The sequence below is a fragment of the Microcaecilia unicolor genome, chromosome 13 (assembly GCF_901765095.1).
Source record: "Microcaecilia unicolor chromosome 13, aMicUni1.1, whole genome shotgun sequence".
Classification (NCBI taxonomy): domain Eukaryota; kingdom Metazoa; phylum Chordata; class Amphibia; order Gymnophiona; family Siphonopidae; genus Microcaecilia; species Microcaecilia unicolor.
In genome coordinates this window covers 102,772,299-102,844,387 of record NC_044043.1, presented here as the reverse complement: position 1 = coordinate 102,844,387, position 72,089 = coordinate 102,772,299, and positions in this window count along the sequence as shown.

The window sequence follows — 72,089 nt, the reverse complement described above, 5'->3', positions numbered from 1 at the left end:
ACCCTGATAAATAGGACACAAAACAGTCATATACTTTATCCCACAGCCCACACTGATAAACTTCAGTGATATAATGAAGTCACACAAGGGCACAGTAAAGTTGTGAGAATTTTCCTGAGAATTCCGTGGATATATTTTTAATTTGGGGGGATTAACATTTCAACCACGGTATTTTGTTAGAGACTTTTGATCATTTTGCAGAATTCAAAGAATGAATGAGAATTTGAAGGTCTTTGTTGGAAAATAGGAACTTAATGGCCTGAACCACCCTTATGGAAAAGGAGGGCTGGACCAAAGGTGAGATGTTTGCAATGGGTGGGAGGGAAGCAAGATTGCAAATATGTGATTAGGGGAGTCATTTAAGTGCATAAGTGTTGCCATGCTGAGACAGACCAAAGGTCTATGGAGTCCAGTATCCTATTTCTGACAGTGGCCAATCCAGATCAGAAGTCCCTGGCAAGATCCCAGAAGAGTAAAACAGATTTTGTGCTGCTTATCCTGGGAATAAGCAGTGGATTTGGTTTATGGACTTTTAGGAATGTGTCCAAACCTTTTTTTTTAAACCTTGCTAAGCTAACTGCTTTTACCACATTCTCTGGCAATGAATTCCAGAGTTTAATTACATGTTGAGTGAAGAAATATTATATCTGATTTGTTTTAAATTTACTACTTAATAGCTTCATTGTGTGCCCCCTAATCCTAGTAATTTTGGAAAGAGTACACAAGTGATTCACATCTACCTGTTCCACTCCACTCAGTATTTTATAGACCTCTATCATATCTCCCCTCAGCTGTCTCATCTCCAAGCTGAAAAGCCCTAGCCGCTTTAGCCTTTCCTTATAGGGATGTGGTCTCATCCCCTTTTTCATTTTATGTAATGAGACCATGTGCTAAAATAACTCGACAAAAGTATCCCAGATGGATAATTTGAAATCTCCCACTTGTGAGAGGTCCTCTTGCAATCTTTTGTGCTCCTGTTGTGATTTAACTTTGAATAACATTGTCATTAGTACATTTGATCAGCACATTCATTATTCCTGTTTCTCCATTGAGAATATTGACCATTTAATCCTACTCTCTATTTCTTTTAACCAGTTCTTCATCCACAGTTGGACACTGCCTCCTAACCCATGACTTTTTAATTTCCTCAGGAGTCATTGATGTGGTAATTTGTCAAATGCCATTTGAAAATCCAGATACACAATATTGACCAGCTCACCTTTATCCTCATGTTCATTCAGCCATTCACAGAAATGAGACAACAAAATATGAACCAGAGGTTCCAAAAAAGTGGATATACACAAGGGATAGAAGGAAATTTACTCACCAAGTTATAGCATATGATGATCATTTGTAGATTATATTTATATTTTTGGAGAGTTCTCAGAGTAATGACTCACCCAAACGAGACTCTCTAGTCTCTAAGGGTGGTTGAGCTTCTCAATCATGGAACCTCTCCGTGGTTTTTTTCAATATTTATTTTTATATAAACCACTCACCAGTGCTCTAATATGTATTCAAAAAATTCAAAAATGACTTAATGTGAGAAACATTCGCCTCTATCTCTTATTCCACTTATCCTCTATCACTAAAATGTCAAAAAAATGACCACTGAGGGTCTAAACAAACAACAGAGGCACTTATCTTGTGTTGATTAACATCGATTGGCTCTCCTTTTAGCTACAATCGAATGCCTTCGCATATATATCATCCCATTGATGTCAACCTCTCAGTAACGTCTTTTAATACTGTCCGTTAATCATCAAGAGTCCAACTCTGCAGGGTTTCATAAAAACTTCCTCAGGAACTCCAGCATGATTTGTAATATCCAAACAAAAGCAAGGAAAACGCCTCTACTTTACCAGGGAGTTTTTACCAGGGAGTTATTTTGGGATTTATTGTTAATTAAGCTGGTCATTCACAGAAATGAAGCAGATTGGTGAGGCACGATTTCCCTTGACTAAATCCATGTTGACTTTGCCTCATTAATCCATACTTATGTATATGCTCAGGGAAAAAGAGCACAAGAATGGAGCAAAAGTGTGCTGCTTTTAGTGACCCGACACAGGGCCGTGTTTCGGTGTAACCTACACCTGCCTCAGGGGTCTGCTCTCTCCCTGTCAGTCCCTGTACAGCAGAGAAAGAAAAAGAGAATGCACTCAGTCTGCAGCCCCTCATTACTTCTCTACCCTCATTTCCCCTTACGTTCCTGCCCGTAACCTCCGCTCACGGGACAAATCCCTCCTCTCAGTACCCTTTTCCACCACCGCCAACTCCAGGCTCCGCTCATTCTGCCTCGCCCCAACCTATGCTTGGAATAAACTTCCTGAGCCCTTACGCCAAGCTCCCTCCCTACCCATCTTCAAATCTTTGCTCAAAGCCCACCTCTTCAATGTTGCTTTCGGTACCTAACCTTTATACCTTTCAGGAAATCTAGACTGCCCCAATTTGACTGCCCCTATTTGACTGACTGTACATTTGTCCTTTAGATTGTAAGCTCCTTGAGCAGGGACTGTCCTTCTATGTTAAATTGTACAGTGCTGCGTAACCCTAGTAGCGCTTTAGAAATGTCAAGTAGTAGTAGTAGAAAGAAAAAGAGGCATCGGCAATCAGAAACAGCGACCACAGTTAATCCAGAGATCCTCCTCAGTCAATCTAAATACAAATCAAAGTTAGAAAACAATCATAAACCAGAAGCGTTATGATCACTGTTATCAAGCGGCCCCAGCACCATTACCTCCTGCACCAGATGATGCGCTCCACGAATGAAAAGGTCTAGAATTGTTCCTAAACCAGCTGCTTCATAAAGCAGTCTTTGATTTCATCAATTAATTTTACCTCCCTAGCAAGCCACGATGCTACAATTACCCAGTCAATATCAGGGTAATTGAAATCACCCATTATTATTGTGTTGCCCAGTTTGTCAGCCTCCCTAATTTCTGATAACATTTCTGCATCTGTCTGTTCGTCCTGGCCAGGTGGACGGTAGGACACTCCCATCACTATCTGTTTCCCCTTTACACATGGTTATCAATAGAAATCAAACAAAATAAAACATGGAAAAGAAAATAAGATGATACCTTTTTTATTGGACATAACTTAATACATTTCTTGATTAGCTTTCGAAGGTTGCCCTTCTTCGTCAGATCGGAAATAAGCAAATGTGCTAGCTGACAGTGTATATAAGTGAAAACATTCAAGCATTACTATGACAGTAAAATAGATACCATTGGAGATTCTACATGGAATGTTGCTACTATTGGAGATTCTACATGGAATGTTGCTATTCCACTAGCAACATTCCATGTAGAAGGCTGCGCAGGCTTCTGTTTCTGTGAGTCTGACGTCCTGCACGTATGTGCAGGACGTCAGACTCACAGAAGCAGAAGCCTGCGCGGCCACATTGCTGATCTACAAGGGCCGACTTCTACATGGAATGTTGCTAGTGGAATAGCAACATTCCATGTAGAATCAATAGAAATCAAACAAAATAAAACATGGAAAAGAAAATAAGATGCTACCTTTTTTATTGGACATAACTTCATACATTTCTTGATTAGCTTTCGAAGGTTGCCCTTCTTTGTCAGATCGGAAATAAGCAAATGTGCTAGCTGACAGTGTATATAAGTGAAAACATTCAAGCATTACTATGACAGTCTGACAGGGTGGGAGGATGGGGGTGGGTCGGAGGTATGCATGGGGACATCAAAGCATATCATTGATATTCTAACAGGATGGGTGTGGATAGGTGAGGGGAGGGTGATCAACAGAGAAATACAGCTTTATGGTTTATAATGGGCTAGGAACCCCAGATCTTTGTTAAGTCCTTTCTGTTGGGTGTTAAAATATTCAATCATTCTGACTTCAAAGGTCTTACGTTCTTGTATGGTTTTAAAGTTACCTTTCAGTATTCTCACTGTGAAATCACTGGTACAGTGTCCTGGTTCTGTGAAGTGCTGTCCCACCGGGGTGGGGGCCCTACTGGCTGTATTGTTCATGTGATGTCTATGTAAATTGAATCTTGTCTTAAGCATCTGGCCTGTTTCTCCAATATAGCATCCTTCGTTACATTTTTTACACTGAATGATATATACCACATTGGAAGATGAGCAAGTGAAAGATCCCTTTATGTTGAATGTCTTTCCTTTGTGGATGACTGTGGGGTCCTGTGAAATATTTTGGCATAGTTTGCAACTGGATAAATTACAGGGAAGTGTGCCCTTCTGTTCCTTTTCAGTCTGTGAATTTCAATCTGTGAATTTCAATCCATAACGATTCCAAGGTGTATTTTGTGTCCTGCAGAACTCTGGGCTGACTTATTCTGTGGGATTGGTTTTATCCTATTCATTTTGTATGTTTGTTCAAATTTCATTTAACAGAATTATATTAGTGTACTCTTTTTTAACTGTATATCATCTCGGTCATCCCAATGGGTTTGGAAAAACAGTTTATAAATAAGTAAATTAAATTTAAATTAAATTTACACCAGCGGGGGATAGATATATTTTCTTTTTATTATGTCTGAGCTTTCCATGCCAGGTAAAGTAGTTGTAAGGCAGACTAATGATAAAGGGGAGGGTCTCCTTGCAAGGTTGTGCATCGCTGCTGATCCTGGTCCTCATTCTCAGCAGAGGAGCTCCAGAAATTATAGAGTGGGAAAGTAAAAAGGTTTAATGAAGAACAGCAGTCAGAAGTGCAAGTGGAATCTAAACATCTTGATTATTGCGATTCAGAGAGAGAATCCATTAATTCTCCTGGCTTTCATCCAAGATCCCAGGATACCAGTATTTATTCAGGTTCAGCCAACCCAGAAGTGGAGTCAGGTGAGGACAGTATTGCTCAGTGGGAGCCCAGACTGCTTAATGAAAGCAAAATTGCCTCATTAGTGAAGGGCTGGAGTGTCTGTCTTCAGAAGAGCTTAAAGAAGCGAAAGCCCATTCAGGGGACTTTTGTAAATCCGAGGGTTTTCCAAGGCATTCAGACATTAAAAATGGTGAGGACAATTCTGAAATGATTTGTGCCAATAAAAAGTATAATATCTGCCTTAATCACTTGTCTGAAAATGACTTTCACTGAATGCAGCCTTTTAGCTGTATTGAGAGGAGGCGCTTTGGGGATGTTCGGGTCAAAAAAGGAAAAGAAGGCACACAGATGACATTTTCAAGCTGTCATATGTTCTTTTACAACAAAATCTACTTGTAAATAAATTAGAAGCATCCTTCACAAGAATATTGAGGCCGATATTCAAATGTAGCTGTATTTTCACATTAACACCCAGGGGTGTAGCCAGAACTTAATTTTGGAGGGGGCTCAGGGGTGGACTTGGAGGGGGGCAAGCATTTTCTCTCCCCCCCCCCCCCCTCAGCTGCCTCTGCTGCCGCAACATTATATCTTTGCTGACAAGGATGCTGAAGCCCTGCCAGCTGAAAAGATTTTGCCACTGGGGCCCTGAGCAGCGAGGAAGCTGGCAGGTACTCTGGCCTCTGACACTCTGCCCATGCTCCGTTTAATTCATGAACTAATCATGCCTGGAAGAACACTGGCATCGGTGGCTGGAGCTCCCTGCCAACTTCCAGCTGCTCAGGCAGCACAGGCAGGGGCTTCATTGGTGAATCTTTTTGGCTGGTGGAGCTTCAATAATCCCTGCCAGCCATGCATCTGGCGCCACAACTTTGAAGGGGGCCAGAGCCTAAATGGGGGGGGGGGGGGGTCCTCCCCATGACTATGCCATTGATAGCACCAGCATCTGGATATTTTCAACTGCTATACAAATACCCCAAAATTTGCAAATGCAATTTAATTGAATAACGAGCCAATTAACACTGATAATTGGGCTCTAATCAATAATTGATAGCAAGTGTGATTCATTCAAATTTAGTCGTTCATATTTACACGCCTGGATCCTCACGTTAATTTTACATATGGCTCCAAAAAGAGGGCGTGGCCATGGGAGGCCCATGATCCTCCTTTTGAGCCGTCCTAAATTCCCGCACTTAGCTTTGTGGGTTCCAGCTCTGAATATTGCCAGCAGAGCACATAACTCCTGCCCCCCTGTACCGCCCCTGACATGCCCACGTTTTTGAAGAGTGGTTTTGGGGGAAGTTCAGTGGCACTGTCTGGTTAATATCACCGCTTAGGCAGTGATAAGCAATTTAACCAGGCAGGAGAAGCTCCTCCCACGTAAACCGCTTTGAATATCAGACAAGATGGTGCTGGACCCCCTCTAGAACCTAAACCTTTAAAAAATAGGCATAACATTTCACATAGGTACCCTGTTTGTTGGTATTTTGCCTCTTCTTTGAGATTTTCGACTTACTCCATGAGTTCACTTTCAGCTTTATTTTACTGCTTTGACATTTTAACAAATTTTCTCTGGAAGACATTAGCCATCTGTTGACCTAAAGAACTGTGTGCTGCCTTCTGCTAATTCCTCCTCCTCGGCTGCTTTCATTTCAAATGATTTGAAAGGTATCTGCAGAAATAAAGATTACAGTAGAGAATTATTTCTTATCAAAATCATGACCATAGGGTTTTGGCTGTTAAACCTTCTGTGACCATTCAGTGGATTTGACTGAAAGAGAGGAAAAGCAGCAGACCAGAGTTCAAATCTCTTGCCCAACACTTCCTGTGCGACCTTGAACAAGCCATGGGAAGGGCAATTCAAAGGCATTTACCTAGGTAAATAGGAAATCTGAAAATTGTTCTCCTTCAGTTGCAGGTTTTTCATAGTGTGCATGCTTCTAGTGGGACTGTAAGGATGCTGGTATAGGTGTATTTAAGTTGAAGAGGAAATTAAACTAACGTAGATTGTATTTCAAACTTAAAATGATCACACCTGATGTGAACCCTTTCTGATAGCAACCATACTCCTTTTTAAGGCACACTCAATGGAGCCCACCAGCAAGAATGTGGCCATTTTGAATTCACAAAACATTCTGTAAAAATTAAAAATATGTAGCAATGATGGAAAATGTTACAGTTTTCTGCAAAATGCTACCACTATTTGCTGTTTCCAGTGTTCAACAACTTCAGTCATGCCAAGACCCTCTTCGTTTGGTCTACCCAGTCTCAGTTAGGATTTCACAGTTCAAGGTCAGGCAAGCTTTTAAAATTTAGTCCAAACTACTCTCAAGACTCCTTAGATGCCCAATATTGATTAGACACCAGTCTGTATAGGCCTCACTAGTCTGTAGTTGCTCACTGCTAGAGGTTTTGGTATTAGGGACAGCGAGGTTACATATTTTAGGGAAGCAACACTCAAATACAAATCCACCTATACAACTGGCTTTTCCTACCTAAGCGCACAACTATGGAACGCATTACCAAAAGCAGTAAAAACCACGCTCGACCACCTAAATTTCCGGAAAGCACTAAAGACAGACCTGTTCAGAAGAGCATACCCCACCAACCCAACATAAAAATACCTAGACACTTGCGACACAACGTCTCCAAAGACCATAACGGAGATTACCTGACTCTTCTTCCCCCTTTCCCTCCCTAAGTTCCCCCCAATTGTACCTACCATACATGTACCTCATTCTACCACAATATCACTTTGTATTCATTCATACTATGTATTTGTTCTGACCGGAATCGGCTAACGCCGTTAACGGTCATATGTAAGCCACATTGAGCCTGCAAAAAGGTGGGAAAATGTGGGATACAAATGTAACAAATAATAATAATAATAATTTGCCTCTGGAATTTGGGTTCCATGAATCACTCATGTCACACATCCCACAAATCCACTGTCCAGTCTGGGAGTTGTTCTGAACCAATACAGTTTACTGAAAGTCTTTAAAGAGGTCAAATTGATATATAGGGTATAAGATTAATAAGACAGTATGTTTATGCAATTCTCCCTCTGCCTTTTGATAGGGAAACTCCTCTTCGCTCATCTGACAGTTTTCCCTACACTCCAGTTCCTCTCTTTGGACGCTGCTTTCGGGCTCAGGCTGAAAGTACTCCTTTTAGGGACTTTGACCCTCCTGAATTCTTTGCAGATTCTGGACACTGGATACAGATTCTATTCTATTCTATCCTAATTACTTTTAACCGACCGATTTTGAGAGGTTTACAGACAGAAAAATCAACATAATATGCGGGGAATTACAAAACATATCTTTTCCTTCCAATGAAGTGCTGCATGTAAAAGTCCGTATTTAAATCAGCTTTTAAAGTTTACTAACATTCCAGATGTCAAGGCTTCCAAAACACCCCGACAAGGGTACCTCTTGATTCGCCGAAGCTATGTCAGGAGGAGGAGGAGTCTGAGCATTCATCTCCAACTGTGTATCATCTGTATAGTGGAGCTGAATATTCTTGTGGATCACCTATGCGTTATGTGGACACTGGAGCTGAATATCCTTATGGACCACAAATGTTTATCATCTGAATAGTAGAACCGAATATCTTTATGGACCACCTGTGCTTCATCCGGATCGTAGAACCAAATATCCTTATGGACCACCTGTGCTTCATCCGGATCGTAGAACCGAATATCCATATGGACCACCTGTGTTTCATCCGGATCGTAGAACCGAATATCCTTATGGGACCACCTGTGCTTCATCCAGATTGTAGAACCGAATGTCCATATCGGACCACCTGTGCTTCATCCGGATCATAGAACCGAATATCCTTATGGGACCACCTGTGCTTCATCCAGATCGTAGAACTGAATGTCCTTATGGGATCACCTCTGCTTCATCCAGATCGTAGAACCGAATATCCTTATGGACCACCTGTGCTTCATCCGGGTCATAGAACTGAATATCCATATGGACCACCTGTGCTTCATCCGGATCATAGATCCGAATATCCTTATGGACCACCTATGCTTCATCTGGATGGTGCAAATTTCATTGTTCTCCATGAAAGTGGGAGTAATTTTAGAATGGGACATGTAGATGTAAGCAACAAGAATGGTTTTCCACTCATTTCTGTACCTATGGATACACCGGCATGTAAATGAGTATTTTCCGGCTACACTCTATTCTGTTAGTAGGTATCAACAGTTGAAGGTGTGTTCCTTTGCTGATGGGCACAGATTTACACATGTAGATTGTCAAAGAATGCGTATATAGTATTTTATATTCCAGGCATGTGCATTTGCCCTAGCTCGGAGTTCGGGAAGGTTTGGGGAAGTCTGAGTATTGCAGGCAGAATCGCAGAGTAATTTGCATATTCTCATTTAGGTTATGTACATTTACATCAGCTCCTGAGTTACTATAAATGTACATAAACACATTTCAGCTTTGATTTCAGCAGGTCTTGTGAGGCTTCTTAATAAAGACATATGAGGGGCATTTTCAACGTGACATTTAAATCCCACTTTGTACGTTTTGCTGAAAACATCTAAAATCCAAGTGGCGAATATAATGATTTTCAAAAATGGCCTTTTTCTAGACGTTGCTGTGTTCAGTACATTTATCTTTTTGCACCATTTTTGAAAAAAAAAAAAAGTTCAAGTGAAAAATGCACAAAATCAAGCCATTGGGATGTAGGAGGAGCCAGCATTCTTAGTAAACTGGCCACACAGACATCCCTAAAGAGAATCCACTTACGTGGAGAACTCAGTAGATCCCACGGGATAGATAATAAAAATAAAAGAAGTGGGAATAAAAACCAGGCTTATCCTAAGAACCGGAACCAAACCAAATATTAAAAATCAAACAATATTTATTGATTTTCTTGAAAACAGAACTCATTAATATACTCTTTAAAAAAAATGACTCGACACAACGTTGTGTTTCAGCCTAGTGGCCTACATCAGGAGTCTTGTAACCATAGTCAAAAAAACTCACACAGATCCGTGTGAGAGAAGTTTGACTTACAACGGTCTTTTTCAAGACCTATTTCACGTTTTTGTCTCAAGATTTTTACTTATCATTTGAAGCTTGAGATTTTTCATATCATCAATTCATGAGGTTTTTTTTGCCAAATGTGGATTTATGCCACTTTTTAAACATATTTCTCTTTCGAAAATGAGTCCCGTAGGCTTCTAAAATCCTAAAAATAGTAGCCCACTTAGCCTCCCATCCTAGGTGAACTGTTATAAAATTACCCTCCAAATAGGGTTGCCAACCAGATCCAGATTCACAGGATTGATCCAGTCCTGGGTTTACCCTGTTGCATGCAGGGACCTGTAGTTCTGATTTCCTCTTGCCTAAGAAAAGCAAGACTGCATGTCCCTGCATGCAGCTGGGTAAACCAGGACTGGATCAACTCTGCCGGTCAAATCTGGAATGAAAGTTAATGCCAGACAAACTTCTGTGGTCTGTGTCCTGGAAATGGCAAAAGACAGATGAAGACCAAGTCTGTGTATTTTATATCACTTTATTATCACATACTTCGAGTGAGGGTGTCGTGCATCTCAAGGGGGGAGGGGAAGACTTCATAATGTTGAAATTGGCAAGTTAAATATTGTTAGCAATACTTTTAGTTTTAACATATATTCTTCCAATACTTTATTATATTTACATGCCTATGTGTAATTAACCTGATGGCAAATTGTCAACCACTGTTTCACGATGAGTGATTATAACGTGCAGAATTGGCAGATACAGCTCTGGTCGCTTCATTGGAAAGACTGGATGGACCATGCAAGTCTTTATCTGCCGTCATTACTGTGTTTTTTCTTGGCAACCTTGAGGGAAATAATCGAACGTCGCCGGCGAAATAGGTCGCCGGCGATCTATTTTGGCGGCGGCGCAACAGCTGGCCGGAACCGTATTTTCAAAAAAGATAGCCGGCCATCTAACCGTATTTTCAAAAAAGATAGCCGGCCATCTTTTTTTTTGATAATACGGTGTGGCCCGGCGAAATGCCTTGGATTTCGCCGGGCTTGAGATCGCCAGTTTTATTTTTCCGCGATAATGGAAAAAACTGCCGGCGATCTCAAACCCGGCTAAATCCAAGGCATTTGGCCGTGGGAGGAGCCAGCATTTGTAGTGCAATGGTCCCCCTCACATGCCAGGACACCAACCGGGCACCCTAGGGGGCACTTCAAACATCTTTTATAAACAACCAAATTAGCTTCCAGGTGCATAGCACCCTTCCCTTGTGTGCTGAGTCCCCCAAATCCCCCCCAAAACCCACTGCCCACAAGTGTGCACCATTACCCTAGTCCTAAGGGCTGAAGGGGGACACCTACATGTGGGTACAGTGGGTTTTGGGGGGGTTTGGGAGGGCTCAACATTACCCACCACAAGTGGAACAGGTAGGGGGGGGGGATGGGCCTGGCTCTGCCTTTTTGCAGTCCACTGCAACCAACAACAACTGTTCCAAGGACCTGCATACTGCTGTCAGGGTGCTGGGTATGACATTTGAGGCTGGCATACAGGCTGGCAAAAAAGGTTTGTATTTTAATAATTTTAGTGTGGGAGGGGGATGGCGACCACTGGGGGAGTAAGGGGAGGTCATCCCCCATTCCCTCCAGTGGTCATCTGGTCAGTTGGGGCACCTTTTTGAGGCTTGGTCGTGAAAATAAAAGGACCAAGTAAACCTGGCGAAATACTGCTTATTGCTGGGTTTTATTTTTCCATTATCCGCGAAAGCTGAGCCACGCCCAAGCCTGCCCATGTCCCGCCTTTCCTTCGCCGCCAACACGCCCCTTTGAACTTTCGCTGGTGAGGCGAAGGGAAAGCGGCGAAGCTATCACAAATGTAGCTTTCGATTATACGCTTTTTGCCGCTTTTGCGAAATCGCCGGCCATATCCCGATTTGTGTCGGGAAATAGCCGGCGATTACTTTCGATTATAAGCTGGCTTATCTCCAAATGACTCGAACAGAACAAGGGACAAGAGAGAAGAAGGCAGATCGGCACCGGTTATACTTCTGGAGTATTAAGTACTGTAGTACAGAGAGAAATATTCTCAGAATCCGAGGAGCTGTTAATGAGAAATCATGTTTATAATGCACGATGCATTCACATTCTGTAATAGCAGGTAGACTAGACATCCTATTAGAAGGCAATTTCCTGAGATTAGTAACTTTTAAATAGTTCTTTTGAGAAACTATTTGCTGAAAAAATTCTGACAGGAAAAAAAACCCTCTCTTTGCATGATTATAATATTCCAGACTGAAACATAGAGCTTATCCTGATCCAGCCCCAAACTAAGCCTGTCATTTGCTCTTTATTATGGTGGTAAAGATAGAATTAAGATTAAAATAATACAAACAAAATAGTGAATCAGAAGGAGGAGAAAATCTCCAAAGAAAGAGAAAAGAACAAAGTACCAGACGTTCAGACAAATGTTTTTAAGACTGGTTTTCAATCTTAGCAGAACACGCTTTTTTCTTTAATGAAAGCAGCAGGACCTGCTCAGCCAGTGAGCACACTAGGCATCAGCTAAGATGGCACAATTTGGGGGGGGGGGGGGGGGGGACGATGACCTTGAGCACCCTGCTGTGTTTCGATGCCTCAGGAATACCAGGTTCGGAGAGGGAAGGACATGGCAGGCCCTGACTTGGCACAGATGCTCACTGCCCATGCGGGCTGAGCTGATTGCAGTATAAAGCTTTCTTTCATGTCATTTTAGCTGAGTGGAAAGAACACAACTGAGGACTGAGGAGACCAGTACAGATGGGAAGGACTTTATGCTACGTTCTGAGCTCTGGGAAAGCTGTTCCATCCTGGTGGTGTCCGATGACATCACCCCCTTGTGTGTCTGATTCAGTCCTGCTTGTTGATAGAAAAAAGAACGTTTGTGTTCAACTTGAGATTTTTTTAAATGGGTTCCAGGGTGATCCGGGAAAATACAAACCAGTACGCCTCATGTAATTTGCCAGGCAAAATGGTAGAAACTATTAAAAAGAACAAAATTGCTGAACACATCTTGTGACAAGTCACAACTGTCTTAGAATGTCCCCTCTCGGCTAACTGCAATGCCCTCTCTGTAGGGAGCTCTGGAGTCAGGGGCTTCGCCTATTCTGACAGATATCAGAGTAGCTTAAATCATAGAAGTCCTCCATTTTCCTTCACCGTTACCCTGGCTGCTTAGAACTGTTGTTCCCTTTTTACTGAACATAACAACAGGCAATGTTCATAGACTCTATTCTTTCTCACTTGGGGTAGAGGTTGGGAGCAGAGCGGAGAGGAGGTGTGGGATACAGGTATGTGTTATATCATATGCCTGTATCTGTCAATAATTATATGTGGTATATTCGTAGATATTCTGAGACAGAGGTTGGGATTGTCTGAGTGGAGTGGTGGGATACTGGTGTTTATTCTATCATAGAGACATATCTGCACATACTTAGGCTACAGGGCATATCACTGAAAAGTTTGCATCCTTTGGTCAACTCATGTGCATGTAGACCTGTGCAATTTTATAGTTGCCATATTCGACATGCAAAACAAGTTTTTCATGTGGAAAAGTCTTTATAAAATGAGCTCTATAATGTGGAAATTCTATCCACAAAGTACAGAGCAAAGCTGATTACTGCAAAGCACTGAAAAGTCTAAACAGGAACAGACAGGAGATTATTTGTAATATAGAACTGCTCTTTTACAGAACTCCTAGCTGAAGTAATCTCTTTCACGCCTCCAACATCTTTATATAAAAGCAAATGTACTCTACACAATAATTTATCAAAACCAGACCTAGGTGTGAGCCACTTCTTCCCAACAAAACATCCCTGCTGTTTCAGAACCTGCAATTCCTCTCTGAGCCGTGAAGCACATTTTAAAGTAGGAATGACAACATCTCCTTTTGAGGAACAATTTGATCAAGAATCTGGCTTAACTTTTCAGCTAGTACCTAACACCTTAAAAAACAACAAACCAGAGACCAGTGAAAAAGTGCTTTTACAAAGGCAAGTCCAGCGTGCACCAAATCGGGATTACCACCCAGCTACTGCATGCCAAGGGCGGTAATTCTGAATCTGGAATGTTCTAGGCAGAAGGAACAGCTCTGTTTTCCATAAACTGCAAGAGTTTTTCCAACAGTAAATTCACGTTTGCCATATCGTGAGCTCCTGGTTACAGTAACACAAAGGAATCAAGCCTCAAGTCAGGCCTGGTATCTGTAAAATCTCCAGACTAGCAAAGGAAAACAAAAAATGTCTCTTAGTACAGGAAATGACAGCACCTACTGCTACTAGATGTACACAGCACTGTACAGATTCTATGCGGGAACTTTCTCTGTCCCTAGTAAGCTGACAACCTAAGCAGTTTTTGTACCTGGGGCAATGGAGGGTTAAATGACTTGCCCAGGATCACAGGGAGCTGTGGTGGGACTTGAACCCACTCCTCCAGGATCACAGTTCACTGCACTAACTGTTCGGCTGCTACTCCACCCCTCCTGATCACACCTGTAACCCCAGTCTCTTAAGATATTACGGCTCTCTCCAACTCCCTCCATTTTCAAGCCAGACCCTCCCCTTTTTTAACTTTTGTTATTGCAGCAACAGAGAATAATCTCTGAATATTCTGACTCTACTTGTGAGACCCTCTTTATCAAACCCTAATCATCTGAGTGAACTAAATTGTATCACTTACTTCAGAGTTGTTTTTAATGCATTCCATCTTACTGTAAAGGAGACGTTAATATTATGTAATAAATAATCATTGATAGGCACTCTAACAAGTCATTTAGTAAACAGACTGCTTTAGTTGTGGATCAATATGTGCATGATTTCCTTTTGAAAAATATATCTCCAAATACACTTAGAAACATCTACACTGCTATTGAGTACACACAAAGGTTACTTTTGAAAAATCCAACAGTCTATATCTAAGTGTAAAGCTGCTCTGGGAGTATCTCTGCTCACCATGTTGATGGATGAACAAAGAGACGGACGCGCAGAGTTTAATTTACTTTAATTTATTGTTGGCTTAATATACCACCTTTTATATGGGCAAGTCACTTAACCCTCCATTGCCCCAGGTACAAATAAGTACCTGTATATGTAATCCGCATTGAGCCTGCCATGAGTGGGAAAGCGTGGGGTACAAATGTAACAAAAAAATACCGCCTTTTATAAAATCAGAGCAGCATTTTACACACTCTGGGGGTGAAATTATCAATGTGAGCTACTATTAAGATGTGTTATTTTCTGTTAACCCTGGTTATTAGTAACTAGGTCTTATTGCATATAAAATGGGACCTGTGTAAAAATAGCACAAGTTACTACTACTACTATAAATCATTTCTATAGCGCTACCAGTCGTACGCAGCGCTTCAGTGGCCCACGTTGATAACTTCCCCCCTTGTGTGAAGAGTTTCAGGCAGCTGATATTGTGATGTCATAATGCCTCATCACCAATAAGAGCCACCCTCATCAGTGATGTCACAATGGCTTGATTGTCCTATACTTAGCAGTGATTTCCATTTCTAGAGACATTCCTTTTCTCTTTAATTAAGTGGGGGGAGTTATCAACGGGGGGGGGGGGGGGATACTGTTAAACCCAGTTGATGACTAGGTTCCTCTATTGAGCATTTACAAGACAACCCAATGAATACACAAACAAAAGGATTAAAAGCTATCTCAGTGACCAATGGTCTCGAAGAACATGCAAATGTAAACAACGGGTACATGTAATAAGGGGCTAACCCATTCAGGATTTTAAACAAAATACAATAGAATGTGAAAATCATCTTTGCCTCCATCAGTAGTTAATGGAGGTGTGTATAAAACTGTGAAACGTGATCAAATGTTGAGAGTGAAAACTCAAACTGACTACTGTATTTTGAATTGTTTGCATTTTTTTGGGAGAATACCCTTGGAATAATTCAAACAGATGTAATCAAGCTGGGATAGAAGAAGAGACTGAACTAAAGTCTAAACTAGACGATAGCAAAATAGTTAAATTCTAATTGAAGACCAGAAGACTTACTTTGAATCATTTATAATAAAGGAATTATCGCTTGCATTCTTACTTACTAACATAAACTTTGTTTTATCATTGTTCAATTTCAAAAGATGTACTATCCAATCATGAATTAGCTGCATTCCTGTATTAAAAATCTTAATCATTTCCTCAAATAATCTTTGGACATGACCCAATACCGTGATATCATCTGCATATATATAAAAACCCAGCTTTCTGTAGAATAAACCCAAGAAAGAAAATAAATACATTAAAAAGAATAGGTGAGAGTGATGATCCTTGAGGGACACCTAATGGAATATCCCATCCTTCAGATATCACATTATTCATCTTGACTTAATAAACTCTTGATAGAAAACCACAAAACCAGTTCATCCAATATATTCAATAAGATCCCATGATCTACAAGTTTGAATGCTGATGACAAGTCAAATTGCATTATTGCAACTTCACCACCCTTATTTAATATGGATCTAGCAGTATTCATTCATTCCTAGATAGACAGAACCAACCAACCACTGTCTCCATACTATAAAATGTATGGAAACCAGATTGAGAACTATGTAGGATGTTAAAACAATCCAGATAAGATGATAACTGGGTGGCAACCACTCCTTCCATAAATTTAATGAACAGGGGATGGATGCAACAGGCCTATAATTTGATAGTAATAATGGAGATTCTTTAGGATCAGGGGTCAAATCTATCTCCCTCATCGTCCTTGGAAAAATACCTTCATCTAAAAAGGAGTTAACCCAATCCGATAGTAGAGTTTTAAATTGGAGCAGATTTAACCAAATAAACTGGGTGAACATCTAAAATACAGAAAGATGATGTTATCTTCTGAAAAAAAAGAACTAAATTCTAACCGTTGGAACAGGGTAAACTCAGACCAGCTCCTGTTGGCTAATGAAAAATGAAATGGAGATGGAAAATTAAAGGGCATAATATATTTATCTGAGATTGAATTTTACTGATAGGTGCATATGTGCATATTTATTACAGTACATTTCTAGGTGTACTCTATTAAATATACACTTATGGACCTATCCATATAGGGCTGGAGTGGAATTAGGGTGAGGGGAGGAAAGGAACCATATATTATCCATTTTGGAAGCAGCTTTCATGGGATTTACCATGTGATAGCCATTAGCATAGAGCTGAAGTAACAGCTACCACACATTGAACAACCAGTGCAGTACGCTAAGAATCACACTAGTTGCGTAACGTTGGTAGGGCAGATCATGGGTGGAAAAGGGGCAGTGACAGGTCAATGCAATGCACTAGCTGTGACAGCTGCCGATAATGCAGGTGCAGTAAAAACCACCTCAAACTGCTATTGACCAAAGTTAAAATTAAGAGCCATGATGGCAGTTGCCCTTCTCAATCACCCTGATAGCTTTGGATTGCAGAATGACCATCCTGCACGTAATGGTATTCTCACAGTGCCACCACTAGAGGGTCATCTTTCCATGTGCCTCATACCTCTAGAGGTTGAGGGTACTGTTTTGAGCCCAATGCCAATAGGAACAGAAGTGACTGTGGATTGCTTCTGTCTCATGACAGTAATGATTGATTACTTAAAGTAGGTCGGGGGGGGGGGGGGGCTTGTGTACAGGGAGGTGAGGCATCTTGGGGGTCCAGGAGCAGGATAGGGCTTAAACTAGTGGAATAGTCACAGGGGGGCCCGGGCCCCCTAGTGTCTACTGGTTTGACTGGCGGGGGTCCCCAAGCCATGCCAGCAGAAGCGCTGCCTGATCTGCTTCCCCTTCCCTCGCACGCATGCTTGACTTTAATGAAATTGAGCATGTGCGACCTTTGTGCATGCTTAATCCCACTAAAACTAAACATGCATGCTGAGGAAGGAAAGCAGGGCAGGCAATGAGGGGCCGAGTATCACCACAGGAAAGCTTCTGCTTGTGGGGCTTGAGGACTCCCACCACCTCAGGTATGTGGGGTTTCGGCAGGGGTGGAGAATGGTAGGGAGGTGGGGCAAAATGTCCTCCCCCCTACTATGGGCTCCGCCCCTCCAAAATAATCGAGGTCTGGCTACGCCTCTGGCTTCAACATTAGCATCTTATGGGTCTTTGGAGGGGGGATATTTTTTTTGGGGGGGGGGGGTTCCCCCAGATTGCACAACTTGCTGATCCTGGACAGCTGCTTTGAGAGGTGTTATTTTTCCTGAAATCAAACAGCTTATGAAGCTCAATGCAAGCTGCATTATTCAAGTTATATAATAAATGAGCTGTTTTGCATATATTTTCATCTCTTTATTATGTAGCCTACAGTACCTTAAAATAGCATTGCATTATGGTAAAATAATGTGCAATGTTGCCATTTAACATATGTTAAGGGGCAAATGCATTATGGCACCTTCTCACCCCAACTGTATAGTGAGTGGCGGCTCTACATTTTCATAAAGACTGGATGCTGACTGGGAGTGGTGGTGTTCAGCCTGTCTGCTCTCCTAAATTTAAACTGCAGCACTATGGGGGCAATTCTGTAAGTGGGAGTCTGTTCTAAGGTGCATTATAGAATGGCAGGGTACCCCACAATTTTCTCAGTCATATGTGTGGCACCTGAATGCAGAAGCTACCTGTGCAACTTGCCATATTCAGTATCTTACCTGCATAACTGGAAGCCCCGCCCATTTCCCACCCATGTCTCTATTCTGTATGTTACCTGCATAACTGGGAGCCCTGATCATGCCCACATTGCGTGTTCATGCGCACGTGTGTTTCAATCTCAGTATTCCATACATTTACACACATACTCTTCTCTCTTTCTCTGCAGACTGCTAAAACCTGTCGTTTCATTCTCTATAATATCACCAAAATCTATCCCTTCCTTTCTGAGCACACTACCAAAACTCTAATCCACACTCTTATCACCTCTCACTTAGACAATTGCAACTTGCTTCTCACAGGTCTTCCACTAAGCCATCTCTCTCCCTTTCAATCTGTTCAAAACTCTGCTGCACGACTTATATTCCATCAGTGTCACTATGCTCATATTAGCCCTCTCCTCAAGTCACTTCATTGGCTCCCTATCCGTTTCCACATACAGTTCAAACTCCTCTTGTTGACTTACAAATGCATTCAATCTGCAGCTCCTCAGTACCTCTCCCTACACTCCTCCCTGAGAACTCCGTTCATTGGGTAAATCTCTCTTATCTATACCCTTCTCCTCCACTGCTAACTCCAGACTCCATTCCTTTTATGTTGCTGCACCATATGACTGGAATAGTCTTCCTGAGTCAGTATGCCAAGCTCCATCTCTGGCCGTCTTCATATCTAGTCTAAAAGCCCACATTTTTGATGTTGCTTTTAACTCCTAAGCCATATTCCCTTGTTCAGTACCCATGTCTGTTTTATCATTCCTACCATAGTAATTCCCTTATCCCTTATTTGTCCTGTTTGTCTGTCCTGATTAGATTGTAAGCTCTGTTGAGCAGGGACTGTCTCTTACATGTTCAGTGTACAGCGCTTTGAATGTCTACTAATGCTATAGAAATGATAAGTAGTAGTCTTTGGGATTCCGGAATCTTGCAACCCTTTGTCCTTATCCCCTTTTTGTCCTGTTTGTCTGTCCTGATTAGATTGTAAGCTCTGCTGAGCAGGGATGGTATCTTCATGTTCAAGTGTACAGCTCTGTGTACGTTTTGTAACGCTATAGAAATAGTAGTAGTAGTCTTTGGGATTCCGGAATCTTGCCACTCTTTGGGATTCTGCACAGAATCTTGCTACTCTTTGGGATTCCGGAATCTTGCTACCCTTTGTCCTTATTTGTCCTGTTGGTCTGTCTTGATTAGATTATAAGTTCTTTTGAGCAGGGACTGTCTCTTCATGTTCAGTGTTTAGTGCTGAGCATGTCTAGTAGCACTATAGAAATGCTAATCAGTAGTAGAACAGTGCGCAGGCAGATGTGGAAACAATGCCAAATTAGTGCCAATTAACATCAATAACTTATTGTTGACACCTGATTAATATGCATGCATGACCTGTCTAGAATCCGGGGATAGCATGCGTGTACACTAAAATGTACTTCATATGAACAGCAGCTGAATATCTATATGCTTAGTCTGACCCTGTCATTTTGTGGACAGTGCAGAGGCGGTGTGTAAGAATTTCTGCAGCGCCAATGAAAATTCAGGCCATGTAGTGGCTGCTGGAGATTGGACTCTAGATGTTAGTTATACGAATAGGTCTTTGACTCAGATGTTAAGGTCACTTTCATTTAGAGAGAGAAGACTGGCACGGCCTGATTCCACAGGATGGACATGTGGAGATCTTATTAATCTCCCTATTACTCTGAACCTGAAAACTGGCCAGAAGATAAAAGCCCATGGCACGGAGCACCACAGCACAGCCACATTGGGAACAATTTGCCAAGCTGCAACTAATATACCTGGATCCATTTACAAATAAATATAGCTAACGAGCCTGCTGAAAATGTTCTTCTACTGGAGAACCAAAGAAGAGCATGAATTATTAATACCGAATCACTCCTTTCTTATCCTGCAACTCCCCAGTGACCACTCAATATAAAAGAAATCATGCCTGACCAACAAACTGCACATCTATATTTTATTGTTATTGGGAAGGACATTTTTAACCCACCATTCATTATGATGGTAAAGCAAAGATCCCAGAACATTTTTAAATTTTATTTTATACCTTTAGTGCTTTCTCCCACCTACCCCCTTTGTCACATCTATCTTTTCATTTCATTATGAAGAAAAGTCAAAATCCCCCATGCCATAAAGCAGTGGGTTCCAAAACCTGGTTCTGGAGGCGCCCCAGCCAGTCAGGTTTTCAGGATATCCACAATGAATATTCATGAGAGAGATTTGAATGCACTGCCTGTATCTCATGCAAATCTATCTCATGAATATTCATTGCGGATATCCTGAAAACCAGACCGGCTGTGGTACCTCCAGGATCAGGTTTAGGAATCACTGCCATATAGGGATGAAAACAGGCAGATCTCAATTCCAAGTAAAGTCTCCATAAGCAATTAAAGCTGATTAAAAGGAAGATCAGATTTATTCTCGCATATACTACAGTAGCAGAATGTTATTTTTTAAAACTTTATGTGTTGTTACAATATTTTTTTTTACATATTTATTTTTTAATAACCATTCATGATTTTTCTATAAGTGGTAGGATTTTATGAACACCCAAGATAAAGGGAACAATTAATTCCCTCTTAATAGTCCAGCACTAAGGGGCAATACTATAACGGGGTACTTAGATGCGGGGCCCCCCAATGCAGCAGGGGTAGCAGCAATCATATAAGAGCATCTGGCTGCCCACATTCCATTCTAGGACACTCATGTAAAGCCACAACAGTGCATCTAAATGTAGACATGCCCACTTATGCCAGGTCATTGGCAGGCGTAATGAGCACTCCCATATGTGGTAAACACTGCACGCAGCCTACACTCTTCTATAAGTTGCCCCCTAATTCAATAAATCTGCGCGTACAAAGTTATGCATACAAGTTATTAAAGAATGGCAGTTGCATGCATAACTTAATAGCTTAATTAGATGGTAATAGGCATAAAAGACCAATTATTGCCTTTAATTGGTCTTAATTGGTGCTAATTAGCAGCAGTACGTGTGACTGAGTCAGCATGCCACTGTAAGGAGGATGTGGACCTGGGAGGAGCATGGGCGTGGTAGGCTGTTATGCGTGTGGGTTCTAGAACACTAGCATTTAGGTGTCAACATTTTCACCAGCTATTGAGCTAGCGGAAGGGCTCGCACCCAAAGTGAGGCTTGTAAATGTGGACTTTTGTTGGTATTCTGTAAAGGCAATAGCACGCACACAATTTCCGTCATAGAATTCACATCATCCAGCGTCTATCTAAAGAGAATCCCTCTATCTAAATGGGAGACACACCCATGTCTGCCTAAACTCCGCCCACATTATTATTATTATTATTTAAAAAAAAAAAAGATACATCATTTTAAACTTAATGAGGAAAATTCATGTACACCAGTACTACCAAATAAAGAAAAATAGATCACAGCAAACATAATCATTGAATGAATTTCTACACCCCAGAGAGAGAGAGAGAGAGAGAGAGAGAGAGAGAGAGAGAGAGAATGCTCAAGGATAAGCAAAATAGATGAAAAACTGAAACCACAGAACAATAATCCCCAAATCCTATATTTATTTATTTATTTCTACATACATTCTTGTATCCCACTATTTTCCAAAAACAGGGTTCGGTTCAAAGTGACTTACAATTTTGCAGTTACGATTTAGGTAATTGTTAGGTGATGTTACAGTTAGAAGTTGTTTTAGATCATTTGTGCTTTATGTTGTTAGTAATAGACTTTTTAGAAAAGGTATGTTTTCAGTTCTTTTCTGAACTGTACATAGTACTGATGCATCCTATGGCCTGGATTATTGAGTTCCACCATTTGGAGCCTAGGTAGCCAAATCTGGTCCTGTAGATGGTTTTGTGGATTGTGTTTCTGCACTTTGGTAGGTGGAGACGTAGGTGGCCTCTGCTTTCTGGGCTTGCATTTCTTAGGGATAATTTGACCAGGTCTAGCATATATTCTGGGGACATTTTGTAAATTAGGGTTCTTATTTTGAAGAGTGTCGTGCCTTGATCGGTACATAAGTACATAAGTAATGCCACACTGGGAAAAGACCAAAGGTCCATCGAGCCCAGCATCCTGTCCACGGCAGCGGCCAATCCAGGCCAGTGTAATATTTTAAGAAGTGGGGTTGCTCTCTCATGTTTTGATTTTTTTTAATATTTGCCTTGCTGCCGTGTTTTGGACAGTTTGCAATGATTTTAGTGTGCTTTCTTTGCATCCTGCATATGCTTCATTACAGTAGTCTAGTTTTGACAATATCATCGATTATACTATTAGCCGGAAATGATTGTCTTGGAGAGTAGTCTCTGATCCTTCTCAGTTTCTATAGTGTTTTGAAGCAGTTTGATGTCACTTCTGATACCTGACTGTCAATATAATTGATCACTATCTAAATCCCTCATGGGAGAGACAAACCAACTGCAACTAAATCAACAGTCAATCCCTTATACTGGGTAAATCAATAAAGGTTTCCACACTCTCCAATGAAATGATAATGATAACTTATATCATCAAAAATTTACTATTCATGTACTGTAATATTTTGATATTTTAAAGAAGGGGAACCCAAGGAGAGTTCAGTATAGGCTGATCCTTCAGCCGAGCTTGTTTGTTAGTGAGACTAGCCGTAAAAACGGCTCACTATCATGCTCTATACATCATCAATTCTCCTGAACTTTGAAACCCTTCAAACTTTTAGTGCTTATTATAATGACACACAAATATGTGATATATCAAAAATTAGAGTGTGGAAAATTTTAGTGAAAGTCCCTACAATAATTACAAAAAAAGAGGAACTCTGGAAACAAATCAGTCCAAAAATATATGTAGAACAAACATGCCAAAATAATTCAAAATGGTTAGCACCAGTAAAACTTGGAAAACAACTGCTAGAACCACGGACCAAGGGAAATGACTTAGCTTATTTTCTTTTCTCCTCACTGTGGTTCCATCTCTGGTAAACGTCCAACATCTTTTTTATAGCACCGGCGTCCCTGAAGAAGAATCTTTGAAACAGGGATTTCTGTTGGACGTTTACCTTCAAAATCTGCACCTGGGGTTTTACGGGGATCCAAGATGGCTGCACCTAGCTAAGTTGCTGCGAGCCTCGTTTTTCGTGCTCTAACAAAATGCCTAAACGCAGAGGGAGAACAACGAGCAGAGCTTCCCCGCTACCCCCCTCTTTACCTGGTCCGATGGATCGTTTTGTGAGGCCACAGGGAGCTGTTTTTGACGGCGGAGTGCTGCCAGTAGAGAACGCCGGCAACTCGGAGATTTTGGCTTCTCCTGGCTGTGAAGTTACCTTGAGCCCCGCTGCGCCCACTCCTCCTCCCCAGCCGATTGGCGCTAGTTCCTTCCTTGTTGAATCGACGGGGTCCACTCCGGAAGATGGTAGGGGCCCAGAGGAACGCCGATTGGAAGCTTCATTTACATCTCAGGTTGGAACGGAGGGCAGTTTGCCCATGGAATCGCTGCGGATTGAGGGAGGAGGACCTGAGGACTTGGGTGAGACTCGTGAGCGGTTTTCTGAAAGGTTTGAATTACCTAAAGAGCTAGTAACTAAACCAAAAGAAGTGACATTAGAAGCATTATGGGATTTAGTTTCTAATTTGGGACAAACTTTTTTAAAACAGACTAACGAAGTAATGCCAAAAGTAAAATCCTTGGAAATTGACTTACAAAAAAAAGATGTGCAGCTTAAAGAGTTAAATGATAAAGTGGAAAAAATGGATCAAAGAATTGTGAAGATTGAAACAATGCAACCTACTATGATGAAAGACTTGACAAACCTCAGACTGAAAACTGAAATTTTTGATAATTATACTAAAAGTTATAATCTGAGATTTGTCAATTTCCCTAAACTACAGAATGTGGCTCCCCTTGAAATGCTGAAATGCTATATGCGTGAAATTCTGATGATACCTGAGTCAAACTTACCACCATTGACTATGGCATATTATATTCCTGGAAAAAATTTGAACCAACTAGATAATCCGATTGATGTCTCCCTTTTGCTTCAGACTTCTGACTCAGAATTAGCAACTGCCGCCACGTTAGTGGCGACGGTTGCATTATTACCAGATAAGAACTGGATCTTCCGTTTATTTTTCCGCAATAAAGAGAAGCCTTTTTTGGGCCTAAAAATATTATTATTTCCTGATGTCTCCAAGGAGACTAGAAGACGGAGGAAGCAATTCTTGCTCCTTAGGCCTGAGATTCTGCACTTGGGGGGAACCTTTTTTTTTAAGGTACCCCTGCAAGTGCATAGTAAGGCTTAGGGAGAAGAAATATGTTTTCACAGAACCAGCCCACGTATCGGCACTTATTGCCTCGGTAAAAGTGGATAAGCAATAAATTATAAGATAACTCCACTTAGCTAGTTTTGCATTATCCGTTATATATTTCCTTTTGTTAAACTCCCTTAGATATCCTAATCTTGGATCCCAAATTTATGGACTTGAGTATGGGTTACCTTGAAAATGTATATTGTTTCTTTTCTCTTTATATATTTTCTTAATATTCCTTAACAGTTATGTAACTGCCTCATTTTTTGTATACTTTCTTAAGCAAGAGATTTCTTATATAAAATGGATAAATGAATAAATATTAAAATAAAAAAAAAAAAATCTGCACCTGGACCTACAGGATTATCTACTGCTTAGCCCCGGAATACATGATTGACATCCTAGAACTGCCGAACTGTAATGCATCGAAAGGGGCAAGAAACTACCTCAACCTCTACCTCCCCAACTTCCAAGGTGTAAAATAAAAATCAACTCTTGCAACAGGCTTCAGCTACTTATGCACTAAAGCATGGAACGAACTTCTAAAAGACCTAAAATGCACGAACATCTATCTTAACTTCCGGAAACAACTTCAAGCTTTTTTCTTTAGAAAATTCATCTTCGAGGAAGCTGGGTAATTATACACTCTATGTGTATGCAACATTATAGGTAATACATGTTAGATTGTATGTAAGCTACCTTGAACCGATAATCTATTGGAAAAGTTGGAGTACAACTATTGAAATAAATAAAAATAAATGCGATCCTTTGTTTTATGTTCCCATATGGTCTATGTCCAAAAATTACAGGAGTCACACACACAATATTTATATAGTGATAGAACCAAAAAGCTTCTAGCCAAACCAAGTTCGCTCAATGGAGCACCCTAAGAAGCCCCTTAGTTGCAATCCTTTGAGCGATTTTATCACTGTACTCCCTCTAGCGCATGGTTCCTCCTGCACAGGACTACCACTCAAAAAGCCAAACAGCCCAATGACATAACCACAGCTGTGGCCAACTTCCTTTAAATCCAGCACCACAAAAATATCACCACCTTTCAAAGAGAATTTTGTTCAGCAGTTGGCAGGTTCTCCACTGCAATGCAGATAAGAGCAGAAATTCTGCCCAACATTGTCCAGTTTGTTCTCTGGAGAGTAGGACAGAATATCACCACTATCTAAATAAACTAATAACCTAGATAATGCCACTGGTCACTGCTCTATCCAGGGATCAGGGTCGGCCACTATTCGGTTACCTGGATGTATTTCAACCACCACAGCCAGTACTCATATGTGCTACTTTTTGTGTATACCTTACCTTGATTTGTACCTGTCCTTTTCAGGGCACAGTCCTTATAAGTCTGCCCAGCACTATCCCCGCCTCCCGCCACCGGCTCTGCCACCCAATCTCGGCTAAGCTCCTTAGGATCCATTCCTTCTGAACAGGATTCCTTTATGTTTATCCCAAGCATGTTTGAATTCCGTTACCGTTTTCATTTCCACCACCTCCCGCGGGAGGGCATTCCAAGCATCCTCTACTCTCTCCGTGAAAAAATACTTCCTGACATTTTTCTTGAGTCTGCCCCCCTTCAATCTCATTTCATGTCCTCTCGTTCTACCGCCTTCGCATCTCCGGAAAAGGTTAGTTTGCGGATTAATACCTTTCAAATATTTGAAGGTCTGTATCATATCACCCCTGTTTCTCCTTTCCTCCAGAATATACATGTTCAGGTCAGCAAGTCTCTCCTCATACGTCTTGTAACGCAAATCCCGTACCATTCTCGTAGCTTTTCTTTGCACCACTTCAATTCTTTTTACATTCTTAGCAAGATACGGCCTCCAAAACTGAACATAATACTCCAGGTGGGGCCTCACCAATGATTTATAAAGGGGCATCAACACCCCCTTTCTTCTGCTGGTCACACCTTTCTCTATACAGCCTAACAACCCTCTAGCTATGGCCACCGCCTTGTCACACTGTTTCGTCGCCTTCAAATCCTCAGATACTATCACCCCAAGATCCCTATCCCTGTCCGTACTTATCAGACTCTCCCTGCCTAACACATACGTCTCCCGTGGATTTCTATTCCCTAAGTGCATCACTTTGCATTTCTTCGCATTGAATTTTAATTGCCAAATCTTTAAAAATTGCTTTAAAAATGCTAGTGATGAGGGAGAGAGGGAAGATGATTTTTATTCCTCTGGATTTAGATCTCACCTTAACCTACTACTAAAAACTACTTCTTGGAACGTGGAATAGCTTTTTGATTTATTTATTGACATTTTTATCCCACATTATCCCATGCAGGCACGAGTTCAATGTGGCTTACATTCAGTTGAAATAACAAAGTGATAGAAAAATTAGTACAATTTCAAGATAGAAATATGAAGAGAAATACGGATGAACAAAATTTTAGGTGGACAATGTTTTTTTTTTCAGAGGAAGTCCTCATGGTCTGTATTACAAAATCTTAAAGTCACAGACATCGTCCCATCCCCTGACCCTTTCTGCATTAAGAGACTTTTCTTCACACCAGCTTCTTCCAGCAGATCCTCCCAAATTTAGGGGTCCTTTTACTAAGGTGTGTTGAAAAATGGCCTGCAGTAGTGTAGGCGCGGGTTTTAGACACACGCAGAATCATTTTTCAGCGCAGCTGTAAAAAAGGCCTTTTTAAAAATTTTGTCGAAAATGGACATGTGGCAGAAATGAAATTTGCCGCACATCCATTTTGGGTCTGAGACCTTACCGCCAGCTATTGACCTAGCGGTAAAGACTCATTCGATAACTGGGTGGTAATGACCTACACGCACCAAATGCCACTTGGCGCGTGTACCTGACGCACGCCAAAAATGAAATTACCGCAAGGGCCACGTGGTAGTCGGGCGGTAACTCAGAATTGGCGTGCATGTAGGCGCTTATGCGGCATAGTAAAAGGGCCCCTTAAGATGCGTTGTCTTTCTCTCTCTGTCCTATGGAAAAGCTTTCACATGTTGGCAGAAAACCCCTGGTGCTGATAAAGCTGTCCTGCGGTTACAAGGGCAGAAGAAAATTGGTGGTAATGATTCTTCCAGTGATTTATTGCTTATCCCTGGCAGCCCTGCACATCCTGTGTTTGGAAATGGCCCCTGGGGACTTCTCCCCTAATCTGCATAAAGGACTGACACATCTTTTACAGCTCATAAAAAATCCTGAGCAAACACAGCTCAAAGAAGTGTCCTAACAGGGTCTGTGTATGAATCACATGAAAACCCTGGCAGGATTCTACCATATGAGAAATAAATTTTTTATAAGAAGGAGTTTGCCATCTCCCTGTATAGCAGATCCATCTAGAGTGTTTGCTCTGGATCACTAGAGATTTAGATTAGATTTATTTATTTTATTTAGATTTCATTATTTATAAACCCGTCTTTATCCAGGGCAAGGTACAATATTCACACATACAAAACAAAAACATATCAAAAAGCAAAATCTAACCTAGTTCACAGTTCATAGGTAGGCAATCAAAATGTTCAGTCATAGGTCTCAACATTCAGCGCTATTTAACCATCCAGGAATGGCTTCTGCCTGCTTAACTAACACTTAGGCAGTTATCTCTGCTGATTATTAGCACTAACTGGCTAGCAGGCTTATTTTCGAAAGAGAAGGGCGCCCATCTTCCGACACAAATCTGGAGATGGTCATCCTTCTCTCAAGGTTGCCGAAATCTGCATAATCGAAAGCCGATTTTGGCTGCCCTCAAATGCAGTCCATCGCAGGAGCGGCCAAAGTTTAAGGGGTCGTGTTGGAGGCGTAGCGAAGGCAGGACTGGGGCGTAGTTAATACGTGGGCATCCTCGACTATCTCTTAGGTCGTCGACCTAAATGTTGAGATTTGGGCGTCCCTGACCGTATTATCGAAACGAAAGATGGATACCCATCTTGTTTCGATAATATGGGTTGCCCCGCCCCTTCATGGCGCCGTCCTTAGAGATGGGCGCCTTTAGAGATGGTCGTCCCCGTTCGAAAATCCTCCTCCACATGTATTATGTATTGGTGACTGCAGGATAATAGACCGATTTATCAATTCCCTTTTTTGAGTGGGTCAACAGTTTACTGGGAGAATTTGGATGGACCAAGCCAGAGGACATGTGCAGAGAGAAAAGAGATTCCATGTAGTTCTGGACTCCAAGTGCAAATTCACCCACCCCAGGCACTAGGTTTGTGTTCAGTGTTCTAGTTCCAGCTGTTTATACTGATGTTTTACAGTTCAAAATTTCTGACACTTATTTCTGTGGTTCTAGTTCCGATCGGGGCCCTTTACTAAAAGCTTAAATGCCACATGGCAGATAGATGTACAATAAAAAAGATTGCAGCATTTAACGTATGGTAAGCGTTAATTAAAAGCCCTCTCAGAACTAGAACCACAACGATATGAATGAGATTTAAAATACACACACTTGATCCTGATCCCTCGTTGCCAGACCATAAAAGTCTGCCTGGCACTGGCCCTACTTCCCAACTACTGAAGTTGCTGTCCAAACCCAACCCCAGCCCATCATAAACTAAGCCATAGCTGCTGATGTGTTAAGTTTTGTTGTGTCACTTTTTATTTAGGGATCCTCTGTCTATCCAAAGCATTATTTGAATTCTATCACCAACACCTCTACTGGGAGGACATTCCAGGCCGCCACCACATTCTTCGTTGAAAAGTATTAAAGGTCCTGCACAGCATAACTGCATTCACAGTCCCACTTTTAAAAAGGTTCTGCCTGCAGCAGTGCAAAATTGCTGGCAGGGAAAATTCTAGCAGGGGCAGAGGAACTAGCGACTCTGTCAGCGGAGCAACCAAGACAAGATTGCTCCTTGGAGGCCTCTGAAGTGGTATTTATTTGTTAACCAACTTCTTTGTGCTCCGCAATAATTCCCACAGGGAAAGGTTGAAAAATCAAAATTTAATGAAGGAATAGCTTTTTTCTAATACAAAACAATGCACTGACTCAGCAATAAGCAGGAAAACCATCTCTCCAAAACTGCAGAGAACACATCTGCAAACACGGCAGGTTTGATGTCTCAACAGCGTTGGTAGCTTGTGAGTTCTTCAGTCCGGAAGACAGAAACACAGGAGAAGACCCTACGGCCCACTCACAGCAACCCCACTCCGAGCACTAATCTCTACTATCCCTTCCTCTGCTTTCGAACTCCTGTGTGCCTGTCCCATGCTTTCAGATACCTCCACTGGGAGGCTGTTCCAAGCATTCACCCCCTTTCTATAAAGAATCATTTCCTTAGATTCCAGAGTAGACTCGCCTCCAGTTCATTTATGTCACGGAGATATTTAAATGTTTCTTTCATATCTCCCATCTTTCTTCTAAAATATACATATTTTGAGCAATGTTCAAATGTCAATGGTCAGCATTTTTTTAATCACGTAACATCACTGGCTAAGATAGACCTTAGATATTCAATGCCAGGCCATGATGGCTGGGAAGCAGCCACTTGGTACTTTTTCAGGTCCCTATCAATATTCAGTCAGGACCCGAAAAAAGCCACTTATCTGGGACCCAGATAAGAAGGTCTGTCAGTTGCCTCCCACCAGGGGTCATTTTCCTGATCTCTCTGATTCTCCCATCTAATTGTTCCCGACCCCTTCCAATGCCTGAACTTTCCCCCTGACCCAATTATCATATTCTCCTTCAGTCCCTGAACCCCTAGATCTAATTAGTGGGCCGGTACCGGAGCAGTCCCCTTTTTGCTCATACCTTATTGGCTGACCCCTAACACTAGGTTTGCAGTGCCCTGCCACAAAACTACCAGTAGAGGCCAGCACTGCCATTGTGAGACATAAAGTGGATAGGGCAGGAGTAGAAACCTGGTCGATTCAGCTTCAGCCCTACTAAACCAGGGATCACCTCCAGATAAATCCTGGGGATGTAGGGAGTCAATGGGGGGTCTGGGGAGGGATGTGTGTTGAGCATTGTACGTGCAGGACGTCAGACTCAGAAACAAAACGAAGGAAGAAGACTTCGGCTGGGGGGGTATGGGGTCCCTCACCAGCAAAGGTAGCAGATGGCAATGGCGGGTTGGTGGCGGGAGGGGGCTGTGAGGGTCGTCGGCAGGGGGGGGGGGGGGGTCCAGGGCCAAATCCACAGGGACCCAGGCCCCTGTGGCCCCATAGTAGCTACGCCAGTGCACTGGTGTGGCACAAGCTCAAAGGTAGGGGCATTGGGTGACCCATAAACTTAAAAGTGTATAGGGAATCCATTATATTTTTAAAAGTTTCCCTGTTGACTGTTTCTATATGCTTATATTTGACTTATTCTTGCTGTACACCACCTTGATTGAATTCCTTCAAAAAGGCAGTAAATAAATCCTAATAAATAAACAGGTTTCAGCTAAGTACTCAGTTGGGCTAGGGCTTGAAATGAGTGATTGAGTGGACAATTATGCTTAGGCCTCAGTAGTTAATATGGCCTTAAATACAATAAGCCACACTTTCTTTTCTTAAATACAGCTCTTATATATATACTAGTAAAAGAGGCCCGTTTCAGAGCAAATGAAACGGGCGCTAGCAAGGTTTTTGTCGCCAACATCCCCTCCCTCCCTGGCCAACCCCTTCGTTGTTCTGCCATTGCTCCGCCCTCGAGGGCAGGGCCCGGAGCGATTTTGGTGGCTTCACCACCACAAACCTTCGAACCTTTTTGAAGGAAGTCAGGGCTTGGCTTCACTGATGTCAGTGTCCTCAGAACGTTGAGGGTGAGTTTTATTATAGTAGATAATTACTGGCACTTATACATGGAAATGGCTGAGATAAGCCCCCAGTCCTTACAAAGAACCATTGCGTTCTGCCGCTCTCTTTCTCATGGCTGTTGTCGAACCAAATACATTGCATATTTCCAAATATGCTTATACACAGTTTGGGACAGACTTTTCTAAAATGCTGGGGGCATTCTGAGCATTCCAACCAGGATGTTCAAATTCCTACCCAAGTGTCCTAAGCAAAATAAAGGATCTTTTTACTAAGATGCGCCGAAAAATGGGCTGCGCTAGTGTAGGCGCGTGTTTTAGGCATGCACAGCTCGCCTGTAAAAAAGGATCTTTTAAAAATGTTTTGCCAAAAATGGACATGTGGCAAAATAACAATTGGTGTGCGTCCATTTTGGCTCTGAGACCTTACCGCTAGCCATTGACTTAGAGGTAAGGTCTCACACATTAACCGTGCAGTAATCGTCTACGCACGTAGAATGATAATTACCGCCCGATTTCCGCTGCACACAGGAAAATAAAAATTATTTTCCGGCGCACGTACCTAAAAAACAAAATTACTGCCCGGGCCTCGTGGTAGCCGGGCAATAACTCCAAATTGACATGCATTGAGCGCACGAAGGCACCTGCGCGGCTTAGTGAAAACGCCCCTAAGGTTTTAAATTATTTTGCATCACTCAGTAACTGAACATAAACATTGCCATACTGGGACAGACCGAAGATCTATCAGGCCTAGTATCCCGTTTCCAACCGTACCTGGCAAGATCCCAGAACAGTGAAACAGATTTTAAGCTGCTTGTTAAGATGCCTGAGTAATATTTTGCAAAGCCAGTCTAATGCTGGTTTTGTGCAAATGTGATTGTGTAGCTCCCTTTCATTTTATGGTTCTTTTCTGTCACCAGTGATAATTGTCATATGAATCTTCAGTAGCACTAATTGGATTTGCTTCTTTGCAATAGTCTGTTTTTGAGATCCTGAATTATTTTTCAAAATGATCTCAAGTTGAGCAATGTCTAGGGAGTCTCAAAAATTGATTAAAAGAAAAAATTTGGGTGCTCTTGTATTGCAGGGAAAAAAAAAGAATGTGCAGCCTTTTCCTTCCTATAAATGTTTCACGTTGAATATTCATTTCCTCATCAACCCATAGAAGAAAATCAAGGAAATGGATTTGAATTTTGTTGAATTCTGAATTTAATTTCATATTGAACTCATTATCATGCCACCAATCTAGAGACTTATTCAGACAGGTCTTTGTCTCCTTCCAAGTCATCAAAATGACATCTTCATAGCTGACAAATTAAACCATATTTTTAAAAAAACACGTTGCTTTTATTTATAATAATTTGTTTTTTCCTATATTTCTAAAACTAAGCACATGAGAAAGTGAAACAGGTCACCAGAACTCACTTGAATTTTGACTATGGAACTCATTACTAAAAAAACATAATTGTGCAGAAGGCTATGTTTTCCTATACCAGTAAAATATCTGTTAGCAAGAAGATAAATAAGAGAAATGAATCATAAATCAGCTATAAACATCCAAGCAGGCCAAACAGTAATCAGTTGTGCAGTTCACGCCTGCTGTAAGGTTGACCCTCTCATACTTCACCTGCTTCACAGAATGACACACTCTTGTGCAAAGGTGTTCAGTGATTGGTGTTCCTGAGCAGTGCACTTAAACCAAACTAGAAAATTATTTTTTTCACTCACCCCCGGATTCTATATATGGCATCTGAAAATCCGATAATGGTGATCCTCAGGTGCTATGTGGAATTAGCCTTCACATGGAAAATGCCACTGAATGGCTCTTCTGAAATTCTGGGACTATCCTGTCAGGTGCCAGGGCAGAGCAGGGGCATCTCTTGCACTTGTGTGGACAGAGGCTATATTTACCTCTATTCATATAGTTACATGATCTCATCAGGACAGAAACCACACTGTTGTACTTTAAGCTGAGCATCTACCTGTATCATGGTTGAACATCACCTACTATCCATGTAGCGGTTCCTGTGTATGGTCAGTACCGCACTATTTTTACAGATAGTGGGACCAAACACAGCTGCTTATTTTTCTTTGTTTTTTTTTCATTTTAAACACATGGCCAGTGAGGGATTATTTGCATATTACTCGAGACTGATGAGACAGCTTTGAGTGTGTTTTTAGCATCTGACTTTGCTACAGTGACATGGCTCTAATTCTCTCTTATCTGGATTATTGCAATTCGGTTTATGCGGGGAATTAGATTGAAATTTGGCGCTTACAACTAGTACAACATGCTGTAACATAAATATTTGTGGACTGAGAAGGAAGGACATTTGTCATCTATTCATAGAACTGCATTGACCTTCCTAGATATAACATATTCACATTAGCAGTGAAAGTTGAAATTGAAGCTGAACTGTACAGAGAAACTGTTCTTCAATCTGAGACACGTAAGGGGCCATCATCAGTCTGATTGCTGCACTCTGGGGTCGATGCTCAAAAGTCCCTGTTAAAAACCATGTACGTTTAGAGCCATAGTAGAAGTTACCGATTTTAAAATAGCAAGCGATGCTCAACAAAAAACACATGAAAATGAGATTCACGTACATTCAGCAAGCAGCTCGGTAGGAAAAGTGCCCAGCAGATGCGCATAACAGTCTCTCGGTCAGTGTCCCTGTTCTGTGGATGTGATAGGGCTGGTGTACTCTTTCCTTTCCCCTGCAGTACTTGCTGCCTCCACTGTCCGTCCGTCCGTCCGTCCGTCCCCCCCCCCCCCCCCCCCCGGTCTCCTTTCCCCTGCAGTTCTCTGGTGCTGGCTGTACCTTCCTCCTGCAACTTACTTGCCACCCCTTAGGCTGCCTTTAGTGATTTAGCTCGGAATCTCCTCCTTGCTGAAAGCCACCCCAGCTGACATCATAGGGGCTTCCCCCCAGCCGATTGGCTGTGTTTGTTTCTCTGCCCTCCCCAGTTGACATGATAGGGGCTTTCCCCAAGCCAATTGGCTGTCTGTTTGTTTCTCTGCCCTCCCCAGTTGACATCATAGGAGCTTTCCCCAAGCCAATTGGCTGTCTGTTTGTTTCTCTGCCCTCCTCAGTTGACATCATAGGGGCTTTCCCCAAGCCAATTGGCTGTCTGTTTGTTTCTCTGCCCTCCTCAGTTGACATCATAGGGGCTTTCCCCAAGCCAATTGGCTGTCTGTTTGTTTCTCTGCCCTCCCCAGTTGACATGATAGGAGCTTTCCCCAAGCCAATTGGCTGTCTGTTTGTTTCTCTGCCCTCCTCAGTTGACATCATAGGGGCTTTCCCCAAGCCAATTGGCTGTCTGTTTGTTTCTCTGCCCTCCCCAGTTGACATCATAGGGGCTTTCCCCAAGCCAATTGGCTGTCTGTTTGTTTCTCTGCCCTCCTCAGTTGACATCATAGGGGCTTTCCCCAAGCCAATTGGCTGTCTGTTTGTTTCTCTGCCCTCCCCAGTTGACATGATAGGAGCTTTCCCCAAGCCAATTGGCTGTCTGTTTGTTTCTCTGCCCTCCCCAGTTGACATCATAGGGGCTTTCCCCAAGCCAATTGGCTGTCTGTTTGTTTCTCTGCCCTCCTCAGTTGACATCATAGGGGCTTTCCCCAAGCCAATTGGCTGTCTGTTTGTTTCTCTGCCCTCCCCAGTTGACATGATAGGAGCTTTCCCCAAGCCAATTGGCTGTCTGTTTGTTTCTCTGCCCTCCCCAGTTGACATCATAGGGGCTTTCCCCCAGCCAATTGGCTGTCTGTTTGTTTCTCTGCCCTCCTCAGTTGACATCATAGGGGCTTTCCCCAAGCTGTCTTGCTCCCCCAGCCAATTGACTGCTCTTTCTCTACCCCTCTAAGCCGTTTTCTGCTCTCAGAAGTTTTGCTATTGAAAATGCAAGCAGAGTGCTCCTTCCAGAAGTCTCCCTCGTACAACAACAGCTCCAGGCCTGTCGGAAAATTTTGTATGTTAAAGGTAGACCCTTTCTGTGCATTGCATAGAATGGTCACTTTAATACTAATGAACTCTTTGTAACACCTTTGCATTGGATTATCCCTAGCAGATGGATAAAGCCATGCAGAATCCCTTTGTGCATTAGACGCTAAGTAACATTTGCTTTAGACTGGCTCCAACAGGTCTAAAGCAAATGTTGCAAGCACAGTAAGCTTTGTGCCTCAGGCTAAGTGTTTGGAGCAGTGGCGTAGCCACAGGTGGGCCTGGGTGGGCCTGGGCCCACCCAACAATAGCACATGTTTAGCAGTAGTTGATGGGGATTCCAAGCTCTACCAGCTGAAGACTTCCCCTTGATGGTAATGAAAATGGTGTGCTCCACAATACTGGCACCTGCGAATGCTCTGTTTTCAGCGCATCCTGCTGCAGACTGCCAAAGTGGAGAGAAGCATTTTTCCACCAGCTTAGATATTTTTTGAGGGGAGGGAGAGAACACTTGGTGCCTACCCACTTCTTGCCTAGGCCCACCCAAAATCTGCTGTCTGGCTACGCCTCTGGTTTGGAGACTGAATTATGGTGACCGTTGCAAAACTTCATTTCATTTCCTGTTTTTAGAAGAAGCTTTGCAGTTGTTTAGGAAGTGTGAAATTCTCTCTATTGCACTGAAAATGAAACATGGTTGTGTTTCAAGACCGGGAATATTTTTTTCTGCACTATTCATAGCTTACACTGAGAAGTTCATTTTAATTGCATTATAAAAAATTAATTTTACTTTATGATTATATTTTTACCCATAAGTAGTGGCTATTCCATTTCTGCATCAGATTAACATTTATGAGAACAATTCAGTTTTTACTGTGATATACTAAGTAGGCTGTTTGCATTTTCTGGGGAAGTTTTGTGCTTTCCTGGTCCCACTATAGGATTTTATTTCTATACGTAAATGAAACAGAATCAGATATATATTGTGAGCTGAAGAGAGAACAGGAGGGCTGTACCTTTTTTTTCCTAAATTGCTACTTGATGTGGTTATGGTCATCAGAAAGATCTTAATGATCCTTAAAACCCAAGAATAAGCAATATTGACTGGATCGTATTAGAAAATATAAAGGGACCGTTATTGAGACTAAGAAGTACTAGTAATTTATTTATTGAAAATTCAGGTAATAGTAGAAAAGCAGCTGCTAAATAACCCAGTTATTAGGATTGAGTATGATTTAGATTGTGCTAGTTTTTGCTAAATATTTCACAGGAAAAACTTTAAACTGTTCAGAAGATGTTTCTTACCATGAGACAGATCTTTGAATGCTGCAATTATTCATCTATGATGTTTGATAACCAGCTAGTTCAGTCCCTTCATAGTCGGGAGATTTTTAGCTTCATTTGGCGAGATCAAATTGCCTTGCTTTGAACAGTTAGCTAGAAAAGTAAGGGTTAATGTTAGAAGCTATAAAGAAGGTAGGTTTAGCTGTAATCCACAGGCTTATGCCTGATACAGATGAAGAAACTCTGCTTTAAAGCAGGTGATGGATATCAATAGAGTTATAGTCTCCCAACTCACTCACTTGTGTGAGGTCCACGTGCACATCTCTTCGTTTCAACCTCTTCGCACCAGTCCTGCCATATAGACTATAGTGAACAACACTCAGAGTTCAGATGCCTGACAACAGCTCTCAGCAACAGCAGCAGCAATGACAAAGGATCAGGATGGAAGCAGTGCTGTCACTCCTGGTGACTTATACTTAGTCTTTCCTGAAGTCATGTAGGTTGATATTTGGAATACACATGTAGCTAAGGACCTGTGAGGGAGTGGGTGGTACAAAGCAGGGTTTCCGTAGGAACACTCCCTCACTGAAACGGTGCCACCTTACAACTAGGGCACCGATGCATAAAGGCAACCATTAAGGAAAAAAACTTCTTATGTGGTGTTTAGCCCCTCCCACTGAATCCCAGGATGCACTGGGCAGGGACTGGACGCTGCCATTTTGAGAAGGCAGGCCCAGAGGCGGGAGGGAGGAGGTGTTGCTCCTGCCCTTCTGCCCCCAGCGTCTGGAGTGGGCTTCGACGGCAACTTCAGTAGTTAGAAACTAAGGACAAGGCTTGGCAGGCTTCAATGGTCTTTGTCCCAGAAATGCCAAAGAGAGACAGCGATCAAGTATTTTATAACACATTCATTGTTGGTTTAATCATGACTTGATAATGAATGTGACTGCTGGGCAGACTGGATGGACCGTTCAGGTCTTTATCTGCTGTCATCTAATATGTTACTATGATCACCCTCAAGTTCCGCTCCTCTTTCATGCACAGAAATACAGGTTTTTGCAGCCCAAATGCATTACCCTGTACTATTTTGCATTAAATCTTAGCTGCCAAATTCTGGACTGTTCTTTCAGCTTCCCTTCTCATGTTATCTATACCATCAGGGGTGTACTTCTACTAATCATTTCTATAGCGCTAGTATACGTATGTAGCACTGTACACATTATATACAGGTACTTTCTCTGTCCCTAGGGGGCTCACAATCTGTTTTTGTACCTGGGGCAATGGAGGGTTAAGTGATTTGCCCAAGGTCAAAAGGAGCTGCAGATTTTTGTATCATCCACAAAGAGGGAAACCTTACCAGACAGTCCTTCAGCAATGTCACTTACAAAAGTGTTAAAAAAGAACCAGCTCCAGAACTGAACCTTGTGGCACCACTGGTAGAATCATTTTGCTCAGAGTGAGTTCCATTTATCACTACCCTCTTTCACCTTCCATTCAACCAGTCCCTAACCCAGTCAGTCACTTTAGGGCCCATACTGACGGCACTCAGTATATTTATTAGTCGTCTGTGCAGAATTGTTTCAAAGGCTTTGCTAAAATTTAAATCCACCACACCCAGCGCTCTCCCTTCATCCAACTCTCTGGTCACCCAGTCAAAGAAATTAATCAGATTTGTGTGATACACCTAACGAAGCTGTTTTGGGTCCTGCAACCTACTGTATTCCAGAACCTATAGTCAGGTCCTCACAAACTCAGTCCTCTGAAATCATTCAATGTCTACTACACTTCCATTCCTACTCACGGCCCTCCTGGTTATATATTGTCCAGCAAATAGGAATATAAAGAGATATTTGTTGAATGTTCTTTTTCCCAAGGTCTCGGTGTTTCTTTTCAGGGCTTGGGTTTGACCCTGGGCTCTGTGAATGGGAAACTCTTGCTCCTTACTGAATTCCCCTCCCATACCTGGGATCCTTTGCTTTGCATATATACTTTCCTGGGCTTCACCGTCCTCCTCTGGATGGACACCTGAATGAAAATGCTCCAGCAACTTTAACTTTAATAGCTGGTTTCAGAGGCTGGGCAGCTTCTGGGTATTTTTGGACCAGAGGTGGGCTAAAACCTCTTTCCATTACCAATAAACATCTACACAAAAGGAAAACTCATCTTTCTGTTCACTGGTTGCGACTCGAACTTCTGTTTCACTCTGAACAAATAGGGGGCAGTTCTGTAACTGGGCAGCTCCATTTAGGCTCCCCAAGGATACATTGGGAGGAGCCTAATTCTATAGTGGTACCTGGCATCTATTATAGAAATACTAGTATAACACGCTAACATTTACACTCTACTGTTACACCAGCCATAGACCCGGCGTAAGTGCAGAGACTTCAATGCATCCAGGACGTGCATAGCATACAGTATTATGGTAGCACCACCATGCCCTGCTCATGTGCACACCCCCTTGCGTTTCTGGGCTCTGTAAGTACATATGTATTGCCATACTAGGACGGACCGAAGGCCCATCAAGCCCAGCATCCTGTCTCCAACAGTGGCCAATCCAGGGAGGCCACAAGTACCTTGCAATCATATCATATCACATACGTTATGTGCACGGTCACAGAATAGTGCTTAGGTGTTCTGCTGGTACTTTTGTGTGTTAGTGGACTCCAACATACGTAATGGACGCCTGCTTGTGGGAACCTAGATTACAAAATTGCTCCTTATAGTTTGTAACTGGAGGAGAAGAGTAACCTAATGGTCAGAGCAGCAAGCTGAGAACCAAGAGAGCTGGATTCAAATCCCACTGTGGCTCCTTGTGACCTTGGGCAAGTCACTAAACTCTTGTCTGAGGTACAAACTTGTGAGTCCACTAGAGATAAGGAAAATCACACCTGAATCATGCAATACTAAATGTTTATATTACTAACATTCTTCCATTACTCGTGATGTATTGTGAGCCACTTTGAGCCTGCAAAGAGGTGGGATAAGGTGGGATACAAATGCAACAAATAATAAAAAAAAAATAATAATATAATTGACCTTGGAAAAAGACATGGAAACGCATAGATAAAATTGAAACCTGCTGGAGTTCCTGCAGTCACTGCATTTTGGATTATTGTCTTTGTGACCTGTGCTGGGTATTGCTCTGAGGACAGGATTAAACAAAACTGTGCATTAATCCTGGTAGATAGTGTGCTACCTTTTCTGATGACATCTCCACGTCCTAGTGACGCTACTTGCTTTGATCTCTTTTTAGCTCTATTGCTTTTCATGAAGATGATGTGGACATGTACTGATAGGCAAAGCTCTGCTTCTTTTCAGCCCTTGTCCTCCGGGTACTATAAAGGCCAAACAATTAACTTAATGACAGAGAAATGACTTCATTAGAAGAGATGAGTATTTTCTTGGAGAAATGAATGCAAGGAGAATAAAAATGTCTGAGAAAGGGAGGGGGGGGGGGGGGGTTGCTGGTTTGAAAATTCACCCAGTCCCCAGAGATCCTGCTGAAATAAAACGAGAATTGACACATGCTGGGCAGACAGCCAGTCTCTCTGAATATCTGACCTGCTATAAAGGAGAGATTTAAGATCTACAGCAGAGGGAAGATGAAACTGTTCTAAAAGATGACAGCTGGACAGCTCACCAGGGCCTGCAGAATCGACACTTTGACTCCAACTTCCTCAGAAGAAAAGAACTGGTATGGAGCCTGGAAGCAAAAGAGATGAGGACATCCCTGGAACAGGAGGACCCAGAGATCGAAAGCCCAAAGTAGGCAGATCAGTGACCACTAGGAAGCGAAGAGCGGTGGTAGTTGGTGATTCCCTTGTGAGGGGTACAGAAATGTCCATGTGCCCCAGACATGATGCTGCCAAGATGCAAGACATGACAAAGACTTTGCCAAGACTCATCAAACCTACCAACTATTATCCAATGCTGCTCAGCCATTTTAGCACAAATTATGCTGCTATGAACCCACCTGAATGTATCAAAGTGACTTTGTAGTCTAGAAAAGGAGATGACGCAGATGTTTTTCTTCTTAATCTATTGGAGACAAAAAGCCAAGGCGAAGAAGCTCACATCCTAGAGACTGATGCATGGATGATGCCATCTAGAATGTGGCTTCCTAAACCATGAGATAATTTTCCAAACACTGCGGAGCAGAAATGATGGTGTGAACCTAGTAAAGAGGAGGCAAAGTGTCTTCTGCAGCAGACTGGCTAACGTACTGAAGAGGGCTTTAAACGAGGTTCATCAGGGATGGGTGAACAAGGCCCCCAGGTCAGAAAAAGCCTTATGATAAGTATTAAGGAAGGTAGCTATTAAGTTGTGTTACTGCTCTGAGATGTGTTATTTGCCCCATAACACAATAAAGGGCTCTAATCCGAATTATAGTACGGTAATGCACTGTATTGAAAGTTACCGTTGGTTGTATAATGAGATGCAAATCATGCAAATGCATACAAAACACCTCATTAGTATGTAAATTCTATAATGTGGCTTCTGCTGAATACTAGAAGCCAAGTTATTTATTTATATTTATATTTATAATTATTTATACAATTTTTTTGACCAACATCATTCAAAATGGTTTTACACAAGAATTAAAACAAAGTCTAAAAAACAAATGAAATACAATTAACATTAACAGAATTAATAAAAGGTTCTTTATAAAACACATTTGAAAATCATAATTTACCTCACATCAGGGTATAACAACGTTTTCATAGCTGGAGAAATAACCTCAACAAAAAGCTGGTTCTATGGGAGCATCAGGCCACAGCTGCCCCCCCCCCCCCCCCACCAGTTTCTCAATGGCCCTGCCAAGGCCATCCTCCCCTCCCATAAAGAGCCCCTCCCCCCACCTGTGCCTACCTTTTAAATCCTTTAGGCCCAATATTCAAAGTGATTTAAGCAGGGAGAAGAGACTCCTGTCTGTTTAAATCGCTCCTGCCCACCCAACTGCTTAACCGGGCAGTGCCATTGAATATTGACTCTGACCAGCCCAAAAACATGTAGGCAGGTCAGGGGAGGTACTGGGGGCAGTGTAGGGGAAGAGCTGGCAGTTTTATGGGTGCCTGAAATTAGAACAATTCAAAAGCTGTCCTAAATTCATCCACTTAGCTATTAGGGCCCTGGCACTGGATATCGGCCAGGTCCCACTAAGTGGATTTTTTCCTTGCCTAGTTAATAGGTGGGTTTGATTCCTTGTGACTCTGGGCAAGTCACTTAACCCTCCATTGCCCCAGGTACAAAATAAGTACCTGTACATAATATGTAAACCATTTTGATTGTAACCACAGAAAGGAGGTATATCAAGTGCAATCCCCATTCCCATAACAAACATATTAGAAATCATATATCTTAGAAACATCACTGCATTTAAATGGAGAGGGCTATACATTTAAATCATGTAAGAACAGGGGCCATTCAGACGTGGGGAAACTCACTACCTCCAAATGACAAGGAGGCATGGGGAGGGCAGGGAGAAGGAGTGGGCTGGGTGTGCCTAAATGCGTCTTCCTTTTTTCATGTAGGGAATTCATGTCTGCAGGGGAGGAAACAGACATTGGAATGTAGACCTGCTCCGAGGCTCATCTAAGTAGGGCAGCTGTAAATCCCTATATCTGAACCCCCCAACAGTCTGCGACCCCCACAATCATGCTATCTGCCATCCAATAGCCCTTCCCAACAGCAAATTGGAACACCCAAGGAAATCTCCCAATGATCCTCCCCCCGATAGCAAGTACCCCCAACCGTAGCATACTCAAATCATATATATCCTGAATAGCCTCCCCCCTTCCTCCTTTGCTGGCTCAACATCTGATGTCCTCTGGCCTTCCCACCAGGTAGTTTTTCTCCCCTGAAGAGACCCCTCCCCTGCAGCCCAAACCCCATTAGGAAGGCTCTCCCCCAGCAGGCCTCTCACCCTCACCCATCCAATGGCAGACTTACCAGGGGTCCTGGATTTTACTGGGGCTGAAGCGATGTCCACTCATGCCTATCGCAATGCTCCTCTAGGCTTAAAATGACCTCTGAGACCTCTAGTGTTAATACTTTGATACTACTTCCAGAGATCAGGCTTCCATACATGGGAGATTGGAGGTTACTGGGGGAGGGGTATGGGGGACTCTGCCACATGGAGGATGGTGAGTGAACAGTGAATTTACAATGCTGCTCCCAAAACACAGCAGCCAGACTGATATATGGTAAAACACGATTCGAAAGCGCTAAAAGCGCGGGGTACAAATGTAATAAATAATAATAATAAACCCCTTTGAGAAAAGCTGCACTGGCTCCCAATCAAAGAACGGATCATCTTCAAAATCTGCACTTTAGTCCACAAAATCATTCACTGCATAGTCCCAGGGTACATGACGGACCTCATTGATCTACCAACTAGAAACAGACTCAGATCAGCATGATCATACCTAAACCTACATTACCCAAACTGCAAAGGGCTAAAATACAAAACAACTTATGCATCCAGCTTCTCCTACATATGCGCACAACTACGGAATGGACTCCCGTATGCAGTGAAAACGATCCAACATAAATCCCCACACCCAGCAACACAACATAATCAAAGATCGTACTGGACTTTACTGTCCTCTTTCCGCTCAACCCCATGATGCCTGATTCACCTCTATCTCATTTGACCTCAACACAATCTTGTATTTATTATCAACCGAAATGGCAAACGCCTTTACTGTACTTTGTAAGCCACATTGAGCCTGCAAATGTGGGAAAATGTGGGATATAAATGTTACAAATAAATAAACAAATACATGTCTATCTTGGGGAGGGGGGATTTCGTTATTTTTCTTCCCATTGCAGCATTCAGAAAGCCGGCATTCCTTGTAAAATAGAGAATTCCACATATCCTGACTTGAAAGTGTGAATTTCCCTCTCCACGTCTTTTTTTAAATCTGCCTCCACACATGTAAAAACCACCAGCAAAGCTCCTGAACTTGAAATGTTACATTTTTCAGGCCATTTTAAATACCAGAGGGTTAAGCACAAGGATAACTCCTCTGAAGTGCTGGTTGAAATGGGCAGTGAGCTATCACTTAATCATAACTCAAAGGTGGTAGAAATTATATAAACTAGATGTATATTGTCACGCATAATTATCTGGACTGCATAAGCCACACCCAGAACACACCCCTTTCAATGTTTGCATCCTATGGCATTCACATGTGTTAATAGTGGAGCTGCAAAAGCACATATGTAAATTCTGCTATTTATAGATGCAAATGTCATGCAAGGCTTGAAATGACTCCATTACCTGAATTTGTAACTCACCCAAAGCCAGGTTTCCCAAAACAAGCAATTTAATCCAAATCAAGCCTCTGCCGCCTTCTTATCACTTGACCAATAAATCAACCTGCTTTTTCCACCTTTGCAGTATAACCTTTGATTCACTTTCTTGCTCATCTTTTGCTCTGATCTGCTCAGTTTGCTTTTCATTTTATGAACACAGTTTTAGTACCCAAAAGCTAGGCAAGAAATGGATTTAGCCAGTCCTAGAAAAATGTATCAGCTTTTATTATTCTGACCTTTGTTTCTACACATTTCCAGTGGACTAACAGAGCAACTGCACTACTTTATCATAAGAGCAGGAACTGGCAAAAATCAGGTGTGATAAATTTCCACTAAATAAAAAAAAATTATGGTGCAATATGAAACTTATTAAATGCATAACTCTGCTTCACTGCACATAGACTTTTAATCACATTTATTACATTAGATCAATACTTTGTTCTCTTGACTTCGTTCTTTTTTCTGTACTCGGCTCAGAGGCGCCCTAATACCTTTTCGCCTGATTGCAGGAGCCCTGAAGATGCTGGAACAGTTGCATTACAGCTAAGAATGAGGAGAAGACCAGGTGCTGGTAGGCAGCAGTTCAACTGTCATGATATTGAAAACAGTTGTGTGTCGTGACATTTACAGGAGGGTATTCAGAAACTGTGTCGCAGTAACACAGTACATTACAGCAGATAAAGCCCCACACAGTCTATCCAAGGTTCAAGGTTTAAGATTTATTTTGTTTGATATAGTGCTCAAGGGTGAACCATCCAAGTGGTGTATGAAACAATTCAATTGGAGGGTTAGAGAATGAAAATCAGAAAGGAATTACAAAGAACTTAGGCCAGAAAGAAAAGAAACAGTCAATTTGCTCTGTATCCACAGCACAGCACACTCCAGCACCAACAGACCTGAGGGCTGCAGAGGGACAAAAGTAATTAGACCATAAGCCATGCAAAAAGAAAATAGGTCTCCAATAGAGCTTTATGTTTCTTACGTGAGGGCTCTAGGTGCAAGTCTTGTAGGCGCAGCTACCACAAACACAGAGACCCTAAATATATTTAAGATAAATCTCACAAAAGAAGAGACTAGCAACAAGTGAGCAGTGGTACAGGGGGTCAGGACAGTGGCGTAGCCACAGGTGGGCCTGGGTGGGCCGGGGCCCATCCACTTAGGGATCAGGCCCACCCAACAGCAGCACATATTTAGTGCTAGCTAGTGGGGATCCCAAGCTTCATCAGCTGAAGACCTTCCCCTGATGGTGCTGAAAACACTGCTTTCCACTTCAGCGGTCTAAGCTTCCTAAGCTGCTGATACTGGCCTCATCGCATTGGGGGGGAGGGAGAACACTTGGTGCCCACCCACTTCTTGACAAGGCCCACCCAAAATCTGCTGTTTGGCTACGCCCCTGGGTCAGGAGCTGACATAAAAAGGGAGGTGTCTCAGTGGATTTGATATTACTGATGAGTACGAGAATCTTGTACTGTATTCGAAGGTGAATCGGTAGCCAGTGCTCCAGGTGCAAAAGAAGCATCAGGTGATCAAATTTTGTGGCAACGTCCTGCATTAGCTGCAGGCGTCTGATTTCTTGAGAATGGAGGCCCACAAACAAAGCATTACAGTAGTCGAGGTTTGTCCAGTGAATGGAGCAGGACATGGAGAGCTTTTGGCTTCAGGAAATTTCGAATAGAGCAAGTTTGACGCATTTTGAAAAAACGTTTCCCCAGAACATTCGAAATGTGTGAATGAAACTTCAGATCAGAGTCAAAGATTACCCCTAAAACTCTCACTGATTTACCAATGGAGATCCTTTGGTCCAGAAGAGTGATAGAGTGTAATGGTATTAGTCATGGTGGGGAGCCTTTGTTTCAGTTACATTCAATTGCATACCATTGTCCCAGAGCCAAGCGGCTATAGTTGAAAGTTTAGAAGTCAGGCAGCAAGATCTTGGGGATCCCTAGGATTTGAATGTCATCAGTGTAAATGTAAGGTGTCAGCCTGCCTATAACTGAGAAAGCAAGAGAAAGTCATGAAATGCAGAATTCCTCTGGCTCATTCTGTCATTATGCTGCCTTCTGAAGCTTTGATCTCTCATGCTTTAATTAACTTATAATTATAACCTGATTTCTTACTCTCTTGTCAGCATGTGGCATTAACTGAGAATTTCAAACTAGAGTCTCGAATCTGTGACACTGCGGCTTATTCCCTCCGTGCACAGTTTTTGAACTTGTGGCCTCTTCTGGGTCTTCACTTCACCATGGAGGAGTCTCTCTCCCTCCTCATCTCTTTGTGTTAAACACATTTAACTGTGATTAGCCAAATCTTTTCTCTGTCTGGCTGAATCATCTGCTGATGGCAATTCCTGCAGCTAACATTTTCTGGCTATGATTCATGTTATGATAAGTGACAAGGTGCCATAATGCACCAGGGGGTACTGGGGAATAAGTGCTCAGGCTGCAGAATGCACTCTGTGCCTCCCCCCCCCCCCCCCTTGTCTCAGCTGGGGAAGGTGGTGCCACAGCTCATGGCTTGAATCCCTGATTTTGGATCCTGCAGGTTCTATGTGTGAATCCTGTGATCTCTGCAGATGATACCTACACAGAATGTCACTTTGAGACAGGGTTCATTGAGACCAAGGACGGCTGGCAGTGGCATGGGGATGAAAAGAATGAACCAGAAAGAAAGTAGGATGAGAGATAGGAGAATGAGAAAGGAAAAAATGGACAGACGGAAACACAAGAGCAGTTCAGAAAGAAAGGAACCAAGTGCCATTTGCGCTCTGTGACAAGACGGATTTGGATAGGCTGGATTGGGCTTTGATGGTAAATCCAGTATTTGGAATGTAAAGACAGTACTGGGTGGACTTCTACATTCGATGACCCAGAAATGCCAAAACAAGACCATGATCAAGTATTTAATATCACATTCATTTTTGGTTTAATCATGAACTGATGAATGTGACTGTTGGCAGACTGGCTGGACCGTTCTGGTCTTTATCGGCCGTCATTTTCTGTGTTACTCTGCATAGCTACATACCACATCCATGAGATGTTGCAGGAGCCCCAGCTAACTTCAACAGAGATCTGTGAAAAGGAAAATGAAACCCCACCAATTAACGTCAGCCTCTTAGAGCAAATATGAGTCTTTACATCAATTCCATTCATGCCAAATTGCTTCTAAGTGGCTGGATACCATGTTTCCCGCTGAGCAGTGAAAGCTGGAAGTGCTGATCTATAACAAGAGAATATCTTTTTATATAAAAAGTAGGAATATAGAGGAGACATGAAAATTACTTTTCCTCGGATACATTCATGAGGACCAAGGTTACTCGGTGGCCTCCAGTTCCTGCTGTCTAAGCAGATCCTTTCCTGATGTATCCTTCACCCTGCCCACATGTGTCATTACCTGCGATCATTTCCCCTGCGTATCGTCATCCCTTTCACTTTTAACGTTTATTTATTCATTTACATCTAGCTCCCACCTTTTTCCTCAAATGGCACTTGGTTCCTTTCTCTCTGAAGTGCTCTTGTGTTTCCGTCTGTCCATTTTTCCCTTTCTCATTCTCCTATCTCTCATCCTACTTTCTTTCTGGTTCATTCTTTTCATCCCAATGCCACTGCCAGCCTCAGTAGTAACTCATGGCCGGCTGCATTCAGGTATTTCCCTGTCCTCGGAGGGTTCACAGTCTATCTAAAGGGCCCTTTTACTAAGTGTTGCCCTAACGATAGCAGGACTTTGCCACATGAAAAGCGCATTTCTAGTGCATCCCATAAAATAAGCATTTTTCCATTTGAAGAATTTCGGGCCATAGTGGGCAGCCATTTTCAAACGTTCTCAGGAGCCCTTAATGCGTTCTATTTAGGAGATGTTAAGGGCTCCTGCGTTTTGGACATGCTGACCAGTTACCCCCCCCCCCCCCGATATTCAGCCGGCGGCGGTCAGCATTTTTAAAAATACTGATCTTCACTGGCAAAAGTATCCCTTGATATTCATTGCCCGGCCATGTCTTGGAACTGGCACTGAATACCGGGGGATAATTTTGGGCTGGCTGGGCGCCCGACACTTATGCAGGTCCGGCCAATATTCAGCTGGGGCCTCATAAACATTATACAGGCCCCGGCTGAATATTGGGCTGGCCCTGCCCGCATTTCATTTTTAAAAATGTATTTATTTATTGATATTTTATCTTTTTTTACGAGTTAAACACTTGTGAAAGTAAACACAGCTCGGATAGGAACTAAATTCAAAAAGCATAATACAGAAATAATAATAAAAAATTAGCTTCCTTAGACCACAAATACTAGGGAGGCGTGGCAGAATTTAGGGAGTCATCTAAATATCAACAAAACATATCACAAAAGAAAAAGGCTTACATGTACATTATCCTTCCCAATTATCTAATATTAATCCAACAATATTACAACTTTTTCAAATCCAAGAATGCCCGTAATTGTTCAGGTGAATAAAACATATACTTTACATCCAAATATCTTATCATACATTTACATGGGTAGGCTAGAAAGAAGGTACCGCCCAGGTCCAAAACCTCTTTTTTCATGATCAAAAAGTTTTTTCTTCTCTCCTGAGTTGATTTTGAAACATCGGGGTCAGTGGCATTCCTGGGCTGGATGGCACCCGGGGCGGAGCGCCGATGCGCCCCCTCCTGGGTGCAGTGTGCCCCCCTCCAGCGAAATGACCCCCCCCCCAGGTTACTCCTGTTCCGGGGCAGAGGGAGCTGCAGCGAACGAACGAAGTTTAGCGAACTCGGAGGAGCAGGGGCGCGTTGCAGCACCCCCCAGCGGCGTGCACCCAGGGCGGACCGCCCCCACCGCCCCCCCTTGGTACGCCATTGATCGGGGTATATCCAAATCCTGTTCCCCCCCAAAAGGGGATCTGGAATGTTTAAAGTCTTAGAATTGCATTAAGATCCTGTTCAAAAACAAACATCACCAGGAGAGTAGCTCTTTCCGAAGAATTGTCTAATGTGCTCTTCTAAAATAACAATTCTGGGTTCTGCAGCTTCACTTGGATTCCACTTGTGACTCCTGTTTTTCATTGTAGCCTCATTGCTTTGGGATTGTCCTTCCATTCTATATTCACTCCAAGACATCATTTGAGAAATTCAGTTCTGCCTTGGAATCCTTCTACTTGACTCATGTCTTCCCCTTGGATTAACTCGTGATTGCTCTCCTTGCCTCTACCTCAACTTGTAGCCAGTTTCAGCATCTCTGTCTGCATCTATGTAACATTTAGGTCCACCTTTTTAATGTATGTTCCTTTTTTATGTGAAAGTTAAGTTTATCTATTATTTTCCCTTTACTTTTATAGTAAACCTCTTAGATGTACTGAATGACTTTGTAGTATATCAGATAAAGGCTGGAGATAAGCTCTCCTGGAACAGGAAAATACCTACTGTACCTTGCCTTGAGACTACTACTGTAAAGATAAATCTCCCCCTCCCCCAGCTTTCCCCTACCAGTATTTCTCTGGTACATTCCCAGTACACATTTCTCACTGAAGAAGTCAAGGTATTTGTTATGGAACTAAATCCTGACTAAAGCCTCTTTTAACTAAGTCTGGTCTTCTGCAGGCTTCCTCCCACACCTTGGCATATGAATTTGATTGGATTTATTAATCTGATATACTGCTTAGCACATTCAAGTTTTAAAGTGGGTGCCTGGAAAGGAGAGCTGACTGTATCTGTTAAAACTTTATCTCCCTCCAAAGTGTCATGTTTAAAGAGCCTCAAACTCCCATCTGTTGATGGAATCAACTGGGTCAAAGTATAGTTTTTGGTCATAGGGAACGCCCCACTTTCCTAGCTCCAGTTCTACTAGTGGGACACCCAAAACCCTCGTTACTTCTATGAGAATCCTTGGTGTCCTTGATGATGCCTTGAGATTCCAGGCGCACTTTAGTAATATTATCAGATCTTCCTTTTTCAGACTTGGATAGATCTATTCAGTTCGACACCTCTTTGATAAACCAGCCCTTCATATTCTGATCCATTCATTTATGATGACTTGGATAAATTACTGTAACTCCTTGCTTCATGGATCTCATAAACAAGATATTTATCACTTGAAAATTATCCAACACTCTGCAGTGATGCTTATAGCGGGCTCAAAACGCTTTGACCATGTTACACCAATCCTGAAAGAAGAACATTGGCTACCCATTTCTTGTAGGATTACTTTTAAATTGCATACTCTGGTTCTTAAAGCCTTTTACTCTGTCGTCTCTCTATATCTCTTTTGCTTACTTACACCCTACTGCTAGGACTCTCTTCTCCTCCCAGGCCAATATCCTCACAGTTCCTTCCCTCCGCACCGTTGGTCATAATTTTTTCCACTCTTGTATTTTTAGTGTGGAAGGCCCTATTTTGTGGAATGCTGTCCCCTCTGTTTTATGACTTGAGGAGTCCTTTGCAGGGTTTAAATCTGGCTTAAAACCTTTTTTTTTATTTCAGGGTGTGTATCCTTCATATCCTATTGCCTGTGCATCCAATGGTAGATACTTCAGTTCTTGCAGCTACTGTTTTAATCTTTGCTATTGTTTCTTTCTTCCTTGTTGAATTTATTGTATTTTCTTATACTTCCTTCATTTGAATATTGTAAAACTGCCTAGAAGTAAATATTTGATGTGCGGTATATCAAATATTATTAAAACTTGAAACTTGATAGGTCAGACGTTTCAAATTATGTTTCTTCCTAATACATACGTTACTGATGTTGGGAGTAATGTAAGTGGCTTGTAAGCAGCTCAGAGCCACAGACTGAACCAACCCCAGAAATTCAATACTGGGCATGTGCTTTCGAACATCTGGGTATGTGTGATGACCCAGAAGTTAACTGAGACCAGTGCCCTGTTAACTTGCACATAAAGTCTGAACAGCCTTTTATGCTGGTTAGTGAACTCAGGGCCACTTTTTCCAATCAGCAAAAGGGAAGTTGTCCTGGGCTCCCGTATTTAGAGGGATCATAGGAAGGAGAGGTCCATAGGATCTTTAGGCTTAGGCTTAACTGAACCCCCCCCCACACACACACACACACACACTGCCACTGCTGCTGTGCCTCTGAGATCGGGCCCGTGGGAACAACAAGAAAGGACTGGGCCTAGCACCAGTGGTAATTTCTACTACTACTACTTATCATTTCTATAACGCTACTAGACGTACTAAGGAGTCTTCAGACTTATGTGCTCAAGGGCCCTGTTGGTCCTGCCCCCTCTCACACATACAGAACATGGGTGGGGGGGGGGGGCATTCATAAAAGTTTTCCCAGGGCCCCATAGCTGAATATCATCGCTAACTGGTTAAATTAATTGGTCCACCTGGTCTCCACCGCCGGACAGTCCTTAATCTAGTTGGTTAGAGAATGGCCGGTTAGCAGTGATATTCAGCAGCCAGGAAGGTCAGTGGGATGGAACCGGCAGGAGCCTCTTTAACCCCTTAAAATAATATCAGGCCATTAAAAAATAATATCAGGCCCATTAATAAGGATTTTCCTTAGTTTGTAAATCTTTTTCTATACTAATCTGGATTGTTGCAAAGAATCTTATTGCTGATTGAAAGTCCATGTTCCTCTGCCTAGAGGGACAGAATCCCATTTTGGTTAAAATTCTTTTCTGCTCTTTCTTTCTTAGCAATTACAGAAGAATAAGATATACTGTTGTGCGATGTGACATCTTCTTTTTCCTTGGGGCTTGAGAACCTACTCTAGACAGCATCTATTTTTTACCAAAGTGGTTCTGTGCTCGTTGTCGAACTCCCTATTTTTCACCTCTTCATAATTCCAATTCAATAGCAGTAAGGTGCCACTTGGAAAAATGCAAAAAGTCTTTTAGTCTTGTTAGGAGGTTCCTATATTGGAAGCACGGTCCATTAGTTCCATGTTGCTCAGGCAGCGTAAACTCATTTCCCTTCTCATCTGTTTCACAAGAAAGGTACAAAAATTGTTTTGTTGTGCTCCCCCAGGCTAGCAAGCTCTGAGATCATTTTTTTTTCTGCTAGCAGAATCTTCCGCAGTTTTCACTGAAAGTCCTGGGAGTCTTGCTCTGTCCTCCAGACATTAACTTTCTGAGAATAGTGACGGCTGCTCAATAAAGATTTTCCTCCATGGAGGCAGAGCTGCTCATGCTTTACATTTTCAGTATTTCTTGACTTGCAGTCCTGGGAGATTGAAAGTGTCTCGTCTGTAAGCTTCTGTGTGGTTTTCTATGGATAGTCTATGCTCTGTCTCTTCTCATTAATGCGCTGTGAGGGCCCTGGGTATGGGTAACCTCAGTCTACAATGGATCTGGGATTACATCATCTACATTTTTCTGAAGGTTTATGAATCAGGGGACAAGATTATGGGAGATCAGTGTGCAAAGGCTGAGGTCCATTGAAGCTGTTGTAGCAGAGCCCACTGCACCCATAAAGAACATTCCAGAGTCCTGGCTCCTAAATTTAACCCGACTTGCAATATAATGCAATGAAGACTGATCTTTTTTGTCATTTACAGGGCAGAAGGAATCCTTTCTAAATAGAAGGGAATTATAAATAGGCCTTGCATGCAGGACCTCGAGTCTTCCTTCCAGCAAAGATTTTGAGGAGTCTGAGAAGCTATCTGAATTCATTGCTTGAGTCTACCACAGTCTGGATGTTGCAGTTGATGTGACCAACAGGCACTTCAACAAAGATAGCAGTTCACCTACAAGCTGACTAGACTTGAACCAGCAGCACGATAAACAAAAGGAAGAAGGGGAACACAGAGAAAGGAAGGCATACCAGAGGAGAAAAGAATCCAACACCCGTGGTACCAAGGCAACTGTCTAACCACCTGCTGGAGAAAGAGGAAAAGAGAAGAATGGATTTCGGGGGTGAGAGAGCCCTTCTAGCTAGCTCTCAGTGGGTGGAAGGGACCTGCCTCCAAGGTGAAGAGTGAATGAATATTGTTTTTCTAACTATTTTTACTCTGCACTCTGGGGAATCCTTATCTCGTATCTCCAAACAGGGGATATGCCTCTCATTACTAAAGAAGTGTAGTGTTTTCATTTTTAATTTAATTTAAACAGAATTCTTCTACACTTTACAAATACATAAAGACCACCAATTCAGTGGGAATAAAACAATCACATTTAAAAAGCCCTGCTAACAAATAATCTACTTAAAATATTTATTGAATAACTTAGGGCAGGGGCGTATCTGCGTGGGGCCTCAGGGGCCTGGGCCCCCGCAGATTTCGCCCTGGACCCCCCTACCGCTGCCAACCCTCCCCCTCCGTTGCTCGCCTACCTTCGCTGGCGGGGGACCCCAACCCCCGCCAGCCGAGGTCCGCGTCCTCCTGCCGCTGCCGGCTGCCTTTGGTCCTTTAATTCTTCCATTGAAGCTGGCGCCGACGAAAGTTTCTTTTGAGTCTGACGTCGCTGCACGTTGTACGTGCAGGACGTCAGACTCAGAAATTGTTTCTGAGTCTGACGTCCTGCACGTACAACGTGCAACGTGCAGCGACGTCAGATTCAAAAGAAACTTTTTCGTCGGCGCCAGCTTCAATGGAAGAATGAAAGGACCAAAGGCAGCCGGCAGCGGCAGGAGGACGCGGACCTCGGCTGGCGGGGGTTGGGGTCCCCCGCCAGCGAAGGTAGGCGAGCAACGGAGGGGGAGGGTTAGCAATGGCAGCGGCTGGGGGGAGGGGGATCGGCAATGGCGGCGGCGGCGGCGGCGGGGGGGGGGGCTATAATGTGCCCCCCCTCTCTGGCCCTGGCCCCCCCTACCGCCGCAGTTCAGATACGCCCCTGACTTAGGGGCCCTTTTACTAAGGCTTATAGGCACTTATGTGCATCAAACATGCATCAAATTGGCAATATCGCCTGGCGGTAATCAGCAGTTGGTGTGTGCTGCACACTTACAGCCTGGTTAGCGTGTGAGACCTTACTGCTAAGTCATTGGGTGGCGTTAAGGTCTCAGGCCGAATATGGATGCACGCTGGTTTTCATTTTGCCACACGTCCATTTTCCAGCACACTAAAAAATCCCCTTTTTTCCAGGCATGCTCGGCAGATGGACTAGCGAGCGTCCAAAACACACGCCTACACCAGCGCAGGCCACTTTAGGGCCAACAGCAAAGAATTCCACATAAAAGGGGAAAGAAAGCTAAACAATTTCTTATGAGTGGAAGTCAAACAAGTGATGGAAGCAGAAGGAAGCACAAACCTGAATAAAGACACTGAGGTTGCAAATATCTGAAGGTGAAGATTGCAAACTCTTCAGGAACAGTTTGTTGTTAAGAGAGAGTGTGGAGGAAGATGTGTCCCCTGGCCCTCCCCACCCACCTGATCTAACCACCCAAAGCACCTTCCCCTCCCCTAACATCAAGGCAACCTACCCCCCCCCCCCCCCACACACACACACACTAACCCTGCAAGAACCTCCAGGACTTCCACAGGAGCCATCTCTGTTGGGCTAGTGGGATGGAGCAGGAGGAACCCCCTCTGCTCCAGCCCCTTCAGACTCTGGCAACAAAATGGCACTCACTGATCTCTAGCAGTAGCCCAGTGGTTCTACCAATAGCGGTCAGCCTTCCATATAAGGGCATGGTCAGCAGGCACTCTTTTGTTGCCAGAGCCCAACAGGGCAGGAGTGATGGAGGAGCACTACTGTCTTGTCCCACTAGCCCACCAAGCATGGCCCCTGGATATGAGGTCAGGATGGGTGGGGGGAGAGTTGCCTTGATGTTAGCGGAGGGGCTTTGACAGGTGTACAGGCTACATGTAAATGTGGAGTTCAGGGGATTGACCTGGATAGGAGGGGCCTTTCATTTATTTGATGTACCGCCTATAATATAAGGGAAGGGGACTGGATAAACTGCCTTTCTGTAGTTTTTGCAATTACATTCAAAGCGGTTTACATAGTATATACATCTATTTATTTGTACCTGGGGCAATGGAAGGATAAGTGACTTGCCCAGAGTCACAAGGAGCTGCAGTGGGAATCGAACTCAGTTCCCCAGGATCAAAGTCCACTGCACTAACCACTAGGCTACTCCCACTCATTCCACCAATAAGAGCCAACCTCATCAGTGATGTCACAATGGCTTGATTGCCCAATACAGTTCCCCAGGATCAAAGTCCACTGCACTAACCACTAGGCTACTCCTCCATTCCTTCCACCAATAAGAGCCAACCTCATCAGTGATGTCACAATGGCTTGATTGCCCAATACAGTTCCCCAGGATCAAAGTCCACTGCACTAGGGTTACCATATGGCTCCAGAAAAAGGAGGACGGATTGAGCCAGCCGGGTTTTACTTCCATTGCTTTCAATGGAAAGCAATTGCGCCAGCCGGGTTTTACTTCTATTGCTTGCAATGGAAAGCAATGGAAGTAAAACCCGGCTGGCTCAATCCGTCCTCCTTTTTCTGGAGCCATATGGTAACCCTACACTGCACTAACCACTAGGCTACTCCTCCACTCCAAGTTAAGCGCAACTGGTTGGACAAGAAAATTAAGGTTACCTAAGACACAAAAGGGAAGAAAGTGGTGAAAATCACAATTTCAAGTGAAAGGAGAAGGGGATACTGCCACGGGATACTGCCTGAGCAGGGAGACCCAAGCTAGTCTGAGAGGAAGTAAGTTTTCAATGCCTACTTAGGTGGTTCCATAGAATCTGGGTAACAACAGAAAACCAAGAGTAACGGGCAAGGTCAGAGCCAGCATCAAGATGAATAAGGAGAGAAAATTAAGTTGAGTGGAGTGATGTGCACATGTAGGAACATATGGAATGAGGGAATTGGAAAGTTCAAACTTCTTCTACTAACCTATAAATGTACTCACTCTGCTGCTCCCCAGTATCTCTCCACACTCGTCCTTCCCTACACCCCTTCCCGTGCACTCCGCTCCATGGATAAATCCTTCTTATCTGTTCCCTTCTCCACTACTGCCAACTCCAGACTTCGCGCCTTCCGTCTCGCTGCACCCTACGCCTGGAATAAACTTCCTGAGCCCCTACGTCTTGCCCCATCCTTGGCCACCTTTAAATCTAGACTGAAAACCCACCTCTTTGACATTGCTTTTGACTCGTAACCACTTGTAACCACTCGCCTCCACCTACCCCCTCCTCTCTTCCTTCCCGTTCACATTAATTGATTTGATTTGCTTACTTTATTTATTTTTTGTCTATTAGATTGTAAGCTCTTTGAGCAGGGACTGTCTTTCTTCTATGTTTGTACAGCGCTGCGTATGCCTTGTAGCGCTATAGAAATGCTAAATAGTAGTAGTAGTAGTAGTGAGAGGGGCACCAGTGGAATACACCTGGTGGGTAATAATGAGGAGCTTAAACTACATCTGGTAAGAAATGGGGAGCCAGTGTTCTTTCTTTAGAAATGGAGGAACCCTGTCAAATTTCTTTTTACCATAAAAGAGATTCACTGAAGTGTTTTGCATCAGTTGGAGACAATAAAGCTGAAAGTCTAAGGTTGAGATAAAGTGAATTACTGTAGTCGAAGAGGGAGAGAAAAAGAGAGTTGAAGAGAAGCCACAGGAGAGGCAAATTAAGCATCAGGTGAACTCTGCAACGGTGGCAAAGGATACCATAGGATTTCTTGGTTAAAATAGAGATATGTGTATCAAAATACAGGGATCTATCGAGTGTGGTACCAAATGTTTAAAGGAAATATAAATATCTTTTATGGATGGGGAGGAAATAGAAGGAGAAGAGTCCTTCCAGGAAAAGGGTATAGCATCAGTCCTTGATGGGTTCAATTTAAGGCCATTTGCAGTGAGCCAGTCAGCTATGGTGTCGTCAGGAGGAGACGGAGAAAATTAAGTCAGAAGAAAGGGGAATGGGAAAGGGGACTTGATATACCGCCTTTCTGAGGTTTTTGCAACTACATTCAAAGCGGTTTACATATATTCAGGTACTTATTTTGTACCAGGGGCAATGGAGAGTTAAGTGACTTGCCCAGAGTCACAAGGAGCTGCAGTGGGAATCAAACCCAGTTCCCCAGAATCAGAGTCCGCTGCACTAACCACTAGGCTAATCCTCCACTAGCAACACTCCACATAGAAGCCTGCCCTTGCAGATCACCAATGCGGCCGCGCAGGCTTCTGTTTCTGTGAGTCTGATGTCCTGCACGTATATCAGACTCATAGAAACAGAAGCCTGCGCGGCCGTGTCGCTGATCTGCAAGGGCAGGCTTCTACATGGAATGTTGCTAGTGGAATAGCAACATTCCATGTAGAATCTCAAATAGGGAAAGAGAAATGGGACTTGATATACCGCCTTTCTGAGGTTTTTGCAACTACATTCAAAGCGGTTTACATATATTCAGGTACTTATTTTGTACCAGGCGCAATGGAGGGTTAAGTGACTTGCCCAGAGTCACAAAGGGGAATCCACCACAGTGAGGAGTTAAATGTCCTCTCGTTGGGGGAGGGGAGGAGGCAGATCTGTAGGGTATGATCTTGTGGAAGAGTCAGTCAGGATCTATGGGGTTGTTTTTGACTCTAAACTTACATTCAAAGCACAGATCAATTCTGCCCTTTTTGCTCTTCACCGTATTCATGCTATCCATTCTTTCCTTTCCTCTCAGTCTATTTGCACCCTTCTCCTCTCTTTGATCATTTCTAAAATCAACTACTATAACTCTCTCTATGCTGGTCTACCCTTGCATTCCTTGAAGCGTCTTCAACTTATCCAATCAACAGCAGTTAAAATGATTCATTGTGCAGACCGCTTCAACCACATCACTCATTTCTTCCGCCTTGAACACTGGTTTCCTGTCTCATAAGAACATAAGAATAGCTATACTGGGTCAAACCAATGGTCCATCTAGTTCAGTATCCTGCTTCCAACAGTGGCCAATCCAATTCACAAGTACCTGGCAGAAATCCGATTAGTAGCAACATTACATGCTACAAATCCTAGGGCAAGCGGTTGCTTCCTCATGTCTGTCTCAGTAGCAGACTATGGACTTTTCCTCCAGGAACTTGTCCAAACCTTTTTTAAACCCAGATACACTAACTGCTGTTACTACATCCTCTGGCAAAGAGTTCCATTTATGCATGATTTCTGCAGGGTGTGTGCTAATATTTTATGAAGACATGCAGGTATATAAAATAGGTGAAACATAGAGATACTTCTCCAAGTCCTAGAACATTCTAAAAGAAGGACTACAAGCCAAGATTTGCTCATCTCAGATAAACATAGTGGCTTTGTGGAGTTGCAGATTGGAAGGGTTCATGCTACAGACAGACTCCTTTGTAAATGAAGTCCAGTTCCGAAAGGATTAGATTCACCTGTAACCAGGGATCTGTGGTTAAGGTTATTATACTGCAGCCTCCCTCTTCCCTGGGCACTTTCCTGTCCTGCTCCCAGGGCTGCAGATGAGAAAATCTCTGAGCTGAACCACAGTTCTGGCCCCTGTTCTAATAAAAATGATTTTTGAACCCAGACTGCAGAATCTGCAGAGAGTAGGGTTTATTGCACATGGTACCAGACACATTTCTTCTGGCCATGCTCATAAGAATAGCAATGAAGCATATGATTTCCAGAGAGCTTACAAATTCAATTACCAACATAAATGCAATATCCATTGATTTTTGCACTAGCAGGTTGCAGTTGCTTTTCTTTGTCTCATTCATCCCCAGCCCCTCATTCCTTCACTCCCTGCAGTGTACTCCTGTCTTTCTGCCTTTCTTTACCATCTCATTCTTAGTTTCCTCTGGTCACATTTGAGGGTAATGACCCTTTAATGTTGCTCTTCACCTGCAGAAACTAGAATGGCCTCGTTAAACCATCGTAACTCCTGGAGGTTGAGAGGTTTGGGAGCCTCCCGGAAGATCGGGGTGTTGTAAACTGAAGTATCCTAAAGAAAGAGTCTTATTCCCTACACTGACTCCTGTAGACCTGCCTGGGACTTTCTATGAGTAGTGGGGGGGGGGGGGGGGGGGGGGGGGAAGAAAGTTCAAAAGGTGGTCAGACTTCCTCCTTCATTACCATTTTTTCTCCCTCTTCCTCTCTCTTCTTGTTCACTTATTTTTTTCTTTCTTGAGAATCTCCTTTCCATTTTCTCATGTTGCCTCTGTTAGTCTCCTGTACAGAAGGAATGGGAAGGAGACCTTCTTGAATAATAATTATTACAAAACCTAATCATGTGAATAGCACTTCCACAGACATGGAACAGTCAGTTCTGCTCCTTGTAGCTGCCTCTTGTCCTTCTGTCACTTTTATCACTCAGTTCTTAATTCCCTAGAAAGAGTTGGTCTTGCCCTCTGATTTTCAACTTTTTGGGACTATGCAGATGGTTTTCTCTGGTATCTCTCCTGTTTTCACTTAGTGTGACCTCAGATTTGTAAAGGGTGTGTTCCGGGCACAGCTAATTAACAGGTCAATATTCGGTCATCATCCAGCAGGGTATTTAAATAAACATCTATATTCAGCACCGACTGTTGGTTGCTAAATGAACAGGATGTCTAAGGGTATAGAATATATATGTGTGTGTTTGTGGGATGGGAAGGAGTATCAGCATTACCTCATGCACTGGAACTGGTTAGTTTAGTCGATGGTAGGGAGGCTGATTTTACGATGGACTGTTCTAACTTGTGCTTTCAAGGGGATGATCTGAGGCTTGCAAGTGACTGATCCCAGCCTTTCAATAGATTCAGTTTGGTTTTGCATGTTTTAATAATTTTATAATGCTGTTATTCATCAAGCATTTCATAGCACTTTACAGGAAATAATAAAACATATTCTAACTGAAAAGTAGCATCAAATCTCAGGAAAGAGTTGAGCACTGAAACAAGAATGGAGAGATGCATCAGAGGAAACAAAAACTGAAATCAAGATAAGAGAGAAGATGAGACTAAAAGTTTCAGCATCAGCATCCCGTCCAACCAAAAAAGAACAACCAGTCTTAATCTGGATTTAAAATGGGGCAGTAGAGCATTCAGTAATGAGGGGCATTGTGATGAGTGATTTGAAGCCTAATTTTATTATTATTATTATTATTATTTTATTATTATTTGTAGCATTTGTATCCCACATTTTCCCACCAATTTGCAGGCTCATTGTGGCTTACATTTGCCGTAACGGGGGTTGCCATTTCCGGGTAACAGAATTACAATTGGTAATGCTCTAGAAATGTTAAGTAGTAGTAGTAGTAATGCGTTAAGTTGCATACATACATGGTAACATACATGGAACATAACATTCGTGGAACAGATCATGATATAGATATATATCGTGTGCATGTACATGTTAAGGAAGAATAAATTGTGGTAATTCATGAAGGCTCCTGAGTAATAAATTGGGATGTGGCATACTTTGGGTCATCGACTATGGAGAGACCATATTCGACATAAAGATTGAAGTGGTAGTGCTTATTCATTAATGGCAAAGAGGTTAATCAGTCAAGTGATAAGATTTCAGTTATGTCTCGGTCATGTAAAGTCTTATTATTTAGTATTTAAGATGGATGTTTATGGTATGCCTTCTTGAACAGATCTGTTTTCAGTAGACTTCGGAAGATAGTTAGGACCTTGCGAGACTGGGAGAATGGGCGTGCAAGTGGCAGATGAAGTTCAATGTGGGTAAGAGGAACCCGAATTATAGCTACGTCTTGCAAGGTTCCGCGTTAGGAGTTACGGATCAAGAAAGGGATCTGGGTGTCGTCGTCGATGATACGCTGAAACCTTCTGCTCAGTGTGCTGCTGCGGCTAGGAAAGCGAATAGAATGTTGGGTGTTATTAGGAAGGGTATGGAGTCCAGGTGTGCGGATGTTATAATGCCGTTGTATCGCTCCATGGTGCGACCGCACCTGGAGTATTGTGTTCAGTACTGGTCTCCGTATCTCAAAAAAGATATAGTAGAATTGGAAAAGGTACAGCGAAGGGCGACGAAAATGATAGTGGGGATGGGACGACTTTCCTATGAAGAGAGGCTGAGAAGGCTAGGGCTTTTCAGCTTGGAGAAGAGACGGCTGAGGGGAGATATGATAGAAGTGTATAAAATAATGAGTGGAATGGATCGGGTGGATGTGAAGCGACTGTTCACGCTATCCAAAAATACTAGGACTAGAGGGCATGAGTTGAAGCTACAGTGTGGTAAATTTAAAACGAATCGGAGAACATTTTTCTTCACCCAATGTGTAATTAGACTCTGGAATTCGTTGCCGGAGAACGTGGTACGGGCGGTTAGCTTGACGGAGTTTAAAAAGGGGTTAGATAGATTCCTAAAGGACAAGTCCATAGACCGCTATTAAATGGACTTGGAAAAATTCCGCATTTTTAGGTATAACTTGTCTGGAATGTTTTTACGTTTGGGGAGCGTGCCAGGTGCCCTTGACCTGGATTGGCCACTGTCGGTGACAGGATGCTGGGCTAGATGGACCTTTGGTCTTTCCCAGTATGGCACTACTTATGTACTTATGTTGTTTTTATGGCCTTCGGTAGTGCGTTCCATAGCTGTGTGCAGATGTATGAGAAACTGGTCGTGTATGTGGATTTGTATTTTAGCCCTTTGCAGTTAGGGTAATGAGATTTAGAGAGAGAGTTTGTGTGTGTTGGGGGGGGGGGGGATTTGGAAAACGTTGTTCTTGGAAGACTTGAGGGTCTGAGAGACACTGTGAGGACTATAGCTGGAAAACTGTTGTGCAAGTGTGAGGAGCAAGAAGCAGAATTGTAAATTTCAATCTGAAGGAAAGAAGTAACCAAGGTTCTTTCGAGAGGTGGATTACATGGTCAGAGTTCATTGCTCTATAGAGACTTTTACTGCAGTATTTTGAATTAATCATAGAGAATTTAGAAGTAGAGTATGATAGAGTTCAGATAGCTTTGACTTCAAGTATGGATCAGATAGAGAGAGTCTTCCTGAGAGTAAATCAGATTTTTTTAAAACCTCAGTAGAAATCCCAGGCCCTAGAATCAGGTGCATGCTGTGGGCTCAAAATACTGAGTGTTTTGGATGAAACGTGTTTGTTTGCTGGTCTAGGAAATCATCTACTGATGCAACTTTTCTCTGTAATCTTGGAAATGAACAGTGGTTTGATACTGAGAAGATATTGATGGATCCAGGGAAGGTTTTCCATAATTTTAGGACTATCACTTGCCATAAACAAGATTACAATTGTGATAAACTAAATTACTGTATTAGTTAATGTTTCCAGCTGCTCTTTGTATCTTGTAATGCAAAGCTGCCCTCTCTGTAACAGATATGAACACAGCATCTACCTAATTGTCATTTGGTCTTGCTGTGGCTCTCTTTTTCTTCCTTGCATTATAAGTCTCTCTTCTTCCTTTTGCAGGGTTTCCAGGGCCAGATGAAGTCCAACTGATGCCCTAAACACAGCCCAACAAAGGTGTTCTTCGGCCAGTCCATTGCTTAACTGAAAAGGCATTAAGACTCAATATCAGCAATGTACGAAACAAAACATTATTCATATTTATAATGATTAGAAAAACACTGAAATTCATGTCAGATAATGGGTGTGGCAGATTTATTTATTCACTCATATCCCACAATTATTCAAAAAAAAGTATTCGGTTCAATCTGGCTTACAATTATTAGTTTTGGAGGAGTTATATTGTTATATTACAGTTACAGGCAATGTAGAACATAGGAAACATTTGGGAACTTGTGACACAGCCAGTTATTCATAGAATTTCTGAAGTCTTTTCTGAATTGAAGATAGTTTGTAATACTACGTATGACTTTGGGAATTGAGTTCAACCATTTGGAGCCCAGGTAACTAAATCCAGCCGTGTAGATGGATTTGTAGATTGTGTTTCGGTAGGTGGAGTAGGAGATAACTTCTAATTCCTGATTTGCATTTCTTGGTGATAGGTCAATCAGGCCTAGCATGTAGTCTGCAGACATTCCAAATAGTATTTTGAATATTAGAGTGCTAGTTTTGAAAATTAGTCTGGCTTTAATTGGTTGCCAGTGCAGCATTACAAGCAGTGGGGTTACTCTTTTGTATTTTGACTTTTTCTATATAAGTCTTGCTGCCGTGTTTTGAACGGTCTGCAGTGACTTTATTGTGTTTTCTTTGCATCCTACATATGCTACATTGCAATAATCTAGTTAGGGCAACATCAAAGATTGCACTATAAAATGAAATGATTTCCTGGGAAAATAGTCTCTGATTCTCCTCAATTTCCATAGAGTTTTGAAACTCTCTGATGTGACTGCTGAGACCTGACTTTCAAAATACAGATGTTTATCGAGAATAATTCCTAGTATTTTTAGTTGTGGTTTGATTGGATACATTGGTTGATTGTGAAGTATTGGTAAGAAGTGGGATTATGCAAGCTTGATGATACCAAGAATTTGGTTTTATCTTTGTTTAATTTCAGTTTGAAAACTTTGGCCCAATTTCCACGAGGTCAAGACCTTTTTTTTAAAAACTTTTTCTGTTATTTCTGTGATATCATTTTTAAAAGGTACATAAATAGTAACATCATCAGCATATATGTATATATAGATTGTATCCCATGTTTTCCAACTTCTTTCTGAGTGGTGACGTCATGACATTAAACAGTATAAGTGATATTGGGGAGCCTTGAGGCACCCTGCATTCAGGGATCCAAGAGGCTGAGAACTGGTTGCACATCTTTACTAGATATGATCTTGTTCTCAAGAAGCCTTTGAACCAAGCTGACACTGCACCGCTAATTCCCATGTTGTCTAGTAGGGTCATTAGTATTGAGTTGTCTACAACATCAAAAGCACTGGACATATCAAATTGTAGTAGTAGAATTTTCTGACCTTGGCATATCAGTTTTCTGAATCTTGTTATCAACGTAATTATGACTGTCTCTGTGCTGTGTTGTAGTCTGAAACATGATTGAGAATTAAGTAGGATTGAGAAGTCCATCAGATATTCTATTAGTTGTGCTACTAGACTCTCCATCGTTTTGGTCAATAATTGTATTGAAGCTACTGGTCTATAATTGGTGAGGTCATTGATCTTGTTTGTGGCAATTTTAGGGATTGGGGTGAGTATGTTGTTGCCTTTGTCTGAAGGGAAATGACCATTCGAGAACATATTCTATGTGTACAGTGAAGCTTTTAATGAGTGAATCTGGTGCGTTTTTCATCATGTAATTTGGCCAGCTATCTAGTAAATAGTTAGCATGTGCATATTTTGTCAACAGTTTTTTGACTGTGCTTGTTGTAGGTATTTTAAAGGAGGACCAAATTCTGTCTGCCATGTTGTGATCATCGTTGGTTTCGTTTTTGTGTAAGAAATCTATGTGGGACGTTTGTGTTGCAATAACTGTTGATTTTATTTGTATTATTTTTTGCTCAAAAGATTGTGTTAGCTTGTCTGCCGTAGATGGTGTTTCATTTGATACTATTAACTTGTGAGTGTTTGATAAGCTATTCATAAGTTTGTGTTAATTGTTCTGAGCTGACATACGTGTTGTAATATTCTGCTTTTGTTCTCTTTATTTTGTGTTTGTACGATCTTAGAGCTTTCTTTCAGGTGGTTTTGTTTATGTCTGACTTGTTTTTTGACCAATTTCTTTCCAGTTTTCTGCAGAGTTTTTTCATCTCTAGTAACTCATCGTTGAACCATGGTTGTAGGTGTTTTTTTTACTTCTTATCCTCATTTTAAGTGGTTTAATACAAAATACGTAATGTCATCTTGGATGTCAGACCACCTTCCTGGAGGGACAGTAAAAAAATATGCAACAGTGTTGTGTCAGTGATTTTGCATGCCAACATTTTGATTGTTGAAATGGCAGTGAAAGAGTTAACATCCTGATAGCTAAGGGAAAAAACTCTGTGATCCTCCCCCCCTCCCTTGGTGTCCTAAGCATGTGCTTATTTTGTTTAATGGTTGATCCAAGGCTGGTTTATAAAATTATTCTTTTTTTCTGCTTTTCTTGTCTCTGTTTTCAACTATATCTTCCACTCCATTCCAGTCTCCTGCTCTTCAACCTTTCTATCAATCACCTTTCCATTGACCAATGCTCTCTCCCTTGCTGTAGCCAGAACATTTTCTGGGGCCTCAATGCTAACGGTATGGATGGCACGTTAACACATTTCTCATATTACCAGCTAAGAAAGAATAAGGCAGGGAAAGGGAGGAGAAATGATAGGAAGTTGCTGGGAGCGCCCCCAGCTGTTCACACTGAGGTTTTTTAGTTACTTCTAATCAGTTTTGGTATTTAATAATGGAGGAATAGCCTAGTGGTTAGAGCACCAGTCTTTCAATCCAGAGGCAGCCAGTTCAAATTCTACTGCTTCTCCTTGTGATCTTGGGCAAGTCACTTAACCCTCCATTGCCTCAGGTACAAACTTAGATTGTGAGCCCTCCTGGGACAGAGAAATATCCAGAGTACCTGAATGTAACTCACCTTGAGCCAGTGGCGTACCAAGGGGGGGGGGCGGTCCGCCCCGGGTGCATGCCGCTGGGGGGTGCCGCAGCGCGTGCCTGTCTGCTCCCAGTTCGCTACGCTCGCTAAATTCTCTCATTTGCTGCAGCAGCTCCCTCCTTCTGCCCCGGAACAGGTTACTTCCTGTTCCGGGGCAGAGGGCGGGAGCTGCAGCAAATGAGAGAGTTTAGCGAGCGTAGCGAACTGGGAGCAGACAGGCGCGTGCTGCGGCACCCTCCCCAGCGGCATGCACCCAGGGGGGTGTCATTTCGTGGGGGGGGGGGGCACATCGGCGATCTGCCCCAGGTGCCGTCGAGGCTAGGAACGCCACTGCCTTGAGCTACTGCTGAAAAAGGTGTGAGCAAAATCCAAATAAATAAAATAAATAAATAACTACTTTCTGAGGGACTGTAGACATATACAAGGTTATATAAGAGATAAAAATGCAAAACTTATTCAGAAAAGAAATAACCTCCATATTTTCCCTTTAAATCTTTAGGAAAATCATTAAGGTCCTTGTAGGGTTTACAGAAATTAAAAGGCAGAAAGATCAATGCTTTTTTTTCCACCAGGAGAATTCATAACATTTTATGGCAAAATCAATGCAAATCTTAATGAATAACCTGCTGGCAGTTGTACATTAGAATAACAGGAAAAACACACAGCTATCCAAGAAAGATTGGGGCGCTTTCTCTCCCGACGCTGCTTCTCCTCTGTGCCTTAGCCAGTTTTCTTCTAAACCTTGTGTTTGGGGTGTTGAAGTGCTAGAGATATTCTGTAGCCACTTTATATCGTCAAATACACAATCGTGTTCCTGATTCCACCCGTTCTTTCTTCTACTTTAATATTCCATTTCGGAGACACAGTGGGGCCTAAGCATTAAAATATACCGAATCAATTTTTTTACTATTGACGAGCTAAATTTAACATGCCAACTTAAAAACCACATGCAGGACAGTTTTCAGAGCACCGAGGTGTGTGAATTCGAACACGCAACATTTCCCCCAGATTTTCAGACAGTAGCAGCAGGAGCCACAATGCTTTGAAAATCCAGAAAACTTTCTAATGACTGCAGGCGGCCAGAACCTATGCCAGAACCTCACACAACTTCTGCTCGCTTTGATCTTTGCAGCTCATTCAGCCATGCTGGTTCCTTGAGCTTACAGGTTCAGCTGAGATGAACTCCATCCATCCAGCTCATGGCTGGGAGGGGTTGAAATCTGAAATAGACGAATGCATCCTGGCAAGTTTTCCTCTGAACATTCAGCCACCAAGCAGAGTATCACTGGGAAGTGGCTGGAAGTGATAATGAAATCAGAGATCAAGTGTTTATTTCAGTAGGATTTAGCACAGCAGAGCCCAGGATTATTCATATTCAAATTTAAATTACTATTTGGCCAAATACGAATAATGTATTTGGGGCACTATTTGGGGCCAAATTGACTACAAATACTCAGTACAGCCCTACTTTCTAGTATGCCAAGGTCCCATGAACCACCCCAAAGCCCCATAATTAACTTTAACAATTAACATCTAAATTAAACTATAATCACAGTGAAAGAAAAGCAGAGAGCCCAGGGACTACAGGAAAAGAAATGAACAGGTATAACTAAATTTCTTTTTCCTTAGCATCCCAGTCACACCAGTCTAGATAGGTGACGTGTACTTAAGCAGATTCTCACTGGGAGGGTGAAGACAAGGCCCCCTTGATCACCATTTCACTGAAGGCTGAGGCTAAAACATCAAGACCTAAATCCATATATTTATGCCGATGATGTGACGATATATATTCCATTCAAAAAGGACTTATCAGAAATTGCAGACAAAATAAATTGTAGCTTCCAAATTATGAACTCATGGGCAGACGCTTTCCAACTAAAGCTGAATACAGAAAAGACACAATACCTACCTAATATTATCATCACGATATAACAAAATCAACTATCCCAACACTATCCCAACATAAACACACCAAACCATACTCTCCCTGTTGCAGACACCCTGAAACTCCTAGGCGTAACAATTGATCGCAATCTTAATCTAGACTGCCATGTAAAAAATGTCAAAGAAAATGTTCTATGCAATGTGGAGGCTCAGAAGAGCAAGATCTTTCTTCCCAAGAGAGACATTTCGCGTATTGGTGCAATCGTTGGTTCTGAGCCATTTGGACTACTGTAATTCCTTATACACGGGATGCAAGGCACAAACCATCAAGAAACTCCAGACAGCCCAGAACACCGCAGCCAGATTAATATTCGGCAAGGCGAAATATGAAAGTGACAGACCCCTTAGAGAGAGCCTGCATTGGCTCCCACTGAAAGATCGTATTGCATTCAAGATATGTACCTTGGTCCATAAAATCATTTATGGAGATGCCCCATCATACATGTCAGACCTAATTGACTTACCAGAGAGAAACAACAAAAGTTCATCACGCACCTGCTTAAACCTTCATTATCCCAGTTGCAGAGGACTTAAATACAAGTCTGTACATACATCCAGTTTCTCATACACCTGCACACAACTATGGAATGAATTACCGATTGCTATAAAAACAACACACGACCTGACAACCTTACGAAAGTTATTAAAGACCTACTTATTCATAAAGGTGTACAATAAAGATTCCCCATAACGATCTGACTTCCTAATTATTCCAATCACAACTATTAAAGAACTCTCCTATCTGTTCATCCTAATTACATCCTCACGACTGAATATTATATCTTGTCCTGATATCAATATGTTATGTTATGTTGATCTTTCAATCCACTTCCAATCCAATATAATTTACTTATGCACTCTTGTAATAATTGTAAAATTATTATTCTGTTAATATGATTGCTTTGATATTCTATGTACCCATCTGTATCTATATTCTGAAATTCTTATCCTATAATGTGTACATGTTGCTATAACATTTTGTAAGCCACATTGAGCCTGCAAATAGGTGGGAAAGTGTGGGATACAAGTGCAGCAAATAAATAAATACATTTACAAAGGAATGAAGGGATGACCAAGTGCTTCCTTGCAAATGTCTTCTGGGCACCAGGAGCGTAGCCAGACCTGCCATTTTGAGTGGGCCTAGAGTTAATCTGGGTGGGCCCTTCCCACCCCCACCCCCATATCAAGGACTAAACCATTATCATTGCTTATTAATAAATGAGTTCTAAAAATGCTCTGATTGACTAGAACTTCCAACAGGATGCTCACCTGAAAATCAGTAATGAAAAGTGTCCACACTGCGGCAATCTCACTAGGTGCATCTTACCTACAGCCGGGGTGGACTGACAGTGATCTGGGCCCTTGGTCAAAAGCGGTCAGGGGCTCCTAACCACCCACCAAAATGTTATGGCACAGTGGACTCTCTACTGTTGTAGGCCCTCAGGCACCTGCCCTATTATCCCAAGGGTCAGTCTGCCCCTGTCTACAGGGTTTCCACAAGCAATCAGGGTCCCTAGAAACAGCAGCCACAGAAACCGGAACCTGCTGCTTTAGCAGATAATTCTTCTGACTAAAATGTATGCATTCACTGCTGTGTTCCCAAACCTGGTCCTGGAGGCACCCCAGTCAGTCAGGTTTTCAGGATATCCACAATGAATATTCATGAGAGAGATTTGCATGTACTGCCTCCTCTGCATGTCCGTCTTTCTCCAGGACCAGACTTGGGAACCACAAGCCCCCTTCTCTAGGAATCCTCCGAATGATGCAGGAAAATTACATATGTTGAACTGTACCGTACTGAGGTGGATAAAATATTGTTCTGCCCATGACTTTGAAATTTATCATTGGTTAGTCCATTGTGTGACAGAGTACCTCACGCTCTCTCAAACCAAATTAATCTTCCAATTTTATCATTTCCATGAGTGAATGAGTATTTACCAAAGGAACAGTGGCTCCCCCTCCCCCCACACCACCACCACCTATCCCTGCGGGAAATGGTAAGTTTGCTGACCCATTCCAAACATTGCGTATTTCAGCTTTGATGCGTTTCTTAATAGAACCTTCCAGACCAAGTGAAAGGAAACTCCTGAATTGCTTGAAGTGAATTTCTCCAGATCAGGCTTTTAAACCATGTGGTCTGAAGCAGTGGCGTAGCAAGGGGAGGGCGGGAGGGGCGGTCCGCCCTGGGTGTCAGCTCGGGGGGGGGGGTGCTCCCTGCCAGCTCCCCCCCTCGGCGAATCGACACTCCTCCCCGACCAGCTCCCGCACCCTACTTTTAAAAAGAATAACGGGAGGCGAGGCGCAGCGCCTCGCGCCTGCCCTGCACGTAAAAGAAATGTGGACCATCGGGTCTTCCCTCGCTCTATCTGTCCCGCCCTCCGCTGACGCAACTTCCTATTTCCACAAGGGTGGGACAGACAGAGCGAGAGAAGGCCCGACGGTCCACATTTCTTTTACGTGCAGGGCAGGCGCGAGGCGCTGCGCCTCGCCTCCCGATATTCTTTTTAAAGGTAGGGTGCGGGAGGTGGTCGGGGGGAGGGGGTGTCATCATGCTGCACCTGGGGGGGGTGCAACGGCAAACCGCCCTGCCCTGGGTGGCAGCCCCCCCTGCTACGCCACTGGTCTGAAGAGCTGAGGCTGCCTGACTGAGACTGAGAACTTGCACCATGCAGAAGGGAGGGAAGGAATTTAATGCCCAATAATTTGAAGCCCGCTGCGGACATCCTATATAATAAAAAGCACCTCCACTGTTCTGAAGCTGACTCCGTGGCACTGTGGCAGTGTAGGGTTCGTAAGTCTGTAACTCAGCGTTTCATTGGCTCTCACTGTCCCGCAACGTCACAAGAACGAGGAATCAATCAACGGTCTGTAAAAAATGCCCAACCCGCCTGCCCGGTCCGTCATTGCCACCCAGCGATTCTCCTTTCTACCCTGCCCCCCCCCCTCCAGGCACCCACCGAATCTTCGTTGCTCCTTTGAAAGCCCTGCCCATCTGTAGCCTTCCCTTCCAGTTCGTTCTCTCGGAGTCCTGCCCTCACGGAAAGAGGAAATGATGTCAGAAGGCGGGATTCAGAGGAAACAACCTCAAAATGAAGCCTACAGACGGGCAGGGCTTTCAAAGGAGTGACGGAGACTCGGTGGGTGCCTGGAGGGGGGGCAGGGGAGAGATGGAGAATTGCTGGGTGGCTACAGGGGTGCCAGGGTACAGAGGAGAATTGCTGGGTGCCTGGAGGGAGAGCACGGGAGAGAGAAGAATCACTGAGTGGCTGAAGGGGGGGCAGGGGACAGAGGAGACAGTCTCACTCTCTCTCTGTCACACACTCGCACATTCACTCTCTCGCTCTCGCACACAGTCACTGTCAAACACACTCTGTCAAACATACACACTCTGAGGAAAACCTTGCTAGCACCCATTTCATTTCTGTAAGAAACGGGCCTTTTTTTACTAGTAATAATATAAAATCCATTGTCAAAGTAAGAGGACTGAAGTTAAATAAAAATAAATCTCCACAAGGAGGCAGGATATAAGCAAATTACCAATGAGAACAAGTCATTCAGGGAAAACTGCCATTAGCATATATCAGAGAGTCATATGCCTCAGTTCCGGTCTGATCATTGCACAGAATTTCCCCATCATAAGGCCTAAAATTACCTCCTGCTTTTCCCCTTCTCAGTCTCCTGCCTCCCTAGTTCTTTCTCTCTCTCTAACTCCCAGCAAGGCCCCTAATTCTGTCCCCAAAGTCTTCTCCCATATCCAGTACCCCACTCAGTACTCATTCTCCTTCCCCCCAGGCGCTCACCCCATTTCTTATTCTCCCCATGGTACACCCACAATCGTAATTCCCCCCCCCCCCCCACACACACCAGTGGCACAGTCGCAGCTTGTTCTGCCCCCACCCCGTTTGTACAATCTCAGCTTTCTTTGCCCATACACATGGTGTACTCTCAGCTTTCCCTGCCCTCCCAATCCTTATGGCACACGGTCATCATTTGCTATCCCTTCCCCCCCCCCCCCCCCCCCCCCCCCCCCCCCCCCCCCCCCCCCCAAACCCCATGGCACACTTTGCTCTGCTCACAATCCCCATGGAATCCTCAACTGGCATCAGCTGCTCTCTCTCACTTCTCTGCAGAGATCAGACAGCAGCAGGAGGTGGTAACTTGATGTGCATCAGTTCACTTCCTCTTCCTGCTGCACAATCTGATGATGGCAGTTTTGCAGAATTCTGCACATTTTGCGGGGATGGGGAATTCTGCACAGAATTCCCCCAGGAGTGATATGGATTACTCCTTCTATTGGCAATAGTCAAATTAGGTACTTTGGGCCACCCCGCTAAGCTACACGCTTTTACTACATTCTCTGGCAATGAATTACAGAGTTTAATTACATGTTGAGTGGAGAAATATTTTCTCCAATTCATTTTAAATTTACTACATTGTAGCTTCATTGCATTCCCTCTAGTCCTAGTATTTTGGAGGTTCACGTCTACCCGCTCCGCTCAATCATATCTCCTCTCAGCCGTCTTTACTCCAAGCTGAAAAGCCCTAGCCGCTTTAGTCTTTCCTCATAGGAAAGTTGTCCCATTCCCTTTATCATTTTTGTCGCCTTCCCCTGTACCTTTTCTAATTCCACTATATCTTTTTTTAAGATGCGGTGACCAGAAGAATGTTTGAGATGCGGTCACATCATGGAGCGATACATTTTTGTTTTCCATTCCTTTCCTAATAATACCTAACATTTTATTTGCTGTCTTAGCCACCGCAGCACACTGAGCAGAGGGTTTCAACGTATCATCAACGATGATGCCTAGAGCCC